Source organism: Brachionichthys hirsutus, chromosome 21 (genome assembly GCF_040956055.1).
Source record: "Brachionichthys hirsutus isolate HB-005 chromosome 21, CSIRO-AGI_Bhir_v1, whole genome shotgun sequence".
Taxonomy (NCBI): Eukaryota; Metazoa; Chordata; class Actinopteri; order Lophiiformes; family Brachionichthyidae; genus Brachionichthys; species Brachionichthys hirsutus.
The window spans coordinates 2,251,246-2,316,414 of NC_090917.1; the positions used below are offsets into that span (position 1 = coordinate 2,251,246).

A 65,169-nucleotide genomic window follows, 5' to 3' on the forward strand; every position below is an offset into this window, starting at 1 on the left:
AGTGCAGACTCTCAGCAGCTGTTTTTAATTGTTCTTTTCATAATTACGGGCATGTTGAATTCTTATGTGACTGTTTTTATGATTATGTTGTTGCACAATTGACTCATAATTTCCAGAAATGTGGCGTCTGCTTACGAGATGAATCGTCTCGGCGATTACCGATTACATTTTAGACAAAAACTGACAGTATTGTAATATTCATAGGCTGCAGGACGGACTGTCAGGTAGTATATTAATGAAATATTTAACGATTAGTGCAGATATCTTTGAGTAATGAGATCAATTAGCTGTTAATTAGCGCAGGCAAACGTCATCATCTACTCTCATTACTGTTTCCTTGCGTCTTTGCACTCTGAAGAACACACTGGGGTGTTTTCTAATGATGCTATCCCATTAAACTAAAGGCCTTTTATCTTTAAATCTACCCGGAGTGCCTGGTCGTGGATGTTTTTGGTCGTAATGCTTTGTAAACTTATTGATTATGTTAATCGATCTTAATCTAATCGTGGAAAATTCCCACAAGAAAACTCCATAGCTTCCAGGCGCAGACGCACAACGGTGCAACAATTCACGTTTTTGTGCGCCGCTTTTTAAAAGGCTGTAATTTCCTGAAACATCTGCGCTGGAGAGAAGGAATGCGAGCAACTGGAGTAACGAGTTCTGATTATTGAGGAGCAATTAATTTACTGCAGGGCTGCGCTGCGGCGTGGGCAGGATTGAGTCACTTTAAAGCAGTCTGTGGCCGTGGCGATGAAGGCACGCGTCAGCTGAATCAACGTGGAGCTCCTAACTTAATGGAATGGTTTACGTTACAGATGTGACAGAAACATCTATTGTTGTGTCAGATATTATCACCGTAAACCAATAAATCGGCGTATCAATGGATGATCCGTCTCGTCAAACCATTTCCTACTTATTGTGTGTCTTTGTGCGCTGATGCAAAGATAAAAAAAAAAACACACGAGGCGAGTCTTGTTCTTCAAATATATAATCTTAGTTCAGTCATACAGATATATACATTGTATAATAAATAATATTTATAAAAACATAACATTTACGATTATAAAATAAAAAGGGAATTATTCACTTTGTACAAAACTTTGGATATAGCGGGGTGGGGGGGGCTCTGGAGAAAGGTAACACAAGTGCTGAGCTATGTCACAAAGAGATGGAGGCCTACACGCCATTGGGGTCGTTAGTATTTTTGTTGAACAGAATCAATAGGAAACGGGCGGGGCTGTGAACGTCCACCATGCAGCCATCGTTTTCATTCCGCGCACGCAAACACACATGCGTCACAATCCTGTTGAAGTTTCACCTCCAATCTTAAAATCATCCCTTTACATTGAAAAAAAAAATTACAATTCAGCCAACTCGGCATCAGCTGGCCTCTGAGGATCCCAGGACATTCCCAATAAGACGTTTCGGTTTAACCGAGAAGAGGGAAGGAATATTTTAACCGTCCGAATGAGTGGAATTACGGAGAGAATGCCGGGAGGATGCGGAATCTACTCTGCGCTTTGATAAAAATAAATATTTGCTCTAAAAAAAAAAAGATGATGAATGCATGTTGTGCTACACAGAAAGATTTCCAAACAAAGAGCAGAATTAATACTAAGCATGCTAAAACTTGATTCAGCTTCGATGCATACATTTTAAAAATGAGCCCTCAACCGTAAAATTACTTTCTTACTCGTATAATTTGAGCGCTACCTTGCCCTGCTTGTTTTCACCGCCGCACTGCGTTGCATCACGGGCCTGGAGCAACATCGCCATTCACAAAGAGACTGCAGAAACAATGCTCAGAACGTTTGCCACCTGGAATCACATGGTGATGGAATAGTGTACACGTATACGCACTGTACGAAGGGCCATTAGTGGAATGAGCAATGCTTGTTCACACACATGCTTGCATACCTCCAGTCCCAGCCCAGTGGCAATATTTCAGAAATGCAGGGCTGTAAAATCAGGCTTGTAGCATATATCTTCCTGGAGTCAGTCGACGCCGGCGATTTCATCAGCTCAGTAGTGAACCAAAAGGCAGGGCCCGCCGCGCTGCCCGCTGTTTTCGGTTCGTTTCAGTAGTGTCAAAGTGAATAGCTTCCTGCGTCCGCCGACGTTTTCCGGCCTCACTTTAGGATTCAGTAACAGTGTAGAGGTTGGTTTAGTTTCAAACAAACAAACAAACAAATGGAAGGTAAACTGGCCAGACGGGCCAGAGGGAGTGAGGCGTTAGTCCGGAAATGCTTCTCAATGCAAAGCACAGCGAAGGGTGTTGTGTGTGTGTGTGTGTGTGTGTGTGTGTGTGTGTGCGTGTGTTTTATCTGCATTAATCTCACCGGTAAAGAGTGTAACTGTACATGCCACAGACGTCGTGTTGGCATGGAGTGGGGGAAATAAATAAAGACAATGGGGTAAGGGGAGGGGCCCGAACGCAGCAGGGGACAGCGGCACCGTCTACCCGTGGGAGTGGATCGGGTTAGTCCGGTTAACACGGGGCACATCCTGGTCAGTTACCAGGGGGGGGGGGGGGGGGGGTGCAGTGGTTTGGAACTTCGTTTTAACAGAAATGTGTACAAATACCCATTAAAGATGTCCCGTTACCCATCGGGGGCCCGAGTGTGTGCCAATGTATGAGGGATGCAAAGTGTGCAGTCCATCTGGGAAAAGAAGGAGGTCGTGCAGGAGGCGGGGCAATTGGAAAGTGGGCGGGGAGCACTTGTAGTACAGCAGTCAGTGCGTCTGGAAGCGCACAGGCCTCTCTCATCACTTGCACGTGTGCACGTCGTAGACGCGCACGCACTCCTGGCAGCTGACGTAGCAGCACCAGTGGAAGATGCAGTGGCACTTCTCCTTGCGCTTCTCGGTCCGAGTGTTGTGGCCGCGGCCGCAGCACAGCAGGTCGCAGCCCTCGATGCCGTGCGACGACACGTTGCAGGCTCGGTCGCGCGTCCCGAAGGAGCCCGTCTCCGTGTTGGGCTCGCAGAAGTTGGGCGAACCCTCGTAGTAGACCAGGTCGCGTTCGGTCGGGTGCTTGAAGAAGTTGTACTTGACTCGCAGCGTCTCCACCCAGCCCCGCGACTCCCGGTGCTTCTCCACCACCATCTCCGAGGCGCTGTCGTACTTGTCCTTCAGGTAGTCCCCCAGCATGCGGAAGTCGGGCTGCGCCCACCAACACGTCTTCACCTCGCAGCTCCCTGACAGGCCGTGGCATTTGCAGCGCAGGTGCATGTGGTCCAGAATGGTCTGAGGAAACAGAGGGGACACTTTTAGAGGGACAGCGTAAAAGACAAGTAAAGGATGCAGCTGCTGCTAGTTCTTGTCTTTGAACATTACACATCCAAGGAAGCATCGATTCCAAACCCAAGACGTGAGTCGTTATATTACACACATCTTTATAAAACTGTGCTTAGCCTTCGTTTAATGACCCCATGCTCTTAGGACATCTCTATGTCATCTGTTATAATGTCCCACCGGCTGCAGTTTATTGAGGTGTCTTGCAGCTGCGAAGTTCAGAGGCGCCGTGCGGCAGATAATTCTCTCTGAAGCCGGTGACTCACATCGTGGCTGCGCCGCCGCGGGGCACATTTTACCTTTGTGTTTTCATGTTGTTGTGCTTTAACTTAACGGCTATATTTAGCTGGAGAATTCCCCCCTGACTTGGGGCGGGGGGGAGGCAGGTGGCTGGAGCGCCTATGGATGAGGCAGGGGAGTACAGGTGGATAAACTGGTGACGTCACACCGTTGAGTTTGTCATCCGGCATCACGTCCGAGAGCCCCCCCCCCCCCAAGGCTTAAAGAATGGAGCGTGAGAGGGCCAGGTGGAGAGGAGACTCATGACAGTGCTGCTTTTCACTTCGCTAATGTGGCCTCCCCGGCTGCTCCTGTGCGCTCACATCAAAGGAATGTCTTGCTGCCGTGTGGTCCCACCATTTGCCCCCCAGCAAGCAACCGGGGAGTCTTATTTTCTCCGAGCGGTGACAGCAGCCAGTGATTTTTTTTTTTTAAGTCGGCGCTGATACCCCCCCCCTCAACTCACTTCTGTTATTTGACAGGCAGGGAGTTTTTCCATCGGGATTTGAGGCATGAAAGGTGAGGTGTGTGTGTGTGTGGGGGGGGGGGGGGCAAGATGGGGTGGGAGGTGTTGCTTAGATCACTAATTAAGCAGTCATTCAAAGTCAAGAGTTTTAAGTGAAACCTCAGAAATGTGTGGACAAGTCGAATACCAAGTCCCAAGTCTTCACATGAACCTTTCAAAAAGTCTCCTGGACAAGACAGTCAGACCATTGTCCATCGTTTACTGCTTCCCCGGTTCCAGTTTGCTCCTTGTTTGAAGCAATGGAACCAGCGCCTGCCCTGCAGTGTCATGCAGCCCCTATCCCACGATCGATGGGTTGTTTTTAAACCACAAAACGGTGAGGAGAAGTCTTAAGTCGATTACGGTGGTTGCACAACCCTTTCTGATTCGACATGACGATGACCAATGCCAGGTCCGTCAAGAAAAAGTTTTCCCGTCGGCATGTTGGAGGGGCTTTTGACTGGCCTCAACTCCATCCAACACCTGCAGGACAAACTGGAACCCCCCCCCATGATGTCTCAGTGGGAGAAAACCCTTGCAGCCAGGTTCTAACCTTCCCAGAAGAGTGAAAGCTAATAGTCAATCAATGAGATCAAGTGGGTTCAATACTTCCCTTTTAAGGAGCATAATAAGTACATTCCCATTAAAAACAAAGTGTCGTTACCGTGCGCCCTGCCTCGTTGTTGTGTCGGTTCATCGCCGAGCGAGCGTCCGGGCGATTCTCCCTCGCGTCGGCAAACTCCCTGGAGACCAGCACCCCAAACTCTGCGTCCTCGCTGCAGCCGCCCCACTTCCAGCCCTCCCCAGGAGGTCCTTTGTGGTGGGAGTCGCAGCCGCACATGGTGGAAGTGCCCTCAGCGCAGGAGCGTGTCACGGCGAATGCCACGCCAGCTGAAGCTATGGCGTGGACGAACGCTGACTCTCGAGTTGCTGAGGGACAGATGGATGGAAGACAGACAGCAAAAAAAGAGAGAGAGAGAGAGAGAGTGTCAAACATGGACAAGGCAATCTTTACTCCTGCCAACACTGAGACAGCGGAAATGAAAGGGATACCTCGAGGCGGGAATCTTTTAACGCAGCATTTCAGCTTTATGCGAAAAACAAGATGCCTATAGACAAAATCTCCAGCCCTCTCTTATTACAGTGTGACCTATGTCATCGTCATCATCATCGATGAGGAAGCACATCCGACAGGGCATATGAAGGAGCCTAAGCGCAGAGTCCCTGCAGTGCCATCATCCCATTGTGGTTGTTTGAGGGAAGGTCCTAACGCTCAGCAGGATCTCAGTCGCCTCCTGCCATCCCTGAGGTGTGCTGCTTTGCATCTGGATAGTGTTTCAGGAATGTTGCCCCCCCCCCCCCCCCCCCCTTACAGCCGTCCCCGTGCGGAGCCCAAGGCCTTCTGGTGAAACCCAGCAGTGTGTCAGACTGTTGGATGGAGTTACGCCTCCTTTGAAGAGGACAGCTTATGATGTAACCGGATGCCATTGTTTCACAATCACCGCACACTTACTGCGGCTCTCGCATGACACCGCACCGCCTCTGTAACAGACAGCGGGGGGGTGGGGGGGGGGGGTGTCCTCCTGCGGTGGCCTGAGTTTATGATCGGCACACACAGTAGCTGCCCAAAGACAAGCCAGGAATTCTTTAGCGATTCTTCTGCCAGCGAGGATTCCAGGATGTAATCAGACTACTTTATATGCCAAAGACAAAGGTTTCCTGATGTTTGGCAAGAGGGCTGGTCAAATGTTCTCACCCCGAATCTGTCTGCAATTTGCATATTGCTGATGCTACAAGAGTACATTTTCAATATGCAACCGGAAGAGCCGTCGGAGAGCGCGGACCTCCGCCAAGCAGCTCATTCCCCTCGTAATTAGGTTTACACCGTCCGCATGGTGATCCGGATCATCATCAACAGGTTCTAGATTGTTCTTCGCATCTTTATACACCGACCATGAAAAAGAAAAATGAATTGGAGTTTGTATTTTTTTAATATAATTTTTGAATCAGTTAACAGAGTTTTGGATGTTAACATTTTTATATATTGACCTCATTCTGGATTCGATCCAGCTGAAATTCGGTGGTAAGATAGAGATTCCCGCCCTACAGGACTGTGTCAAATCCCATAAGCATCAGTCAATAATCAACCGAGATATTGATGAACAAAGCTCCATTGACTGCAACGTTAACACAAATTACAAAGTGATCCATAATCCACGATCTCTTCTGGATCATCGCCCAAAATGTAATTTTTCCCGGTAAGATCCCGAACATTTCCTGAAAATGTCATCTGGCAGTCTTCGGGTTCGACATCCCTGCTCACCCTGGCAGGCCCTCCCCACCAGGGGCCTGTGAGCCCGAGGCCCCTGCATCGCTGGCTGTTAGCCAGGGCTAGCACTGCTCCTGCTACCTGCTGGGCCCATCAATCCGCCTTTGTCTCCCTTGTGTCACACTGTATTATCCAGACAAAGGGCCCAGCGACTCGCGCCCCCACAGCCCCGCTCTGCCCAGAGCTGGCATTCCCCACCCCGCCCCCTCCCTCCTTCTCTACTCGCCCCCTCTGCCAACACCCTGATCTAAAACCTTATACACCACCTCAGGACCTCAACCCCCCCCCACTTCCTCCAGGCATCCACCGACGGCACCCACCGCGGCCGGTGAAGCTGGCTGGAGGTGGACGTCGTAACCTCTCCCGTCCCTAACTTTCCATTTCATCGTTCCTCCTCACATCCTTTCTTTCTCTCTCTCTCGCTTCCCAATCCCAAAGTGCACACCCGGACTAGATCGGGGAGCGATCCCCTTTCAGCGCGTTTTCATGACAGAGTCAAAAGGGCGTGTGAATGGGCCGTCCGTGGGAGCTGGACTGTGTGAGGCACGCACTGGTCTTCACGCACAGTAGGGGTTGAGCGGAGCCCCCCAGCCCTTTTCTATTGCCTGTAATCTCATTTGGCCTCCCCTCTCCCCTATTCTTTGACTGAGGAGCTTGGACTGCTCACACTGCACAGATTCCTTCCCCTCTGACATAGAGGCTAATTCATTTCCAATCAGCTCCCAAAACACAAGATTCAAAACGATTCAAAACATTCGAAAAGAAGTCGCCGACTCGGAATACAAATGTGATACTGGAGGTAAAGGTGGTACCAAAGATCCGCATCCAGCTCGCTTTCTTAACATAACCATTCTGTAATGAATTTACCTTTATCTAGCACGGGCCCGAAGATGGCCAGGTTGTCCTTGATGGTGGTGCAATTCCATCGCCGGCCCCTGAACTGGTGCTGGCATTCCTGAATCCCCAGCTTGACGCCTTCGGCAACGCTTGGCATGATTTCAATGTAGTTGCGACAGAAACGCAGCTGCTTGGGCACCAGACCAGGGATAGAGCCGCACAGGATGGGTTGGGAGCCCAGAGACGAGTACTGCTGCCCCAGTGCCAGGGACCTGTGACGCCGAAAAGGGGGGGGGGGGACACACACACGCAATACACCTATTAATAAAAAGAAGAATCACCACAACCAGTTTTTTTTAACAACATTGAACTTCTAAGCCTGTAGTCGTGACTTTTCAAAGCGATTCCAGATCTTCTGATCTAACCGATACGGGGGGGGGGGGGAAGCCCCTTGCAGGATTTCAAAGGTCTGAAAACACTTGCCTTTGCAGTACAAAATGTTCATTTGCGGTTTTCTTCTTTACCTGAATTCTTTTTTTGAGAGAGAGAGACTGACAGCGAATAGATCTGGACGAACACAGTCTATGTGGAGCCGTCCTCCTCACCAGCAACGCTGCGCCGATGTGTTTAAACAGGCATTAACCACCGCGGCCCATGATGCCAGTCACTATCTGTTTTCATTTTTAGGTGATTACTTTTAATTGCTTTCTATTTCTCTCAAGTGAGAAAACATGTTTTGCGTGGCCATGTTCGAACAAGCTTCTTGGGATGACGGGCCTTAATGGTTTCTTGGACTTAAAGGTCTTATTTATTTTTTTCTACGCATGAACGTTTCAATCACCTAAAGCAAACATACATGCTTGCTTTGCAACAGATGCGAGGGATTTGTGTGTTTTAGCGTTTTTCTTTACCGCCGTCGAGCAACGTCTCGCGCTGCTTTTTTTTTATTTTTTTTTTGCTGGAGTCTGGATGGACAACGCGGCACTGGAGGCCATGAGGGGATCACGGGGGGCGGGACAATTGACGCTGATCAGATCAGAGCGCCACTCGGGATGACCTCAGGACCCCCCGCAGGGCGCAGCCACTGACTCTGACAGATGAGTGCAGCGCAGTGCCCCACCCCAACACAAAAGTCTACATTGAAGTCACAGGGAGAAAGCAAAAATCCCCCTTTAGATAAGTCGGCAGCTCATGCGCACTTTTGCGCTCTGCATATGGTTAAATCCCCCCCCCCCTCCCCCATGCATTGTTTCTGATCTCAGGTGAGCACTGATGCAGTGTTGCTAACTCTGAACGACCAGAGGCTGAACACAATCAGCGGATTGTGCAAATCCTTAAGTTTCAGGATAATTCATTGCAGAAGCTTGAGCTATTTAAAAGGCTTATTATTATTATCCGTGTGGCCAAACAAGCATCTGCTGGTTCATATCTCAACTTGAATGCCGTGCGGCTCAATTGGATGTTCCGCTGCAGAATTAGGCCCCTCCGTAGCGCTCATCAATCTCCGTGCATGTTCCTGTCTCGGGTGAACCCGAGCAAAGGATGCCACATTAGCTCATCTGCCGGTCCCCCCCACACCCACCTACATCGCCGGGTTGCTGACATCACCCCGTCTGGTGACTGGGGTGACTAAGCGTCTAAATTACACTGTCTACCAGCGCCGTCGCTGCCCATTAATCCTCGCCATCGTGGGACGGACTGGGGTGGATGATGCCCCTCCACAGAACTTGGATTTGAACTCAACACTGACGCTCAGCTCAAAGGAAAAGCTCCACAGCCCGAGGAAGACATCTCTGCATTTAGACCACAGTACAAATCTCTGCCCACCACGCCGACGCTTTTGCACGGCCAGTGATGGAATACATTAGCAAACCGCACGGGATCTCTGCGGCGGGCATCGCTGAGTTTAGACCACAGGCTTGTGGGATCTGCCAGGCTATCGGTCTTTGCTTCCAGTGGCTGTGCCTCACTTGATCCACGTGGACAGGTGAGATGAAATGGATCTCTTTTTTTGGCTAAGCGCTAATGAGAGTCTTAACCCCAAAGGGGGTTTGCGAGGCGTATCGTGCAAACAGACCCGTGCACGCAGACTGCATGTGTGCCGTACTGATCCTGCCTGCTTTGCCCTCACTTCTGGGAAGCCACGAGCGACGTGTCTCAACCGAGTGAGGGAGCAGCAGAGGCAGAATGCCGGGGGAATCTGCTGCAGGGGATGAGACGAGCAGCGAGCAGCAGGGTTTGGCAGGTGCATGCCTGGGCAGGTCCCGTATAGGGCCTCTTCTGGCTCCGGGGGGGTTACGCCGTGGTTGGGGGATTTCTCCGTATCTAAACTGGGCTGATTTAAAGTATGACAGGCCGCTGGAAACAACAGAAATTAAACAGAGGAAAACAAAAGGATTCCATCACACACCTCGCTGAAGAGTGCAGATTCTCCCGATCAGGACGAAAACACAGTCATCAAAAACATTTCAATCAACCTTTCCCATTTTCATTTGTTTTTCTTTTTCTGTTGATGCTGATCTATTGCATCTTGGTTTTTATTTTGTCTCTGAACCATCTCAGCTCGGGTTAAGAGGTTAGTCAAGGACTCTCAGAGACCTGTTGCAAGCTGCCATTGTGGGAGATCTGCATTACAGAGGTCAGTCTGTTGCACGGCTGCACGCGGGTAAGCTTTCTTCGTGTGACAGTCTCTTAGGTCCAGAGGCACAAAATGTTCCAGGTGACACCTTTGAACCGGTTGAGTAGAACATGACGTCTGGCGTCGCCGCCTTGAGCCCGGTGGCCTCCAGAAGCAGCCTGAAGTTCACGGACAGCGCCCATATGCAGCTTTCTAATATCAATGCCATGTACTTTTATATTGAGACACTACGTAGTATATCGCCACATCCACCATATATATATATCTTGCTGCTTATTTTTAAATGAGTAAAATAAAATAAGTGAATTTCGATTTAGCCTTAGTTATTTTAAAATTTTCGTGCTTGTGTTTCAGGATCATTTATTTATGCTCACAAATTACATTTCTGCCATCTTTGGCTAATTTCTGCATTTTTCATATAGTTAGAGAAAAACTTAAGACCTTGTATTTTACAATCACAATCCATTCTTTCATGCATTGGATTCCCTGGATGACTTTGCCTACCCTTGTTGCAGGACACAAAATGGTGTAATTTCAAGACGGCATACTCCAGATAACTGTTTTCAGGTCAAGAAGAGACTAAGGATGGATGACGTCTTCCACTATACCTCTTTTGTGCAGACACAGAATTAGAGTCCCTGTCCTCAGTTAATAAAATAAGAGGATTTCCTCAGCTCTCGTGGATTTCTCATCAAATCTCCTCTCTATTAGAGCAGCATGCAAAATATTGCCCCTTAAATATTACCTTTATTTTATTGCTTCTTTCATATAATGTTTTAAATCTGCAGCTAAATCGAATAAATAAAGTAATTTGAAAAAGGATTCCGGTTCGGCGAACAAATTTGATACTGACTCCAGATTTTCTAAAAATTCTTTTTGTTTTTTTATTCCGTTGTATTAGTTATTGACGATCGGCGCCAGCCCCTCTCAAGCCGTGTCTGAACAAGTTAACGTATTTTCTTACTCGAAGCGTTAGCTTATGCTGGGCTTGTGCCTGTAACGCCGAGTCCCAACCGTGTTCTGCTAGAATTCAGGCCTCTGCAGAAACAGACTCCAAGGATATTGTTTGCAGTTTAAACTCCAATCTACCTCTAATTTACCTCTTATATGTTGACGCTGCAGCTCAACTTGTCAGATTTGCCCGGAGGACATCGTGTGTTGCTAAATGAGGCCCTGGCAGAACAGTGAGCCGAGACATGCATTGAAAACACCGGCATCAGAATTTCATTTATGAATCCCACGTCGGAGTCTGCGGAGAGATGAACGCACGCGAAGGCGAGTAAGTGGGCCATGGAAAGTTGCCGGCTTTGCCCGAGGATGAGACTTTTCCTGATGGAGGCTGGAATGCAAAGCTCCTGTCTGTGTTTTGTTGTCTTCACTCTGTCGTTGGAATACTTCTGATTTGTAATCCAACAGCTCCTGGCTGAAAATAAAATACAAAAAATACAAAAAAACAGGACCCCTGGAAAATGTTCCAGCCTGTCTTTCTTTCTACCTCCTTTGCTTCTTCTTCTTGCTGACTGCTGCAGAGAGTGCGGAGTTGGGACGAGGAGTATGTGGATGTGAAGACGGGAGATGGAACAGGGAGCAAGCTGGTGAACCTGCCTGAAAAAGCAGTCGGAGAGCGCAGACCTCCACCAAGCAGCTCATCCCCCCCCCATCCCACATGGATGATCTGGATCATCATCAAAAGGTTCTAAATTGTTCTTTATACACCAACCACGAAAAGTAAAAGGGAATCAGAGTTGATTTGTATTTTTAACTGAATTTTGATTGGTTGCAAATCCATTTTTTGTTTGACAAAAAAATGTTTGTGGTAGTGAGGCTTCGGACGCTCCTCCCCTAAGCGAAGCAAGCCTCGATACACGCTTCCCGGAAACACACCCTTCATTACTCGGCGCTCGCTTCGAAAGCCTCGGCACATCTCGTAACATCCCCAGTGATGGGTCGACGAGGCCTCGTGAAGCGTGTCGGCACGTCACCAAACTGTATCGATACGGTGTCAGTACAGTGGCGCAAAATACTGCAATACTGATGTAATGACCTAGTATAGGCTACAATAATATAATTTTAGTAATTAAGTAAAGTTTCATATTGTATTATTTCATATCTTAATTCAAGTTTCAATCTCTTTGATATCTTTAAACAGTGAGACTCTTGACAAAGCTTTATTTGTGATATTTCATTTTTCATTTTTAATGTCATTCTTAATTTTTGTGTGACGTTTGAAATTATGATGTCATAGCTGCAATGTCAAACTTATAGGACCCGAAGGATGCTGTTACATAATATACATTATATATTAAATGCTGACCGGATGCCGACCGTCGCTTCCTTTCCACGCCGCTTCAGTTATTTGCTCGGTTGACCCGATTGATCTTGAGGCCTTTGGCCTAACATAACGATGGCCGAAACATCCTCTTTTTTGAAAAAAGTAAAAGAACGTGTTCATTCTTGCAGAATGCTATTTTTGAAGGATACTTAATGCACAATCCACTGATTTTAAACTTTAGTACTGTATCATGTGTAAACAATACCGACTCAGTATTGGTGCCTTGCAAAGCGCACATAGATCGTTTTCCACTACTTTTTCTGGATCATTTTGCAGATAAGAGGTTTTGCGTTTCGGCCATCGATAAGCTACTCCCTGTGCATCAGAGCTCCTGCTAGCGTGTGCAACAAGCCTCTGGCGTGAGATCAGCCAGGTAGTGAAGACGAGACATTGTCAGTTTGCACCTCCGCACGTGTCCCCTAATGATCTCATCGCCCCTGCAGGCTGTTGCTGTTTTCCCTTTGAGGAACTGTCCTGGGCTGTGTTTGAATGCAGAGCTTAATAGCTGTGCACCAGGGGACTTTGTCATTTGCTACAAGCGCACGTTGCACGGCCCTTTGATGGTGGTGGTGTGGTGTGGGGGGGGGGGGATTAGGACTCGCCCTCGCTGCTTTGAAATACGCCACTCTCCTTTGAACCGCTCACCTAGCTGTGGTTTGAATGTCATCCCAAATGCCTGCTGACTGAGAACGAGCCTTTGAACGTTTTGTGAAGTCACACGTTGGATCAGCGCATGAAGGTTTCTCTCTCTTAGTGGAGGGCTGGTGAATCTTTGTTCGCTGTGAGAGTCAGTGGTGTTTAGATGCATATATAAAACACTTTAAAGTGTTTCCACCCGGACCTACATCGCCTCGTAACGGCCCCGATGCCTGGCGCTACCGGCTAAAGGCTACGGTTTAGGACTTATTTCTTTAAAGAGCATTTCCTCCCTTGTTTCCCATCCTGATCGATGTCTCTCTCTATGGAGACACTTCTCTTGGGCTTCAGCCTGATATTTCCTTTGACCCCGTCCCGACGGCAGCCCTTTAGCCATTCATGATGGAACCCTGAAGTTCCTTATGAATGACATTCTTCTGGACTTTCCTGCTCTTTTCTCCGCCTTCCTCTGCACCGTTGAGAATAATACCCAAACATCCTTGATCTTTTCACACGGGGGGGGCGGCAGACGGAGGATTTAGCCGCGGTAAGAATCATTTAAAGAGATCCCTTTACCAATGGTAGGGGTTTTTGGGGTTTGAGACTGAATTGAAGTTTGGGGGGGGGTCGCAGTCAGATAATGACATTCCTGAGACCCAGCGATGGACTCCAGAGCCCCATTTAAGCTGCTCAGGTTGAACTGGAAAGGTCTGTGTGTAGACTGGGCGGCGGGTGAACCTTTGCTCGAGATCTTTCCAGAGGTTTATTGATTCCCAAAACTTCCACAAGTGCTGCTTCAAACAGCGGATAATTTCATTCAGGAAGATGAATGAGGGCTTTAATTAAATAAATCATGTTAAAATCGGATCACTAAAATATAGTATTGCGCAGAATCAAAAGATTCATAAAACAATGTAAATGTTGTATTTATTTTTTTGGGCTTTCTTTTCTTGCTTATTGTCCCTGTGTTGCAGCATGAAGGCAAACACCTGTGACTTACTTGTGCAGCAGTGATTGAATATTTTTAACTGCCTCCTATTGCTTATTTTTCTCAATCAGATTTCCAATAACGTATCGCCTTAATAAAAGTTTTGACTCACAGCGGCAAGGCTCAAACTGAAATGGTTTGCTGCCAGTCATTCTGACAGTTGATTGATTAATTAAGTAGAAAAACGGAAGCTAAAAGGCGACACCTTATTGATTTCAAGCCACGCAGAAAGGATGACATCACCAGGTACCCGACCGTTCGACCTGTGGGTTGTGTGCGATCGGAACCCCCTCGAATGCCATCCAACTGTTCCTTATTTCCAGTCTCGCCGCACCAGTCGTCGCCCCCCCCCCTGTCTAGCCGCTACTACCACCCTCATCTTCGTCGATGCGTATTTTGCTTATTGCTGGGGGGGGTGGTTCTGTTTTTGTTTTCAACAACCCCATCTTGTAAAAAAGCGGTGCTGCCAAGTCATAAAGCAGTCAGAACTCTTCTTCCCTCCAGCCTATCCCACCTCTTTCTGGAGAATTTATGGCCGGGCCCTCGCCCCTGAGACACAAATCAAGAGGAAGCCTTTCCCGGGCCCTTCGCTGAAACCCGGTACCCCCCCCCACCCCCTCGTTTTGTCTTTCGGAGACAGCGTCGGACACCGCGGGGTGAAGCCACTGACAAGTGCGTCTGACACCCATTTCTCACCACCTTGTCTGAGTCACCTGGAGCTACGGCTCGGCGTTTTCATCTTCCCGCCCTCCCATTAACCCCTCCAAACCCGGCCCACGCTTTTCGAAAATGCGCTGCCCAAATCAAAGGTGGCGCGCGCATTGTTGAAGTTCGAACATTATACCGGTGTCATGTAAGCTCCTTGAACAGAACAGCTGCAGGTAATTCACAGGCGAAAAGAATCCCGGGCTCTTTGTCACTGTTGGTCTGATGGTTTGCTGCAGTCCGCCCCCCCCACCCCCCATTAGCACTTCAGCCCTGTGGCCTGTGTGCTTGGCAGCTGCCGGCTCCTGTAAATGAAAAGCAGAAGACGCACCGTGGTTTGGGCAGCGCTACGGTGGGACCACATGCCAGTTTGGGCTACTAAAGGATTTGCTTGGTGTGCCAAGAGAGCTTTTTTGTTGCGCGCCTACGGAAACATCTTCAAAATAGAAGCTTTTTATTTTATATAGAGGAGACCGGGAGACACGAGGTGAGCTGCATGAAGCTGAATTTGAATTGAGATTAAAAAAAAAAAGAAAAATAAGAAATTTCATTTGCCGGTGATAATATAACAAATACTAAAAATAAAAACCCTGCGGCTCCTAAACACAATATCTCCTGATAAATCTGGGGGTTGAAAAAGCAAAATGATACACGAGGGAGATTAATGGCATCTCATACCCCCCCCCCCCACTGTGACAAACCTTAATATTTGTCATGTTTTTAAAGTGATATGCAACTTTGTGTGTGGAAAACATATCTATATTTTTGAAATTCAATGCATGACCAGCATCACCCAGTGAGTCCCAAAACAGGTCAGGTTCAATTCACAGCATGCTTGGAGGCCAGCGGCTTCAACCGTGACACACAATAGCAAACAAAGCCAAATATAGCGAACTCAGTCGTCTGTCTGGATCTATCGAATCGCGATTTCTGCTTTCCTATCAATTCTGTTTGTGCATAAAGTTAGACATCGATTTATAAAGCGTTTTTAATGCTTTCTTGAGTTTTGGTTCGTAGCACCATCGCTGTCGTTTGTCCTTCTGCCATATCCACAAATGCATGCATTAATGAAAGATCGCACCGATTTACGCCGTTGTGTGGAAACATCTCGCTCAGAGCTGTTGACAATCAGCATGACAGCACGAATGCGCTCGATAAAGAGCCGTGCGTTTTGTACGATCTAATGGCTTTCAAAACTCCAAAAATTTGAATCCTCTTTGCATCACAACATTCTCCAATTTGATAAATAGACCTGAGAGTAGAGGGGGGGGAAGAACGGCGAGGCTTTTCCGTTACACTAGTATTTGAGGTTAAGATTCTTTGGACTGGGCCGGAGAACATTTTTTCCACGCAGTCAACTGAAAGTGCACATTCTGCCCTCTCCGAAATGATCGTTTGACCAAAAACACTCCTTTTCCTTCATGTGCGACTGCAGGATCTGATGCTGAAAACTCTGGATTTGTACTCACCACCAGATGGGATAGCCTCCAAGCACCCGTGAACTGGACAAGCACACACACAGCAAATATCCAATCAGATACAAATCCATGAGGTAAGCCTTTGCAGTGTGCGTGTGAGAGTGTAAATGGATCAATATATGGAACTCCCAGCAGGCAACGAGGAAGACGAGCTTTCAGGGCAGCTTGAAATGATATTGGAAAAAAATATATAACAATCTTCCTCCTGTTTTCCCCCCTTCTTTGAGTCGGGGCAGGAAAAGTGTGTCTGTCTCCTAGTAGTTAAGAGAATAAGTGTCTCTTCCACACATGCACATACACTCCTACCCGTCTTTCCCTCCCTCCCTCTCTCCGAGGTTCTTCCCTAAGGTAGATATCTTTTTCTCTCTCTCTCTCTCTCTCTCTCTACTTTTTTCTCCCTCAGGATGCCTCATCCACAGGCCCAATATTAAAGTGGTGTTGGTGGCAGGGTGTGTGTGTGTGTGTGTGTGTGCGGTGGGGGGGGGGGGGTTCGGAGATGTCAGCTGGCAAGCCAATCACAGAAGATGGCCTTAGGTTACGAAAAAAAAATTATTATTCGTTCCCATCTGTCAATCACCCGCCACCCCCTGGTAATGTGGAAAAGAAAGGAAAGAGTGAAAGGAGGGAGGGAGGGAGGGAGGGACCGATGGAAAAGGTAGAGAGGAGTTCTTACTCAACTTGTTTCATCCGTGATCGCTGGGGGAGGGGGGGGGGGTATAAAGTGGCTGGAGGTAGGTGAAGGGATGCGGGGCCGGTGTCTCCGCGGGCAACCGTGCAGGGTCCTCACGCTGGGATGCATATATTGACACATTGATTTTACATGCACATCGCTGCCACCACTCACTGGGACATGTACAGTGAATTTTCGACATTGTTGACCGCCCATCCCACTAGGGGGGGCATAAAGGGGGCACAATAAAGCCATAAACTGTAGCGGTGCCTGGAACCCGGCATGCAGGGGTTTATATGCCTGAGCGGCCCAAAGGCGACACAGTTTACATCAATACTATTGTCATTCTGATGGGCTGTGGGGCGAGCAGCCGTGGGACGGGACAGGATTGGGGGGGGGCAGATCGAGAGAAGGAGGAGGGTGGGGACACTTGTAATAGACTTAGCCCGAAGTAAATCCACACACGAGGAAACTGATGGGGACGAATACACAGAGATCAAACGGCCGCAGTGATGCCAATCTGCTCCGGAGTTTTGTCTTGAAGGATTCTCAGTCGTTCATCGCAGAGAAAGCGGCGAGGTCACGATAGGTCAAACGGAAATGTTTATTGATTCCGTCCAGATTTATTATCGGAAGTTACGGGCCACCATTCTGCTGTTGCTGGTCTAATGCAAATAATTCTACTGAGTTAATTGTGTAGTTAAATACCCCAGTTGCCTCTAATGTGTGTTTCCTGTTGAGAGGGGGGGGGGGTGGCTCCAGGGCATGAGTGAGCCCGGTGTTCTAAGGAGGCTGGAAGGTCGCTCAGCAGGGGGTGGGAGCATGCACTGTGCAGAGAGGAGGCTGAGAGCCCATCGAAGAGACAGAGAGGGAGCTCCATGACCACAGTCTGGAGGTCAGTACTGGAGTGCCCCCCCCCCCCCCCCCCCACACACACACACTACACCCAGCCCTTCTGTTTTATTCCCCCATAACAATGAAGGTAGGCAAAACTGGCAGCACTCGACCTACCGCCCTGTTTGAGCCGGGACAGGGGGGGGGGGGCTCAATGTGACAATAATTGATAGATATCTTTGTGAAAGATGTGTGAGGCCTGCTCTGCAGCCGGCCGTGGTGGGGAGTCTTCAACGCTCCCCCCAATGACGAGAACTTATCAAGATGCGGTTCGCCATCGCAGCGCTGACAATGAGGAAGGTCTGTTTTCCATCAGCGACATTGTTGCGGTGCCGCGGCATCGTCAGAAATGTGCCGAGCTCAGCTCTGGGCCTTGGATATGATAGCTGCTGCTAAGGAACAACAGACGGGGTGTGTGGGCCAGAGATGGATGGGGGGGGGGGGGAGAATGTGACAGCGGTCTCGGTGCAGGCGAGGCAGCCGGCCTGCGGTCGGCGTCTGAACAACGACCGAAACCGCCTTTCTCAGGTCGCGGCCACAAGCTGCAACGGGAGCTGTCTGGGAAGACGACGGCGATTAAGGTCAAAATGACGGAGGCCTGATCAGAAAACGCAGAGGAAGGCCTCGGCATGGCTGCATCAGCAGGAGGGGGAGGGGTCCCCTACCGGGCCGGTTTCTACGGTGACCTGAGAAAGGCCGTAACCAGGTCCGGCTCTTTCTCAGGCCTAATCAGCGTATTAACACAAAGAAGGACATGTGTTCGCTCCCCCCCCCCCGCCCCGCCCCCACCCACCTACTCAATCTGACCGGCTTGGCTGAACACAGGCAGCCAATAAAACCAGGATTAGGAGGGTATCTACACACACTGGGCTGTAGCGAAAAAGTTCCCGAACACGCCCAATCCCTCCCCGCTCCCGAAAGAAACTTCTTTTCATCATTCTTCTCCGTCTCTCACTCCGAACCATCTTTGGTTTTTATTCCACTTTCTCCCATGTTCATGTCCTCCCTTTGCCTCTTTCCTTTCACGGCCCCACCGCCCGGTTAAGCTGCAGACAATAGGGCATCCAGAAAACGCTCATTTTGCCGGAGCCGTTTTTGAACAAATTTAACGCTCCTCTTCACACCTCGCAAGATGGAAACCATCAACCCGATGGTGAAGTAACTGCCTTATCAGTTAATACCAGATAGCAATGATAAAGCTGTCTGTACAGAAAGTGCATTGTGTTTACTCTCTTGACTTGTCTGTGGAGGCCTTGCTAATGCGTCCTGGAAATGGGATCGCCTCTAAATGACAATATGACAAAGATGACCCCCCCCCCCAATAGACCTTTTTCATTAGGGCAGCATACACTTGATGCGTCGGCCGTGAGAGAGGAGAACCACTGGTGAGTGTCAGCGAGGTTTCACAGGGAAGAGCCCCGACCCCCCCCCCCCAGCGGTCTTCAGCCGGACACTGAGGCGGCCTAATTAAAGGGCCCTTAAGCCCCAAAATGTGCAGCGGTGCAGGTTGAAGGTGGCGGGGGGCTCTGCCGAGAGAGACAGAATTCATGGCACTTGTAAACAAGGGGGTCCAGGACAGAGGGACATAAGAGGGCTATGTGCCAGAGACTTTGTTCACACAAAATGAAGAGTCAACAGCCTCCCCATCCCTCACCCCTCTTTAGCCAGCCCCCCTAATAACCACCTTCTTCAGAGGAGCTGCAAACACAATGGCGTCGGACTCCCCTTCTCTTGCTCTCAATCACTAACGGGACAATGAGGAGGAACCCTCCACCCCACCGCCACCGCCCTTCTGCCCCTCCCCGACTCCCCCAAACAGACACTTCTTTTATTGAAATTCTTTGGTGTTCTAATCCTCAGCTTCCTCCGGGGGCAATAATGGACTCCCCGCGTCAGCCTTTTCCAGCGGGGCTATCATCCAAGCCGGGCCTGGGTCACAAGTCCACCTCTTCTATTGGAGACAACTGCCCCAGCAGTGTCATTCCTGCCACATCCAGCCCCTCTATACGAGCCAAGCGAGCCCCCCGGTCCACCTCAAGGGTCATGAAAAACATATTGTCCTTCTGGCTTCACACAGATCACACAGATTCAGAACTCGTGCAAACGATGAATGTAGATTAAGCTGCTTATTTAGAAAGGTCAGATGTTGCTTTAAATCTAATTATTTTTACTAGAGGTATGAAACACATCTTAGTGTCAAACAACATCACCATGAAATTAAATTAAATTCTAATTCGAATGGAAAAAATCTCAACAAAAACTGCACATTTGAACTTTTTAAAAAAAACATTTTTGCTTTATTAAATCGGTGATCTGATTGCGTTGACCAACACCAAAGCTTATTATGCAAATATGGGAATAAAGCGATATCTTTACTGCACTGCGTCTGTGCTGGGTGGGTGTTGAACTGCACCGACTCCTGGATGGCAGCAGCTCACAGCATGTTACCGGTGACATCTGCTGGCCAAACAGTTGGACGCTCTTTACTGTCAAATGAATTGTGAAATGCCTTGACAGCATAAAATATAATTTACAATTAAGCAATGAAATACTAATGTTTGCGACAAATAGCCATCTGAGAAAACAACAAAATTGTTAATGACATGCAAGAATCGAAAATACCTAACGGCTGCTTTCATTGATGGAACTGATGCAATGAAATAGTCTAAATCAGGTTTTTATTATTAATGCATTAATTAATAATCATATAGTAAACATCCCATGCCTTTTATTCAGGAACGTGTTATTATTTTTGCACAACAGTCACTTGAAACGTGTTATTTATGTAACTGGAAGGACTCGGACTTCAGAAAATCTGCAGCGTTTCTCACCATCAAATACATCCATGACATTACATCTGCATGCATCATTACTTGGACGTCTCCCCAGGTCTGTTTTTATCCACGTCATGGATTTGACCATTGTTCCAGTGCCAGCGGTGATCTCACAGTAATGTCATCCATAGTTTGCATTTCAACAGAGCTCTAGGTTTACACAGCGAATACAACTATAGCGCCCACGGCTATATGAACATATGAGAGAGTCCGCTGTCTGTCGGCCAAACTGGTTTCTTGCCACTCATTGCGGGGGCGCTCATACAAACAGCGGGTGTCACGTAACATCGCATGCCAGTAGAACACAGATGACCCCTTTGGCCTCAGGCTATAGTGGGCCTAACTTAGTGTTAGAGCTTATCTTGTGATCTAGAACATGAAACTGTTGATCTTTGTTTTTGGGACCAGAGTATCAGCCCCTTCAGTCAGTTCTTGTTGCCTCTGGCAAGTTCTCCTCTCACCTTGGTGAAGCATGCAGACAAGGGGCCTCCTTTTGTACTTGGGTATGAAGTGCAAACCAAACAGGACCACAGGTAGTGGCTGCACTAATCAATCAGAAATGAGTATTCATGATTTAACATAATAATAATATATATTATAGCTGGGAAGAGTTATTTTATTTTTAACCATTTCATATATTTGGGCGCTCTGGAACTGGTTAGCAAGCTGAGCAGCAATAAATCAAGATTGTATGATTTGTCATAAAATTTGAAGGATGCAGTCCTGGTCATTAGAGGTGAGGATGATCAGTCTGAGTTTTGCTTTGGGAAACCACAAAGTTGAAATTTGTGGTCTGAAATGCCGACAGCTATAGGATGGATAGTCGTGGTGATCACAGGAATTTTGAACTCTATTTTACAACCAAAGTCATGCAATACTTTAAATCCTCTCATTTGACTAAACTCTACTTTAATTTGTACAAATTAGCAGATGTTAACTCGACGGCAAGATGGTAAATGGTAAATCATTTTATATAAATATTACACGTGAAAAAGAAGAAGAAAAAAGCAAACTTAATGAGAATACAAACACATTGCATGCAAAAGTATGAGACAAAAGACATTTCTGTTATGTCATAAAAAGTAAATTATCATTGTTGCGTCATTTTTAAAAAATAATTTAATTTTGCCCATTTGTTTTTACTGCTCTTCCACCGCCGTGACGTTAGGGGGCGTAGTCTACAAACTTCCAGCGCATTAGAATGCGTTTTCGTCATCCTCGATCACGTGACGTAAACAAACCAATCACAGAAGAATACGATGAGTGGCCCTCAGAACGGATAGCGGTGACGCTACGTCACGAACTCTGCTGTGTTGTCACCAGCTGTTGTCTGGAGGACGAAGGAAAAGTGGCTTGATTGTTTTGCTTGCTAGCAAACCGTACCTCCGCGTTTGGAGCCGAAAGGGACTTATTTGACGACCGATGGAAACGCCGGAGCCTCGTCGGCGCCTTGGTGGTAATATCGATTACATAACGGATCGATGAAGCTGTGATAAAGGACTAATGCTAACACAGAAGCCCTCTTTCCCTGCTGTGAGTCTAATGATGTGTTTTACTTTAGTTAGGGGTAGTAGCTAGCATGCGTTGCTATCCTTTTGACTGGTAATGCTAGTTTTGCAAACACGTTACGAATAAATTTAGCGAGAGCTGCACGTGAAGGCCACAGCAGAATGTTGGGCTCTGATTGGCTGGCAGGTAACGTTAGATGTGATGGGATTAAAGCACAGTCACCTTTTAATCCGTTTATTGGATCATGTTGACGCAGCTTCCGGCTTCATTTTGTGCAGAACTGCAGTTGCATTCATCATTTATTGCCCCAAAATCACCATTTAATGTAAATCAGGACGTTTTCTTCATTTCTAATGATTATTTTCCTGCTTTTATTGTGTGTAAACATCAGAATTTACAAGGATCATCTAGACGAGAAGGAAAATGGCTATTTTAAAAAGCCTAAAGTGATGCTATTCATAGCATGGCTAATGAATCTTAAATTGTTGCCCAGCCTTACGTTGACCCATCAATTTAAATGTACCAGCTTGTGTTTGGACCAAGATACGAACGTAATTAAATTTGACCGCACAGTTCGAGTAATAAATAACCCTTATCTGTTCTCTCTTACAGCCGCACGATAGTCACGCCAGCTGGGCTCCGTGTCTCTGCGCCGCACGACGGACAGAGAGCTTTTGAAGCGCGCCGCCATGAACGTGGGGACAGCCCACAGCGAGGTGAACCCCAACACCCGCGTGATGAGCAGCAGGGGGATGTGGCTGTCTTACATTCTGGGCATCGGCCTCCTGCACATCATCCTGCTCAGCATTCCCTTCGTCAGCGTGCCCGTGGTCTGGACCCTCACCAACCTCATTCACAATCTGGTTAGTGGAGGAGGAGGATGCCCACGAGGCGCCGCAGATTCCTTTTGTGTGGCCTTGTTGTAGTGGGATGGGGTGAGGGACGAATGTTCTTTGTCAGTAAAGCGGTGCCAGTAATGATTTCAAACAGCATTTGATTTTCTAAGGTGCATCAGAAACTTTCGGTCTCCCCGTGAAAAGCAAAAAATATCAACTCCAGCAGGATTTTATCTCCGGAATGTGTTCAGTATTTGTGGTTGGGGTGTTTCGCTGGGAACGCTGGGATTAGCCGCGCATTGTTCGTGGACTTCCTGGCATGATTTGGGGATCTTTTTCCGGTAAGACAGAACTCCTTTATTGTCTCTCGCACTGCAGAGCATGTACCTCCTGCTTCACACGGTCAAAGGGACGCCATTTGAGACCCCCGATCAGGGAAAGGCTCGCCTCCTGACTCACTGGGAGCAGATGGACTACGGCGTGCAGTTTACAGCCTCGCGCAAATTCCTCACCATCACGCCCATTGTCCTGTAAGTGAGCCTCCGAACCTTCGGTTGTGTGACAGATAGAGGGGGTCCGCGGCCCGTTAAGGAAAAGTTCCTCCTGCGTGGTGACGTCAAATCTCAGGTAGCTGTGATGTAAAGAGGACCTGAAAGTGACGCCCACCGGCGGTGACTTCATTTGCGGCGTCTTGATTAGTCTTCCTCCCCAGCTGATTTGATCCTGTCGTTCTGACAGAACCGGTCCAAACTTTTACCCTCAAGTCATTTATTTTGTTACCATTGGCAGATCCGTGTGGGGGAAAAAAAGGAGGACTTTTCAAAACAAACGGGATTCATCGCGTACCCTTATTTCTGAGCCGCTCCCTCATTAGTCGAGCTCCACACGCTGTTGAGGGACCCGGCGCCCGCAGCATTAGCCCCTTGCAGCTTTAATGCCCCGCTCCGTCCTTATTAACCTGCGGAGTTCGGTATACGGGAAGCGCTGTGCTTCCCCGCGGTTGAATTTTTCATTTATTTTTGTCAGCCCTGAGCTGTTTTGCTCTTGTGTACTTTTTACGCACTTTATTTCCCCAGAGCTGCTATTGGTGGCCAGCGCCAAACGGGAACGGAAGCGGTCAGGCTCTGGCTGCAGGCGGGGACGCTGCACATCTGCAAAAGTTCCCCGAGCTTTTAATCGCATGTCTTCACTTCACCGAGAACAGGATGTGCGATCTCTCCCTCTAAGGGCACAAAAAAATAAAATTAAAAAAAGAATCCCTTCTGAAAACGCGTTTTGTTATTTTGCCTCAGATGAAGTAGTGCTTCTCTGTAGACGCGGTTCTGCTTTATCTCCATGTTCTCCTATCGGAGAGCTTTTTTTGAAACCGTCCCACGAATAATAAGTGAGTTCTGTTAAATACTGCTGGTTAGATCCTCTTCTCTTCTTTATCCGATGCAGGTACATACTAACCAGCTTCTACACCAAATACGACCGGGTCCATTTTGTGGTCAACACCGTTTCCTTGCTCACCGTGCTCATCCCCAAGCTGCCCCAGCTGCACGGCGTGAGGATCTTTGGGATTAATAAGTACTGACAAGGCGGAGCCCCCCCCCCTCCCCCCACACACACACGCACACACACAAACACGGACAGCTGAAAGCACAAAACAGTGTCTGGCCTCCCGTGATTTGGCTGCAGGTCCTTGAGGATCCGCGACTCTCTGGCTCTCGTTGAGCAACGCTCTAAATGAAGCCAGCTGGGGATGCTCTCATGGTACCGAACCCCAGAGCACACACACACACACAAAAGACGATCCCTTGTGTGTGTTCTAATGATTCTCCTTTGAGATGGACGTTTTCCACACACTTTGAAAAAAAAAAAAAAGGGATCTTTCTGCCCGCTTCTGCGGAATCGACATTTTGTTGTGCCAGTGAGAGAAGACGATCTAATTTTACCTGTGTTTTGTGCCATTTACACCAAGTAAGCGGTAAGGCAGTAAGCTCTCCTGTATCTGTTAAGCCCCCCCCCCCCACCAGGAGTTTCCTCTTTCTGGATGTTTGTGGGCTTCGAGGAGAATAACAGCGCTCTAATGAAACATTAAGGGACCCCTGCAGCGCAGCAGAGAACGGAAACCACAAGGTTTTATATTCACAGTTGGGATTGCTCGTGTGTTTTCTGCTCCTGCCCTCCTGGTTTTGAGCCTCCTGCATGTAGGAGAATCTGAAGACGAGAGTATTTTAGCTTCATCGTGACACGGAAACATTTCATGTCCTAAAAACTCACCGACAAGGGAATGTTAACAGAAACATTAACAATGTGAGGAAATCGGTTGAGTTCTGTTTGCCATTTATTGACTCCAAACGATCCTGATTTGATCGTAACAAGCGGAAAGTGTTTTCTGTTGTTGCAAAGTTCACACAAATTTGTGTGATTTTCTTCTTCGGATTGAGAGGAACTGCAGATATTCTGGAGTTTGTGCTGAAGGGATTATTCTGCGTTACGGCGCTGCGTCGCATTAAGGTTACGTCTACGTCAGTGTTATTTAAAAGTGTTACGTTTTTACATGCAGTGAAAATAAGTCTAGATATGTTTCCTATTTTAGATTAGCCCTCGGCCTTCTCTCAATGAGCTTCACGAGGTCGTCGCCTGAAATGTTTCCACTTCGCAGGTGAGCCTTGTCGAGGGTTCCTATCGGGCCAGGAACCGTCGGTTGTGTTGTGCAGAGGTCACGTTGGTTACACACTGGTAGAATCCACACCTCCAGGCTGTGTGGGGGCAGTTTGACCCAGATGGGGGGGATGGTTTCGGGGTGAGATGGACCGCAAAAGGCCTAACAAGTGTCTGCACCTCCTGGGGATCCTTCACGACTGGGACCATTTCAGGTGATGACCTCACGATGCTCATCCAGAGAAGGCCCGGAGGACCCAAAGCTGTGTTTGTTATAGTCACAACGACAAAGAAGGCCATGAAAGGAGGAGCCGTGTCCAAACGTCGGACGGGTAGTTTACGTTGAGGATGTTCTGTTTGTAACCGGGTTAGAGGTCATGAACACCGCGGATGTGAATCACGACAAACATTTGAAGGAAATCTCAGCGTGATCTTCTGTAAAAGTGCTCAACCCTGAAAATACAATATTTTTCCAAGTGAAACGCAATTGTGTTTGAGGTGTTTTTTGTAAGATGCGATCCTTGCACCTTTCGCTGCCGGCTGATCCCGATCCCGTCCGGTCGGTGCGTGGTCGGTCACACGACACCGGTGGCCTGTTAATCGTTAAGGGAATCGATTACTTGAATGCACATTAATGGAACACAGATACCGACGTGATGCGTGGTTGCGTTTATGAGGCGAGCAGAACATCCTGCCTCAGAGCGGACGCCAAACAGAGTTTATTCCGCGCTGTGTGATTCCAGCCTTGTGCAATGCTCAGCTTCTAACATTTAAACCAGGCTGAGGTCAGCGTTACGATTCTCCTGCTGACGTTTGCAGAGCTTTTCTTCACGCCAGTAAACAACTTGTATGGTGATGAAACTCCTCTCTCTTTCAAGCAACCATCGCCCGGCTTAAATGAATCATATCCTGTGCCATGCGGTTAACATTTCCAGCATATAGTGCGCAATAATGTATGGATATTGCTGTTGAATTATGTAGATTGCTCATATTATTCCTGATAAAAAGATGATGTAGTGTTTTAAGGATCATGCACACGGTTTTAAAACCACTGTATTGCTACAATTATAACGTGTCTCACCAGCAGGGGGCAGCAAACTGCTTCCTGTGACCTTAATCAGAGGCGATGTTCTCTCTCTATAAATAGAAATTCTGCCCTCAAGGGAGACATTTTTTTCTCTCTAGCCTTTTTTGTCCAGAGGTTCCCCCCAGTCTCCTAAGACGTTTTCATTCTCGCTCTCGCTGAGACGGTAATTGCATGACCCATTAAAGGCAGGGATCACATTAGAGGAAGATGCTTCGGTGAGTTAAAATGATGGTAGCTGTGTCCATTCGTCCACGTCCACACTTTGTTGTATGCAGGAATAGTAATAGTAACTAATTACTCCTTGTTTTACTCAAGTACACATCTGCTTTATTTGGGTATTTCCATTTAATATGCCACCTTCTCCTGCTCTAATTCATAGCCACATTATATTCTGCCATTTTTTAAAATATAAAACACAACAGCTATCTCATTTATAAATGCAATTTATCAGTAAATAAAATAGTTAAAATTATCTCCTGCTTCAGCAAAATATCTAATCAAATACAACCAACCCTCTTTCCTATTTTCTTTCCTTTCATCGTAACTCCTGTTTTGTCCGCATTAAAAGTTTGAGCTGACCCCGGGTGGGCGAGCATGTCTTATTTCATATATGATGAAAACAATGTCACAAGGCTGCCATACAACCAGAAGCAGCATTCAATATGGATGACGGCCTCGCCAGAAAGGCGGCGCCGCCCATCCATACCCTTAGCAACCGCGAGAACACGCGGTGATGCCATTTACTCAGATTGAAGAGTTGAAATATGCATGCCCCGTGTTCCAAGGCGCCCGCAGTGCACGGAAGCAACAAGAATGAGATGAAGCCATTGATTCGGTTCGCCGCCCTCCCCCTGCTGTGAGGCTGACACAGTTAAACCTGATAATAATGTGCCTAATCACGGGCGCTGTGCGTTTCGTGTTGGAGGGAACAATGAGGAAGGGTTACTGTACGGAAGCAGTTCGCTAAAAATAGAACTAGGATTAGATAAATTAGTTATGAGCTCTGGATCACCCCCACAGGGGTCTTTGAGCTGGCTGAGAAAGCCGGAGGCAGGACGGGAAGGGTCCCCTCAGCTGCCACTGAAATGAGGCTCTCGGAGAATACTGCCAGAGTATTGTAGGCCCTTCTGTCTTCATCTGTGCAGCGTTCAACTCGGGATGGTGTCCAGATGAAGCGGTTAATTAGACGACTGTCTGTGGCAGCAGGGCAAGGACCCAGGGCATGACCCTGGGTCCTTCTCCCCTCCTTCCTCCTGTGTAGCCGCCTTCTGGTGGGCAAAAAAACATCCACGTCATTACTGCAAGAGGAAGTAGAAACATCACACATTTTTAAAAAGACATTCTGAATCCGGATCTGCATCTGAATCCACCCGACAATAAGCTGCCGCTTGATTATTGATCTGTGATCATCTCTGGAGAACATTCGGTCACACCTTCGGGTGCAAGGCTTTGGAGAAGTGTCACAGAGCCCAGGCTGATTTCCTCTTTAGTGTTTCATCTGGATGATGAGCAGCTTGTGACAATGAGCCGTCTGCAGGGCAGAGCTCGGAGCCATCTCACAAAAGCGACTTCCCGCCTGATCTATGGCAGGAAGGACCCTGTGAATATTCATAGATTGTTCTCGCCTTGCATTATTAACACACTCATTCCACGCAACGCTGAGATTTATGAATGCTCCGTGGCAGCTGGAGTTTTTAAAACATTAGAATGTTCCGCTTGCCACGGTAGTGCTTTATCAATAGAGAGAACATTCCAGAAATGCAATCATAAATAAAACATCTCTCAACCTCATGAGACGGGCCTGATTAGCTTTAGCTTCAGTGCAATTTAGCGCTGTGCTGCTGGGTATTAAACCATGACTAAATCTGAAAAATCCTAATTCATTACCCAGGGCTTTCTGAGCATTTTACGCCAGCTTTATGGTAGCTTTTTGTTTAATTTCCCCCTCTACGAGGACATGGAGCGTGTAGAGAGAGTGTGTGTGTGTGTGTTGTGCTTCATTATCTTTATGCATGAGTGGAGTTGGGGAAAGAGGAAGGGAGGATGGAGGAAAAAAGATACTGAGAAGTAATGAGAAAGGTGGGCGTGATCGATATCCATAAATATTTGGCCCGAGATGGGACAAACCCTGGGCGTGTGAGACATCGCATCGTTATAGGATCTAAAACAGATCAAATAGGTCAGACATATAACGAACTTGCACAATATTCCTCCAGTCGTTCATGAAACGAGAGCGGCTGTTTGTCATGTGGAACACGTTTCAGAGCAAACCATAATATAACCCAGCTGGGTGGTGACACAATATCTCCGTTAAAGCCAAGCGACGCTCAGAAACGGTGATAAATAAGCCGAGCGGCGGCAGAAAGCTGATTTGTATTCCATCAGCACTCAGGTTTTACAGTTTGGTCTGAGATTTGTGAGCATTGTGCTCTTTGTTTTCACCATCGTTACACCTCCTATTTAGAGTCTACCGGTACTTTAAATCGGATTCAGTATTTTTCCATGGATAGAGGATTTTAAATGGACTCTGAAGGATTCTTCTTCCATATTTCACTATGCAGACTGGCTTTAATTCATTCCAAATAAAGTAATAGAAACCGGATCAATTCAAAGCCATGTCCTTTTTTGAATAATACAACAAACGAGTAGAACTTCCCAAATAAAGGAGGACTTTCCGACTCTTAACTGTGTCGAATATTAAAATGTAATTTAAACACTGCTTCTCAAATAAAGCTCCCTCCTGTTCTCCCTTCATTTGTCATCAAACCGAATCCGTCCGTCCGCTGTGTTATTCCTGCCTGAGGGCACAGCGAGTCCTGAAAATAATGAAATGGGACCTTCCCGCTTTGAATGCCGAACAGTTGCTGCAGTCATAAACTATTTTAAAGGAGTTCAAGAAGCGCTGCAGAGATTTAATTAATTACAACATCTATAGAGCGGCCATAGCTCTTCCCCTGAGTGAAATAACACACAGTCCTCTCACACAGAAAGTCAAACACCTGCAGGAAACACAGGGATGGATATCCCAGCTCTGTTCCCGGATTGAAATGCACCTTCCTGGATTTCCTGCCGTAATGAAGGAATGATCCGGGAGGACGCGCTGCCCTGGGGGGGGGGTTCACCCAGGGCCTGTTGTCCTGTGACCGACCTCTGAGTCGGTGTTTTCTTCAGGGAGTTTGTCCCTATACTTTATGGATCATCAGACCCACTACTCATTGTTTTAATAATTCATAGGTGATAGCATGTAAATCCTGAGCGATGTAAGTCACCCCAGGGTGCATCTGCTGCTCCGATGAATAATGCAGACTGCAGCGAGGTCCCAGGACGCCGGACACACGTCTCCCTCCGCTGTCCCCTCCCTGCCCTCTTTTGATATGGTGTCTTTCATCCACTCCTTCTTTTTCATCAGACTTAAAGCATCTCTTCTGCCTCTCTTCTCTGTCTGTCTCCAGTTTTCTTTTACGTTGCCTCTCCCTCACTGTCACCGTCCATTTCCACTTGTGATTGTTACCATCTTCCTATTATTCTTGTTTTCTCCCCTCGTTCTTCTGAACGATTTTCTTTCCCCTCCCTCCCTCTTTGTTCCGCTGAAAGCATGAAGGAAATTATTCCTCGTGATATTTTTCTTCCCGTCTCTGGGCTGGAGCCGAGTGCTTGACTGACTCGTGAGGAGCAGCGAGGTCAGACCAAGTGACTGCTGCTGTGAGTGCATCGCCTCCCATATACATTCATGTGGGAAAAAAAATAATTACCGGCTTCCATTGCCTGGAAAAGGCACTCCAGAGAAAGCGGCCATTTTATTTATGAAGGAACATACGTGGGAAAACAATTCAGACTTTAAAGTTGGAATTCTAACGGGGGGGGGTCAGAATTCCTCTTGTGCAGGAACGTCGTCGTTCCAGACTTGACCCACATACGACGGACCCGGTTTCTGGCTGCGACAAAATCAAGCAGGGGGAAGCCGTTGTAGCATCTGCGGCGGGCGGGTGATAGTTCAATCAGGTTTAGGAATCCTTCTATGCTTCCATGGTGGAATAATAATAATCAGAATTCCAGTTTATCATTGATCGATTATTAGATATAAAGAACCTGATCAAAAGGTCATGCGGATAAACGAGGAGAGGTCAGTGCGAAACGGTGAGGCGAGTTGAGGACGACACAAACACGGACCAGCGTGGGAGCGTTAGCGCTGGAAAAGAGGACAGCGATGAATGATAATGTCGCAACAGCATGCTAAAATAGAGCTCCAGTACCGCTCGAAAAGTCAGTGCGAGTTGCAAGTGGAACGCCGTCCTCCTCTGTGGAGAGCTGCATGGCAGGAAAGGATTTCTGGTTGGACGCTGAGAGATTTTTACGAGTTGCTGAGCCACACATGCAATTATCGCATGCAGCTAATGCGTCGCTGCATGAAACCTAGGCTTAATAACTTTGATTTAATGCAGTCGCTCGGCTTTGATCCTAAGATTAACTGACTTGCAAGTTGTTTACTGGGAAAGAAAATATTACCCTTCGAGATGATTGATTGTTTTCAATATCGTGCAAAAGATGTAATCAGCGGCGGAATGTCTTTCCTCCTGTTCTGTAATTACCTCAACGGAGTTTGAAGATCGTCTTGACTATATTCAAATCAATAAACGCTGCACGGCCTGGAGACAATCTGCACGGGGGGGGGGGGGGGGGGGGGGGTAAGAAGTATGGCGCTACAGACCCACAATGCATCTGCCTTAAAGGAGCCATATGTTCGATCATAAATGTATCTCACCGCTGTTATGACACTTACTGCAACCACACAGCACTCACCCTATCCTCCTATGGGAAGGTGGATGGAGCTGGAGTAGAAAGGAAGGAGGGGGGGGGGGGGGAGTATGTGTGCATGCATGTATGGTATGTATGCATTGATCTGATGCAGGGTGGGGGAGGTTGGGTGAGAAGTTGGAAGACCCAACCGGCTTTTAGCCCCGGACTGACCCAGACACGAGGCACGGCGGAGAGACGATTAGCTGACAATGAGAAGACGAGTGGCCCCTCCGCCTGGAACACATCTCACCCGGCTTGCATTTACGGTCCCATTAGTGAACCAGCGCTCAGTTATATGTCTTGTATACGGGCCGGCCTGATCAATGAAACGAGATGGACAGGCTGCTCGTGTCTGAGTGGGGGGGGGGGCGTCTCATCCCTGCTCCGTTCCGGAGCGGCCGCTGGGAGAGCGTCGTCTCAGCACTTTGCTTTTGGTGGGGTGAGGAGGGCGAAGCGCGCCGGTGATGAGTCACTTCCACAAGTTGTGTAGTGCAGGGCCGCGGGGGGGGGGCATTCTATCTCGCTGCTCATTAAGCCGGCTGTCGGCCCGCCTGCTCTGCTCGTTTGCACGGGAATGATTAGCTCTGGGAGCAACGGCGTTCCTTCTCCTCAATCGGTTATCGCTGTGTCAAAGGAAAGAAATGAAGCATGCAACAAGGGATCAGAGGTGTAATCATCTGTCAATTTAACAAGTGCATCGTTATAACAAGAGCAAAACGCCAAGAGATGGAGCGATTCGGGTTCCAAAAAATGCGTGAGTGTGCACACGGAATTGCGTGCAGCCGATAAAAAGTCCACATGTGCAGCTGCACACTGCACCACAATCTGCAATCTGCGGTCTCATTTTGTGTCATTTGCACATTTCCTCAGAGATTAGCAATTAGTTTCAGCGGCTCTCTGGAGGAGAGCGGGAGGGGACAACATTCCAAGATGTCCCTGTTGGACGTTGGGAAGACCTAAATCTGGTAATCCTCAAACAAACACACACTCTTTCAGTGATCACTCGTTAAGGCAGTTTCCGAGTCCATCGTCCAAAATGAATCCGTGCACGGAAATATTACGCTTTACTGGGAAGTTGCTGATGATCAATCAGCCAATCACTCTCTGCCCTGCTGATCTTTGCCTCCACATATTTTTCTCGACTTTACGTTGCGTGTAATTTCCCATAGGAGCGAGTAGAGCATCCACAATTACATGGTTTGACAGGGAATGGAACCGGAAGCCTGAAAACATGGACAGGAACGTCTGCGGGATTCCGGAATAGTATATATTTCCACATTAATATTGTGGAAAATTACATGTGGCAGAGCTTGCATGGGAATTACAGACTAAATCTAATTCTTTATATGTAATGGATGTCTGCCTGTAAAATATATTTTAGTTTAAACACTCTCTAGTCTTTAATGGGAATCTGAGGGGAAATGGAACGCTAAGAACGGGATCTGATCTATTACAGTCGCCGCTGGCAGGGAGCTGCTATTATTTTTTACCACTATATCAAATGTGCTATTGGGAGACGGTGTGTTCCCAGGAAATCCTCGTTCTCCGGCTGCATTTCAGAAGATTTCGAGATGCACTGTTATGTCCTATTTCCAGTTGAGGCTAATGCACACATACACACACACACACACACACACACGCACAAACAATAATCCTCAGGACGGCTCCGTGATTCGTGTCGGTTTAATCAAGAATTAATGAAACTTCTGAGCTGGAATTCTGACTGAATAAAATATTCGTCTCAATGAGATGGAGCACGAAGAGAAAGGAGAAAAGACGAGAGGAAGGGAAAGAGAGGCGGACGAGGATTGGTGATCGGAGGTGTCGTCGACGGTGATTTGATACTTGGTACGAAGGGATTCAGAGCCAGGCCTTTCAGCACCGACAAACAGAACTAATGACCGACTCGGATTTAAACTGTCGAATATTTGACATTTACAATGTGGCTCTAAAACGGCAGGTCGACTTGGAAGTGATGGAATCGGCTGATAGAAAATGTCCGGCTTCTGTTCGTAACAGGGATTCACCAAGCTGTCGGTTATTTATGGACTGCAGCAATTCACTTAGCAGGGCTGTCAAAACGGTGAAACATTATAGGAGGCTGATTAACTACTCATTTTATCCCACATTAATAACAGTGTAATAACACAAATATGCCTAATAAAGAAGATTTCTTTGAGCAGTTTTGACGTTTTAGCTACGTATTTGACTCATTCCCTTGGTTCTCCTCCTCCCTTTGGCAATAAATAGCGTGGCGTCACGTTCAGTTTCGTCACCATTTGATGTCGCGGCTTTGGGGTCAGCAGTTTCAGCTAAACACCTCCACAGATTACGAGCCTGTGGCGCTGAACGGCTAATTTAATCCCTCACTCACAGCAGAATAAACACAACCAGATGACATCATTAAAAAAAAAAAAAAAAAACTCAGCAGTGGAACATCAAACGATGGAAACTGATGTCGACATCGTGATGGATACACAACATTTGTGTTTCATTTAGTTTTTACACAGTCAGCCAACTTGTGTTCTTTCAGTTGGCTGCAAAGAAACCTTTTCATTTTTCACTGTTCTCTTGGCAGTTGTGTGTTCACTTAGAGGTTCTGCAGAGCACCATTGCTGACTGAAACTTTACCGACCATTGTTAGCATTCAAGTGAGAATAATTGATTTCTTCTCTCCTCCTGAATGCCAAATCGTGACTCCCCTCCTCCTGCAGTCACTTTTATTTTTCCGGTAGCAATCGTAAATCCCGCACAAATGAATTTTTGAAAGCTTAACCCATTCCAGACGCCTCTTTTTTTCATGCTCATCTCATCTGCTCATACAGATGCGCGATCCGGGGATCATGGGAGAAACCCAGAGCACATCGTCTCCAACACATAGGGAATCAAGCAGCGCTCGCGTCACGATTCCGATTATGTCATCACTTCTCAGCTTCTGGCTGCTAAATTTGCTGTTTCTAGATTGAACCTTGAAATCTGCATTCAGGCAGTCCTGCTTTCCATCCGGACCTTACAAACCGGCTGCACAGTCAGGGTCTGCATGTTTCGAAGGCCGTGTTGGAAGAACAAAATGCATCACAAAAAGGTTCTCCCATTTAAATCCCTGCAAATCCAGCCCAATAATCCAGCCCTCATTTCCGCGTCCCACTTCGGCTCGACTCCGTTCCGGTTGCTCCGGCTGCAGATTGCAGAAAATCAAACGCCTTGTCTCTGATACACAATGCAAGTTATCGGATAAAGTCACCGAATAGATCCCGAACCCGAACCCGAACAGCACAAACACACACGTTGATGGCTGGGAAAGAAATGTGTTTTAAGGCTGGTTTAAAAGTGAGGCGTTTAAGAATGGAATGAGCTTTTAATAATCACAGCCTGGAGGGTTTACATCAAGGCCGGGGAAGAGAGTTGCTGTGCAGAGTTCAAGCCGGCCCCCGTTCTTGGTGTGGATTCCGACTGGAGCTCTTTGATGGGGTTTGCATTTTTTAAGATGTTCCCTATCAAAGCGCGTCTGAATTCATCCCAAGGTTTTAGTTTGCTGCTCTATAAAATATTAGCCAGCTGAGTTTTTCTTTTTTTAAAGAGGCAGAGGGTGGGCAGGTGCTGAGCGGCGTATGACTATATACATGGCAGCACACGCGTGTTGCCCCCAGTCCTCAGCTCCACCTCCATTGTGCATTCCTCATTCCTCCTTTCTGCTGCTGTCCCCGCGTGTCTCCGCCCCGGCCTTCTCCTCAAGCTGTTGCTTTGATATTAGCTGCATAAAAATCTGTGCCAGCGCCACAGAAGTCGGTAATCTGCCCAACTGCAAGGGCTCTTTTGTATCTATCTCGTTCACCTCTTATGGCCTCGCGCTTTTTTAATCCTCCCGCCCTCAACACAATAAAAGAGCGTGCAAATTGTTGCGCTTCTTTCCTCCTTTCTCTTTTTTACGCCATGGAGCAAGTTAGGTGAAATCATTTTCGCAGACTGTGTGGCTTTGATAAGGTTTCCTCCAGGTGTCCTAACAGTCATTTTTGTCCTCTGTTCACCCATTTTTTGTCCCAGAAGGAAGTTGTCATGAGTTCAAATTGCATTTATCACCATAATAAGACCGCAATGGGGCAGCATCAGGAAATACACATTCAAGTAAAATATTATTTTAGATAAGGACATCTGTTCTGCAGCTTTCTTTATTCTTTTGTGTTTCTTTTATAAGATGTCATTTTTTTTATCTATTAGTTGGCTTCTTTTATTTCACTACTTCTACGGCACTGGAGGAAATATGCAGATGGAACAAAAATGTCTTGCCTGTTTATTCAGATTAAATCAAACGTGCTTTGTTTAAGTAATCACACCCAAAAAAATCGAGTCGATATGGTTTTGCAAAAGTTTTAAATCTTTCCTTGTTTGTTGTCTCACAAATCAAAGTGCTAAAAAAAAGAAAAGTCTGCTTTTAAGAATCGACAGTGAAACAAATATGGCGTGTTTCAAATATTGCAGCTTTGAGCGAAATGCTATCGATTGTCTTAGCTCCTCTTCCTGTTAGCGTGCTACAGTTCGCTTATTAGCAATAAATGAGCAGTAGCTGAGGCTAACGGGATTGTCGTTAGTCTTGCAGCTTTGCAAATAGGCCTATTAGAATTCTTTTTTTGCCCTAATCTTTGAAGCGTGCAGGCAGAGTGTGCAAGCTCATTTATTCATGAGAAGAACACGCACATCTGCACCAAATTAAACAAGCATCACTGCGTTAAGCCGAGAGGAAGCGGTGACGTAATCAATCCAGTTATTGATCTCTTATATCTTAGAAGTTATTGATCCGATGTCCAGCAAGTGACATTGATTCAGTCGTACACTGTGTGCGTGCCCCTGAAGCGGAAGAGCGAATAAAACCTTTAACAAAGTTAAAAATAAATAAAACTCCTCGCTCGCTGAGAACTTCCCTTCGAGGTTTCAGAAGCATTGCTGATCGGGTTGCAGCTCTTTAAACCTGATAATAAATGGGGGACGCATCGGACCTCATTACGGTATCGGCATGCGTTTGGGAGTTCGTTACGCCCTGGAGGAAGGAGAGATGATGAAGCTCACGTAGTCTTCAAATCAATAAAATGAGGCAGTGCATGCAAACAATCTTTAGAGAACGCGGATCATTGCCATTGATTTGGTTTTGGTCTGCTTACAGTATCTAATCAATTTCCAATTCATTTAACTTAATATATGACTTAAAACTCATGTTGATGTTACATTGGAAGAACCAGACTGCATATCGGGGCTGAAATAACTTCTTCATGAAGAATTTCAAATGGCGTACGTAGATGACGTCAGCAGAATTAAAACCTCCAAAGATCGGACACGCGTTCCTCCTTGCAGAGACCATCAGACACGTCCCCTATTCGCTCGTAGGGTTACGCTCTGCATGAAAGACTCTCATTATAGCTCCGAACTTTTAAAACACTGAAACATTCCCACTTAACAAAGTTGTACCCTCAGCAATTAGAGGCGACACGCCATTAATCCAGAAGTCCCTTTGTTCCCGTGAATGTATTAAAGTAGCTTCAGCCAAAGCCCGGCAAAAATAATCATCCCTACTTCCTAATGATGATCACTGGCTTTGATCAATACTGTCATAATTTATGTCAAATGAATTATCATCAACATTAAAAACTGCGTTTCATCTTTAAAAAAAATAAAAAAATTCTCATTTCCTTGGTTTTGTAGAAAAGCAGCTCGTGCAGAGTAGACTATTATTACTAGAGATGATCTAGTAATCTGTAATCCACTAGTAAGGCATGCAGGCGGTGACAGGTTGCCTCTGCCGCCGCCCTCTGTGTCTCCACGTCACCTGTAACCGTGGGGGCAGATGTGTGTTGCGTTGATTTACTTCTTAACAGCGCAGTAAAAAAAACGCTCGCCCTTCTTTCTCGGTCACCGACGCACAATGTCAAGTCGCCGCGAGAATCCTGCCAGTGAAGGACGCGCTTGTGAGCCAGTCTGCAAGCGAGGACTAAAAGATGACGGCATATCCCATAAACTTTACACACGCTAACGTAAATCGACCTGATGTCATTTCCAGTTGGCCAAACACAGTTCTGTTACACTACATCCCATATAAATGCGTCCACGGCAACATTGCCTTATTTCTGGGTTAACCCAAGGCAGTACTTAGAGTTGGAAGGAGGTGGCGGTGGATGGATGGGCCAAGCGTAAAACTTTTACCCAGGGCACCTTTCTGCTATTATTGATTTTCTGTTGTTGTCATACTGTCCTTGTTTTTTTTTTTGTCATTTGAAAATGATAAAGACAAGAGGAGGGGGTGTGGGGTGGGGGTTGTTTGATAATTCTTTTTAATGCAGTAAGTGGGGTAAATGACCTTTGCTCACGCTCCCTGAGTACAGCTATTCATTGATTTCAATGTGTTTCCGCATCCTGTTCTCCAGCTTGTGAAAAGCACTCATACTTCGAGTGGTTTATATTTTCCATCCTGCGCTCCGGCTCCGATGAATCAATTCAACGGAGAGGCTTGATGTGGCCTTACTGTGATTTCCTCAGGGGGGGGGTAAAACGTGATGTCGTGTGCAAACCGGGTGACAGCTGAGCAGCCGTCCGTCAGGAATGATTGGTCAGGCTGCGTGAAAACACAAGAAAATTCAGCTTCTGCAAGGGTTTTCATTAAATATCAAGTTATTTGATATTTGATATTAATAGAGGGGAGAGAAAAGTAGGATTTCAGATGGAGGGCAGTGAGACAAGCCAGCGACTTATACGAGGGATCTAACGTATTCAGTATTTTCAAACCACGAGTCAAAGATCAGAGCATGAAGCGTCTCCCGTCATATTAAATCATATTATTTTACCTAAGTCATTAAGTTGAGATAAGGGATCTATATTCCTTGCTGCTAATACTGACGGGTTGAAAGGTCAACCAAATAGAGCACCGTCTAAATCTATAATTGTCATATCACACTCATTTATCTTTATTACATCGTGGTCGATGTATAAATAAAATAATAAATCCATATATTTGTGTCAATATATGCCAAGAAAAACTCTTGTTTGAGTTCAAATGTTCCGATGTCGGAACATTTTGGCAAATTCCAGTCCAGGAAGACGACGACCAGTTCGTACCCGGCATGAATATTTTATTTGTGCGTCCCTGTATCACAAATCAAACGTTTACCTCAAGAGGCGCCGCAGACCGAACAGGAAATGACAAAACCTTTTTACGGAATGAAGGGAAGATGAAGAATCTGTCTCTCAAGATAGAGACGTGATAGAGTGGACGTCATCATCCTCGACAAAATGATCGATTCTGATGATGCTGAGGCAAAAAAAATAGTCCAAAGAAATGAGAGAGGAAAATGTGAGCGGAACAGATCCGACCACAGACGGCCATCTATGTGTGTGAAGAACAGATCTGATGGCAGCAGAGAGGACAGGGACCCTCTGTACCAGCATTCCCTGCCCTCATTTCTGCCTGACAGGAGCTGAGACCTGCCTTCAGGCCTCAGGGAGGGCACTAATAGCTGCCGTCTGGTACAGAGGGAATCCGTGGCGTGCCGAGCCGGCTCACTAATTCCCTCAGCCAGAACAAATTGACCTCAGTTGCATCGACACCTCCTCTGGCTGTCATGCAGGAAGCACGACATGTATAATTGATGGTACTGTATGTACTTTGGATATGAAGACACACACGGTGTGGCAGATGGATTAGCTTTGCGTCGTCTTCTCCTGAGAAATAAAACGCACGTTCAGAATTTCTCATGTTGTCAGCGCAAGGCTCGTCAACGAGGCCGACGTGAGTTTGATCCGAGACGAGGGTTTTGTGTTCCTGTTCTTTTATTCTACTTCCTGATTGAGATGGAGCAAATTGTAAGTAATATAGGTTTATTGAATGTATATAATGTCAGATTACTTTAAACCGCACACTTTGTGCAAGTCTTTCCTTTTGAAATGTCTCCGGCAGAAGCAGAAAAATTGCCTTTAACACCCGGTTTCTACAGGAATTAGTGACATCGCTTCTCTTTTTTTTTTTTACTTCATCGCTGCAGCGCTCCTTCCAGCAGCGCCTTACAAAAGCATGATTTATTGCTCGGTATTGTACAGGTGTAGCCACCTAATAAACGCACTTTTATTTTTATTCCTACCATTCGTCAATGTCGTTTATTCGGCTATACAACAAGGTGCAACCAAACGGAACTGTTTCTGAGTTCTCACAATGCAAAGCGCCGCTCGAACACATTCTGAGCTGTGACAAGTTTTGTTCGGCAGACACATAAAAAAAAGAAAAAAGTACATACAGGCTCCTGCAGAAAACGTATTCAAGCGTGTCGGGGTGCAGCAGAGGTCCGAACCGCCGAGGTGCTGTTGGTGTGATTATTCAGAACCTTTTTTTTTTTATTGCTACAGACTCCAATCCTGTTATTTATTTCTTTGGGAGATGGGTTGCCAGTGACTGATGACCCAAATGAAAGCAAACGCCCGGGAAATATATGGCAGTCATGATGATATTCGACAAGGACAACGTTCAACAGTTCGCCAGGCTGCAGCGGATTATGGGATGCTGAAGGGCTGCAAAGGTCGTTTGTCCTTCCAAGCTTTCTTTATTCAGGACGGCTGTGGAAATAAGAATAGCCCTGTAACCTCTCTGTAATATATTCGGTCTTGAAATTCAGACCTTGAGCTCTTGATGTAGCGACCTCATGCCTTGTGGATGAGGAATATTCCTTGGAGGAAGAGGATCCGAACTAACCCGATGGGGAAATGAAAAGAGCATCTGCTCGATCGGCTGCTGATGTTTACACAATGCAACAACAATATATATATATATATATATAGACATGTGCGCTTTATTAACATCTTTCCTTGCAAACATATGTTTTTCAACAGTTAAAATGGTAGCTTTTGCTATTTTTAATGAAGACCTGCAGCTTCCAACCATCTCTGTTGTTTTGGTGGTCAATAAATTTTACAGCCCAGTTTAAATAAAATGTTTTAAGAGTGGCGGCTGAGTCCCAATCGATACCGAAGACGGCTGAAGGGGCTGTTAAGAACTGCGAGGGAGGAATTTTAAACACTGACTGAAAAGGATCTTAATCCTGCTCGTCCTGATGGATGATTTTGCACCTTTTTCCTCGGCGGCCTGCTCTACTTGTCCGGAACGCTGCTGTGGAAATAAATGGCCTTCAGTAAAAGCTTGGCATTCAATCAATAAAAAAAAAATCAGCTTTACTGTCTGTGTTTTATTGTTAATTATAGCATTACTGCGTTTATGAAAGTGTCACGTCTGGCGAAATGGAGCGTGGCGAGGAAATCTCTTCCTCCACGGTATTAACGGCGCGGTGAGTGTCATCCGGTTTGTCGTTGTGAGGAGTTCAGTTTTACACAAATTAGCTCTTAATAAATGCGCTACATACATCACCGTGCAAATGGTCTGAGCGAAGCCGCCTTCCGCTCCATCGGCCCCACAAATTTTTACAATGGCTCATCTTCATTCTGCATAAACACAACATCCAATGTAACCCGATCTGCATGCATCGCTGCAGCGTTGGACAAATGATGGATGCGAGGAATGCATGTATTAATAAGCCTTTATGCAGAGATACATTTGGCGATTTCTCCTCCAAAAACTTTTCCTCGTAATGAATCCGTCTTTCCGAGCCATTATCTGCTCGACTGTGTAGATGCGGACGTTCACAAACAGGAGGCCTTTTTTTGTTTTTGTTTTAAATGATGCATTGTTTGATTAGCCGTGCGATGAGCTGGCAGCTTGTCCAGGGTGTACCCCGCCTCTTGCCCATTGACTGCTGGGATAGGCTCCAGCACAGCCTGCGACCCGGTAACGGGACAAAGCAGTCAAGAAGATGAATGAATGAATGAGGCATTGATGATAAACGGTGACTCCCCTCCCTTTAGTGTGATATTATATATGTATGAGAATTATTACCAGCAGGTAACTATGGCAAAGGCTTGTAGCTAGAGCCGGAGATTCCCAAATAAGTACAACTATCCGAGTAATTCCAGATATCTGATGTAGAAAGACGGTGAAATGAATGTAATAAAATATTATAAGAAAACACGTTACGAATTCTTCACATCAGCCTCATTGGGTTGATCAAATAAGCCGTAAAACGGGTCCTGACACAATAAACTATCTCCGCAGCCTGGCAACGGAATGATGGATAATATTGATCCGCCTATGGCCGGCTGATCGTTTGTTCCTGTAATTGGTCGACATTTTTCCCCCCCGGTTGACAATGATGTGAATGGATGTTAAATAATTAATGTCGAGTTGGGAGGAAATGTAGCCAGCAGCCTTCCAGAGGCAGACCTCTCTTCCTTCTTCCTGTGCTGCTGCTGACTGGGCAGGATGTCTGCAGCCACTTAGCCACTCGGCTACCGCTAAGCGGTCGCCCAGGCTAACTCCTCTTAAAGAACACACACAAACACAGTCGTGCTTAAAACGGATCAGGGGGATGGGAGCACATCGGCAGTCCTGCTTAAACGTAATTTTTTATTTTTACACTCACACCTCTGGGTAATAATTATTGGCCTTGCAGACCAGCAAAGAAAGAGGAGTCATCTCATTCCTTCCTTTCCTGCATAAACAATTTCAGATGACAAATGGACGTTCTTGAAAGTCTAGACATGCACGCTGCGGAATAGAGCTCCATGTCATTTGATGTCCATCACACACACACACACACGCCGGACACATTTCTGCTAAATGACTGCTTGTCTGAAGAGCTGACATGTTTTTCTTTTCTGGTAGTCAGTCCTCGGTGTATCCTGAACACTTTTTCATCCAGCTATGATGCTGCTGGTTGGAACGACTCCCTCCTCTGGCTGTATTTTCCACGGAGATGGTGGATGAGGCTCAGGGGTATCATTCAGAGCCATCGATTACAGGAGAGCGAAGGGACAAGACATGATGGTCTCCAAATTGACTTTGAGGTCATTTCAAATCAGCAGCCACGACACAGACTTCTGCTAAATTAGTGCGGGACGCTCTTATCTTCAGTCTCAGAGAGTAAGGATGTAATTAAAGACACACGGTTTGATCGATTTATCATTCACAAATATATGTATTTATTCACATATACGCGCAAACGCAAGAAGTGAAGGTGACACCAATATACGACAAAAAGTACCCTGATATTAGGGAAATAAGGGGGGGGGGGGAAGCCCCCGGGGCTTCTGGAGCGGACGATCGGTGACAACATCGCCCTCCCTGTAGTCGCCTGTTGAAACCAATAAAAGGCAGCTGCAAATATCCGACAGAAATATTGGAGATCCAGGATGAGGAGAATAACAACCTCTTTTATTAAATTGTCTGATTCTTTCTCCAGCAGCAGCAGCAGCATGTCGGAGCTTAGGAGTAAAGTGTATCCAATTTTGGACCAGCTGGCATTTTATAACGCTGCGCCTGTTTTGGGGCTTGCTGGTATTTGATGATGGCGGCTTTATATTATTAGTATACTTGCTGTGCGGATGCATCGTCTCACCTTTAAGGGTCTTTAAAAATGGAAATTAAGTTTTGACTCCAAAATATATATATACCCATGCAAGCAATTTTCAACAAGCTAAATGCTAATTGCTGCTGTCTGCAGCCATTGTACATCCCCATCATAAATGCGTATACTTGCTAATTTTCACTTAAGCGATGCTAGGTGTCAGTAGTTTTGCAGGTATTTGTTCGTAAAGTAAAGTATTTCCATCCAAGAGGTATCGAGATCTTTGCCAAGTCGAAAGCCAAGTCCTTCTGGCGTGGCTTGAGCAAAAGTCATGGGATCGTCGGAGTCTGGAGGTTTTATCCTCAGAGCGTCATGACTGTCTGGATGTAATGGAAACGAATACAACTAGCAGCCCACCGATTAATAATTTACCTGCGGCGAAGGGAACTGACATTTCAGAAGCTATGCCGGCTGAAAGTCACGCTAAAGTCGACCGGCTGAATGCTGAATGTGTTTTCTCCTTTTGATCGTTCTGATGTTTTATGCTTTTAGCAGCCCGTTACTTTGTTTTACCACTTATCTGTGTCACGGGTCAGACCTCCCACAAATCTGTCGATCGATATTTCAATGTCAGCATCGGAGGCTGCTTTATTTCGTTTTTTTTTCTTCAGGCGTACCGAGGCCTTATTTTCAGTGCGCTCGATGCTGTAGGGCTCGATTGCAGGTGCAGCTGCAGTAAATACTCATGCATTTAAACTGAAAATTGGTACACCTTTGAAAGTAATCAAATCTGATGTAGATTCTCCAAGCGTGCATCCTCGTCTGATCCTTTTTGTCTGACCTTCACTCTTCCTTTATCTCTCTCTCTCTCCCTCTCTCGCACTCTTTTGATTTACACTTTGGCGTGAGCTGCAGGGAGGCTCTCAGTCCTTCCTCTAATCACTGACTGGACCCGCGCCAGGAGACGGGCCCTCGTGATACCGGCCTTTTTATCTCTGCATTCCATTAGGGCTGGTGAAGAAGAGAGAAATGGAGAGATCTGAGGAAGGTGAATGTACAGTGCATGAGAGGTTGTTGTTTTTTTAATTGGCTGGCTGACATTTTACGGCTGTGCCTGGAAAGGATGAAGCGGCTAGGGTTGGCGCTAAAGCCAAGAATGGAGGCTTTTGACAGCTTACGATGGCGGGTCAAGCCGCGCCTGTCGTCTGGCAGCAATGCCCTCATGAGACACGACCCCAGCATATACAGCACGGTGTACATATATATCATCCACGCCGACGGGGACGGGACTATTTTAAAGTTCAGGGTAAGATTCTTTTGCCAATTGATGATGTATGCAAAAGACATTTTCGACAAACGTCAGAGTTTTCCAATGTTTAGCAATCCATTTAATCCCTCTGGCTCTGTTATGTCAGAAATGAGACAAATTAATGAGCGGGTCTTAAGTTTGTATTTATGGGTTGAATTATATCTGGCATGTGTCAATATTGTGATTAGTCAGACCATCAAGGATAATTTATTGCCTCTTTCATTCATTTCCTGTAATCTCTCATCCTGTGTTGGGTTGTTAGAGGGTGGAGCCTATCCCAGGTGACTTAGTGCGGGAGGCGGGGCTCAAGATGGAGACAGAGACAAAGACAAGCAACCGATCACATTCGTCCCTTCATGCGTGTCTTTTAGTTGGCAGGCCGTTCTGAATCCGGGACATAACCACCTGATTTAAAAAAAAAGCAAAATATTAATCTGTATCCAAGAAACACAGAGCCTAGTAAAATCTGAAATGCTATGACATGTTTTATTTAGGGGGGGAGGAAGCAGGAGGGAACACAAGAGTAAGTGAGCCACGGGTTTGCATTTGTTGGGTAAAAAGAGTGAGACGTGAGCTAAAAGAGCCGTCGGACACATCGTGTCGACCTGGGATTCTTCCTTTAAGCCCTTTTAATAAGGAATGGTCCGAGTGGGAATCGTAAATAAAGCAAAAGTGGCTACAACAACCTGATTAAAAGCTGCTGTGTCCTCACACTGGCAGGCCTCAAAATGATTCCGCGCATCATTCCGGTGAGGATTGCCTTTGGGCTGCAGGGTTCTTGTGTTTGGCATTCGTGCTATATTGTTTATTGTTACCCCCCAAAAAAGTTCATTACATGGTATATTGGATGATAAAGAAATTAATCTTAAATTGGAATTGCCGAGAGCCAAACAAGGGAGCCCTTCCCAACAACAAAGACGTTTGCTTTGGCAGCGGCACACACGAGAAATCAGAGCTCGCACTCCTTCTCCTCGCATACCTCCACTGCTTCTCCTCCTCTTGTTTTCTCTGAGGCATCCGGAGAGAAATGGTTCGTGGAACCGATTCGAGGGAGCAGAGGAGGCTGCTTGTTTTTATGTGCGGGCCCGGCGACAGATGTTGCTTCCAGGGATGCGACGCGATAAGGCATCTTATGATCCTGTCTGCGTGAATGGGAGATCAATTCGAAAGGAGGAGGCGGTGAGGGGGCAACCGTTTCTTGTGCGTGGTCTCAGACGTGGGCTGAGGTTGGGCTGCATCGTGATTTCCCTCCTATAATCGTTCCCCCGATGAGCATGCCTTCACCTGGCTGGATAACTCTGCCGCTGCCGCCTCCTCCCCAATCAGAGGCCGGATGTCGCCCCCAGTTCCAACTTATCCATCCAAAAACCTTTCAGGTCTGTTGGCAAAGGCATCGTTCACGATCGTTGTTATTATCAGGCCGTTACGAAGTCAGGACAGTTTAGTTTTTACTGTGTGTTTTACGTTCTCTATAACAATATTATTCATAGTAATTATGAAATAAACCCAGAGCCAGGAGCAGATCCTTTAACGGCAGTCTAAATGATAACTCAGTTTAGGATTAAAATCAGGGATTTATTGCACAAAGTGGATTCAGAAGAGGAGCAAATGGATGAGGGCAGGTCGGCCGGACGGAAAGAGCAGAACAGCAGACGGGAATCTTCTGACAGAAAATCAACTCGGGGCGAACAGACGAGTATCCAGGGAATAACGGAAGCAGAGGTGTCTTTTAAAGAATTACTTACTTCCACTTCTGTTGTTGCGGTGTGTGTGTGTGTGTGTGTGCGGGCGGGTGTGTGTTCCTGTGAGTATGCATCTATGTGGGTTTGTGTTTTCCCTTGTGGATTTTGCACAGCTACAAAGTGAACAGCACTCCACGACTCGCACACACACACACACACACACACACACACACACACACACACACATGAACTAGAAGCATTCAGAGTCTTCCTCAGATCCGTGCCAGACGAGAGCTGGCATGGATCTGAGGCATCTTTTGCAGAAAGTGCCTCATAAGTGTTGCCAGGAAAAGGTTCTCATGTAGAATCCTGACGCATTGCAGTGGCGAGCCGGTCTTGAACATGCTACACTCGCACACATATTCTGCAAATATACACAAGTTCTACAAACGCACATTCTCGTGATCATCTGCTATCGGGCTCTCCCTGCACTTTCCAATCAGACGCTCGCTCGGGCGCTTGGCTCGTGTGCGATATGGCGCCCTGCATGCCAGCGGAAGGAAGGTGAAAGCGGAGGCTATACGTTCCGTCAAATCACATAGCATTAGTATGCAAAGGAGCACACAGCCCAACACTTCTATAGCTGCTCGAGAAGAGATAATGGAGATTGAACCCTGAGTGTCCCTTGGGCAGGAAAAGCTATTTAATACATTTACATGTAATGTGTTAAACATTTAGGCCATTTCAACAAGCCCTGCTTGCAGTATGATCAACCTCACGCTGCAGCAGTTCATCGGGATCAAAATCACACATTTCAGAGTGCGTGCGTAGCCGTGCCGCAGCGGGCTCAGGTTCCAGCCCGCGTTCGAGTTCCGCATTCCAATGTTCCGATCGTAACGTCTTATCTAGCGAAATTTGCAAGGGTAAAGCTGATGTGAAAAGCACCCCAGCCACTTAGGAACCGTTCCAGCAGGTCATCGGCGAGGCCTGTCGGTGGATCCGGAGCGGCCGGAACTTTATAATACATGCGTCGACTCTGTGTCGGCTGTAAAGGCTGACAGAGCAACGTCTGAAGAAATGATGCATGCTTGTTTGTGGGATAACCATTTATAATGCAATAGAGTTGCTAGGTTACCATTTTTCATTTGAGGTGAAACATTTTTTCTTTTATGTGTGAGTGATGGCTTCATTCATTCATTTTCAAGGTGCGCAGAAATGCTAACAAACACATCGAGGGCACCCGGGACACGTCATCAGTCATCGTTCCCGGGTCCGTCGGTTCTCGTGACGTCTCCATCACCCGGGCCGAGAGCGATCCGGCGGCAGGCCGCGGGATCGAGCCTCCTCCATCCACTCCGTGGCCCGTCTGGGTATTGTAGAGAGCTGGGGGGGAGGGAGGTCAGGGTGATCTCCTGCTCTCACAAATATTATTCCACATTTAGATGGTCAGAGACATTTGATCCAGACGGTGGCGTTGCAGACGGATTCAGCTTTTATCCTCAGCACTTCGTACCGGCGCCAGCGGCAGCATCTCCCTCTTAACGTTTTGGACAGATGCTAATGATGGGCTTGTTTCTGCCGCACAGTACGAAAGGAAGGAACCCAACCTTCCATTCACCTCAAAATAACGGCACGGCCCCTGAACCCCTCGCGATGCGTTCAACAGCCACGCTCGCGACTGGATGAGGTGTCAGCAGCATCGATGCTAATGGGGAGGTCAGGCGTGGAACTTTTTGTCCGCTGCTCATGCATTCAATTTATTTATTTTTGATAGCAAACCAACTTGAGACACGTTGTCCTTTCCCCTCTGAGCTAATGATACAGAACAGACAAATCAATGTCCTCTAATGTTGCCAGATATAATTCTCCTCGCCGGCTCTATAAAGCAGGCGCATGCACTGACAGAAAAACGACGCCCTAACGTCCCACAGGCTATCTTTGCTGTGCAAAAAGCAAAAGCTCATTGCTGTCTAGGAAATATCAACTGAATGCAGAGACAGAGACTGCCGTTCGGTGCCCACAGCACTTTGGAGTAAAGCCTTCCTCTTGAAACACGACATTGTAAGAGACCTTCTCTGAGTGCTTTTAATTGATCCCCACCAGCATTTTTATTCTTTTGTTCCTGATTATGTTCCCATAAAGCTCCCTCGCTCTGTTTCGTCTCCCCGACACGTTAATTTATTTTGTTTCATTTAGTCTCCTCTCACTTCTTTTTTTTCTTTCTATATTTCCTCCGACTTGCTTGCACACGTGAACACACACACACACACACACATGCCTAGTGTGTGTTTTAAGCGCAGGCCGTGTTACCTTGGTACTCACGTAACGATGTTGCAGATTCTCAGTGTAAATCATGTCGATCCGAACGAACGGGGTCTATCCAGTCTGGGACGGAGTCCAAACCAGAATCTGACTAATGTAAACTTTGTCTGTGTGTGTGTGTGCGTGTGTGTGTGTGTGAGTGAGTTTGGCTGTCGCACAACATATGGAAAAGAGTAAGAGATGTTATTCTCTGCATCCCACACAGAGAAAGGCACGCACACACATGGAATACAGAATAATACATCCTGTCAGGAGAGCATGAAATGAGGAGCAGGGAATTGTGTAATAGCCCCATGAATTTTTCATCCATTAAAGCTCAGCTGTGCATTTTCTTTTCTTTTTTTTATGTGAGAATGAACAGAGCTCCCTCTTCACATCTGACTTGTATTGTATCTTCACCATCGAAATGACAGACCTGGTTAAATGTTTGCTCCTTGCATTGTGAGAGTCTGGATGAGCTCAGCTAGTGGGCCAATGGCCCTTCCTCCTCCTCCTCCTCCACCTCCTCCTTGTCTATGTTTTCTTTTAAAAAACAACCCCAGGATTTTCACATGTGAATGATAAGCCAGACGTCAGGGTAAATCAGGGAGTTTGTTGGCCGAGTGGAAATAAAGTACAAATATTTGAACTCAAATAGATTGTGTTGCCCACAGGCAGGTTCCAGCATGAGGCATCTCTCTTGTCAGCACTCTGTGTAATTAGAGGAAAGTCCATTGTAATAAATAACGGCTTGATGAATGCGTGTTGATTTTAACGACTTTTCGCTGCCACTGAGCGACTTTATGTTTGAATTTTAAGTGAAGAAAGATTTGCTGGTGAATCATTCACGTGGATTTCCCACATAGCCTCTGCTAAAGTTCAATCTCAGGACTCCAAATCTGGGACATACGTTAATATTCCTGGGGGAAATTAAAGTGAAACATTTCCTATAATTCTTAGGTATTTTTTTAAGCTCCATCATCACCAAAGGGGAAAAAAAAAAATTGTTAAAATGAAAACTCTTGAAATCAAACTATTGATTATCCTGCCAAGTTCTGCTACAGTCCATGAAGCCCTGGTGTTTGAGAATTACCATCAGTCAGGAATCAGACTGTCTGAGTTTGCGCGTTGTGCAGCCGATTTTAATTTCTGTGTCATTGTCCCACTTAGTCTTGCTAATGACCGCTAAACACGGTAAACTCGGTGTTGTGCATTTCAAAGGAATCCCCTCCTGATCGGCTGCATCCATTTGGATTTTTTTTCTCTCCACAGGGATTTTGCCTCTCTCATTTTCTCTCCCCCCCCCCCCCCCCCCCCCCCCCCCCGGAAAGGAAATCAGTCTTCGCCGGTGCTGAGCACCAACCATAATGAGATTTGAGGGACATCAAAGTGCCTCTCCTTTGAGAAGGAGAAATAGATCGGATGAAAAGTAGGCCTGAAATGCAAATGTCCCACTGCGATGATGAACATGAGTCAGCTTCCTCAGGAGCATGTCACAAAGGGATGAAACAAGACTGGACTACTGAGAAGTTTGGAAATGAGTTTGTGGATGTGCTTCACAGATAAGCTGTCCGTATCTAAATCCAGATATGAATCACGTTGTGATGAAAGGCGGCGGGGCGGGGCTCCGGTGGAGGGGAGCGCGACTCGTCGGTGTTACCGTGAAGGAGTCGCGGCAAAACAACCACAAAACCAAATACTTTTAACGACCGAGTCAGGAAGACGAGGAAGACGGTTTCACAAGGAGCCGTTCGAATTTGAATTTTGAAGCTTTGGTGACGGCGAGGAACGCTAAACTCCAGCCTTCTCCCAGCTGGTACGCATGTAATGTTGTTCAGTCTGTGGTCGGAACAGACTCAAAGGCCCATTATCCATCTGTCCATCCACGTACCCGTTCACGCTCATCCATTCGCCAGGCCAGATGTCCTTCCCACGGCGGCGTCCTCCAGCTCTTTTATAGCGCTGTGTCTCTTGGAATCGCGGTAACTTGGCTGACTTTGCAATCTTGTGACGAGAGTCCAAAACTACGTTTGGGCTGGTGGATGGGAATATATTTAATATGATAGGACCCCTGAGATCAGGGTTTGCTGCATCAGCTTATTTCTCAATAATTAATTGTTCTTAATCGCATTCTGGTGCTTTGGAGTATTCGAATATTCTAGTTACCTAACTTGACCAAGTTCGGCCTTCAAGTCGGGCTGCAATAGCTGAATGAGGTGGCGCATAGAGTAGTTAGACGTCTGACCTGTGACCCCGCCACTCCCTGCAGATGTGATTACATAGAGGTATTGTCCTCGAAGCCCCTTAACCAGAACCTCCAGGTGAATGCTGGGAGGTTGGCTAAGCTTAGCGTTCACCAAATGTTCAATAATTATTGACTGTAATTTTGGGGGTTTTTTTTCGCAGAAGCTTAAAATATATAATACGAGCTGTGCTCACGCAGTCTGTCTTTAATCTTATCGAACATCTGCGAAGGTCAGAAAATGCGGTCTTCAAAGCGTTCGAAAGTGTCGTTGCCGTCCCTCAGGAACTGGTTGTTAAAGCAACAAATAAAAAACTTCGGTCCGAACGCGATGCAAGCCTGTAAATAATGATCAAATGCAATCCTCGCTTTGATGGGTGACAGAGATGCGACGCAGATCGCATGCACAGTTGGCTCATTAGCGTGTGAAAGTTCTGCACCGCCCATATTTTGAGCCGGTAGAATTTTTTTTGGTTCATCTGCTTTGTTTTATTGAGATGTGCATTTCTACATTAAGATGAAACAAACCAGCAATGGTGGGCAGGCCCCTCCCTCTTTATCTTTTTGAATACACAATAGAAGGGCCGCTGTTTATTCCTCTGAAGAAAAGAGTCCAAGTTTGGCTATTTACCGCCAGCGAATTCTGGTCCAATCATAACAACCCAGTTAGCGTTGGCCCAGGCTCCACGCGGGCGTTTTACAACGTTGGAGGCTGCTCTGCAGCAGATGTCTTCTGGAAAGAGGTGCAGCTGCAGTCGCACAGATTACTGCACATCACCACCCTGACATCTTTGCTAAACAAGCAGCCCTTGGTGCATCCGGCACCAGAATCAGGTCCGTTTCCAGATGTGCAGGATGCGCATAGTAAAGTTTAGCACAGGATCACCAGTACCTTTCCTGTTAAGTCACGCCCTGCCTCTTTAATACACAGGCTACTTTAGCGCTGGTTCTGCCTCCAGCTACTGGCTCTCCGGTGGAACCACAATGACCCCCCCCCCCCCCACACACACACTTTATGAAAATCACAAAGGCAGTGTAAAAAGGACACTCGGTAATGCTTTTGCATTAAAAAAATCAGTGGTATTTTGTGCATGCTGACTTTTCATTTATGATTAAATAAACCTTTATTCTCCACTTGTTTCATGAAAACTGTAAATCTAGCCGTCTGCGCCTTCAGTGTGACACTCTCAGCCAGCTGCCGACTTGTCTCCGTTAGATTGGAGACGGACGTGACTGTTTGGAGTCGGCTTTTATTCCCTCTCTGCAGAGTTCCTTCTGAGACGAAGAAGTCGAAGAAGAGGAAATCGCCTCAATCAGAGCTGAGGCCGTAGCATCGGACGACATTTCATAATCCCTGCCTGCAAGACCTTCGACTTTGCTGCAAAAGGAGAAAAAGATGTGATGGTATTAACAATAATAAAAAAATAAAACCTCACCCTGCCGTATGTTAACAGACCTTTGGCTGTGTTGACGTCAGGATCCGGGATGTTTTCGGGAAGATTTTCTCAGCGGGGCGACCGATTTGAAGCAATTATTGCAGCAGAAAACCAGGTTCTCTCTCATGTGCTTTTATTAGGATCAAAACAACATGGAAGATATCATCTTTAAATGGCTTTTGGATATGATGATATTTCCACATCTGAACATTAGAAAAGCGTAATACGATACAGAAATCTTTTGAATATTTTAAACCATCCAAACAGGGAACCCTGATGCACAAAACGGGCTGTTTGCTCCTTGTTCCATGTAAGGATTTGTTGAATTTCATTCATTATAGGCAATAAGGTTCCTGTTGTTTGGAAAACAAAAGGAATTTATTTGTGCCATACTATTAATTAATGTTATTAACGATAACGCTGCTGTTTCCTTTGTCCCCAAAGTTGTTTTTTTCCTGCAGAATTTGGACAAATGTCACGTAAAGGTTCCTAAACATTGTATTCAGATCCACACCAGACTTTGAAGGCTTCTTTACCGGCCCACGCTCCATCCTAACGCCACCTTTATCTGGAAATCTCTTAAGGCCTTTTTTGTGTGTTTGTAATCCCAACAAATGGGAAATGAACAACCACACATGGATGAAAATCTAACCCTGGTGCAGTTTGGAATTTAGAAAATTGTTTGCAGGCAACGCCAAAGCCAAAGATCCTTTCAACAATGAAGACTTTTATTAATCATGGTTGAGCGCATAACCTCCTTACGCCTCTAGTTGGCGCAATAGCGAAATAATATATGTCAAAATAATAATTAGTGCATCATTAATCTTGTTGCTGTTGCTGTACGTGATTTATTACATTATCTTTTACATTGATATATATATTTTTAAATGTCCAGGTACTGTTTCAGTGACGTTAATCAGTCGTTCACCTTTCCAGCTTCGGTAATTGCGTTTTCTACCTATTCCAAGACGGACTGACCTTGGAGGAGGAGAAGGAGGAGGAGGAGGATACAGGGGAGGAAGAAATAAGGACAGCAGAGGCGACTCGAGGCGAAGGATGGTCCAGCTTTCCCGTCCAGCCGCGCCGTGAGCGTGCGTAAAAGTCGGTGCTTTACAGTGGCGGTCCTGTAGAGAGCGGTAGATAGTTTGAACAAGTGTCCACGGAGCCGACTGTCCTGTACATAAAGCGGAGGGAGGAGCGAATCGTGTAGTATTTCTTTTTTTCCTGTCGTTGCTGCTCATCCAAAAGCCTCCTGGAAGACACCAAAGGAGAGGAAAACGAATTCTCCATTCGGAACGCGTTGAAAGCGAGCAGGACGCGGCTGGGGAGGCGGGGGGGTGCGAGGGGGGGAGATATTTTGACAGCCGAGCGGGAGGACCGGGCTCGGGAGTGGAGGTATTCGGCGCAACCCGCTACACTTGCGCGGTCACCGGAGACCCTCCTGACTTTCTCCCGCTTGATTCGCTCGCGTATCCGCCCCGGATCGGTGTCCCGGAGCGCGCGGCGCTAACCGAGAGTACCGGTAAGTGTCTCCGTCCGGCTTCCACCGACAGTAGCCCAGCGTGCAGCGCATGGATTGTTTGGCGGCGCTAGCTTCAGTGGCCTGGGCTTGTTTGACAGATCCCATCCCCAGCCAGGACACGCACGCGCACACGCACACGCACACACACACACGGTGTTCCTGTACAGTAGGACGGGTCCGACCCGGTCGATCTGCAGCCTTCCGCCGTTTGGTCGGCGCTTGTCAAACAGAAAACGCGCACAGGAACTGTGCATTTTCCGGCGTCATCATTACGCATGCCCTATATGTGGTTTGCACGCAGGCCCGAACTTGGATCCATGCCTGCTTTGCTGCACTATGGGCTGCGCGCATAGGTCCAACAATCCACGCACGCGCGCGCACAAGGAGAGAAAGTAGATCGATAAAGTTCACATGTTGCAACTTCAACACGCGCACGATGGTCCTGTCGGGGATGCTGGATGCGTTTTAATGCTGAGAGTGTTTATTTATAGAACATCGGGATTACTGTCGACATTGCGCGTTATTGATCCAAATGGAATGAACTGAGTGAGCTTTCTAGAGCTGAAAGAAAAGGTCTGACATGCGCATCATCCATTCATTTGCATATTTGTCTTTCTATTGCTGCATGTCTTGTAGACATGCTGCCATTTAGACTATATTTTTCCATTTGGCTCCCACTTTTCCTTTTCTTTTTTTAATCGCAGCTGTCTGCAGCCCAGATGCGCGCTGTCTGATCTTGACAGTTGATCACAATCAGAAATTGCCTGCATCAGAGTCTTTTGCAGCCGGAGCGCAAATGTGCATTTCATTAAAACTGTCAGGATCGCGTTTTAAATGACCACAGATGCTGTAACTAAAAAAGAAAAAAGAAAAAGAGTGCATGTTTCAGATAAATATGTCCAGCATGGCTCAACACAATGGGGTCTACTTCTTCTCAAATGCTGCATAAACCTGGAAGTTCCCTCGACATGAGCGAATAAACAGATTTTTTAAAGGACCTTAATGTTGCCAAGAACCACTTTAATAATGTCACCGGATGTTCGATATCCGCCGTCTGATTGCTGACAGGAAACATCCGACGCGTAATAGTTCTCTCAGACCATGTGAGAATCTCCAGTAAGCGTAAACCCCCTTGCGCGCAGAGAAGAGCGCAGCGGCGTATTAACACGATGGGAACGCTTTAGGCGCGTTTGCAGCTGTTTGCGCGTGTGAAGACTGAAGTCATTGAATCGCAAAGCGCCTCTGCTTTGGGGTCAGGAGTGTCGGGGCGCATTCGAGTCGAAAGGCCGTGCGCTCTCGCTGGTGAACGCGTCAAAGTGGCACCGGAAGCGTTTCCGGCATAAATGTTTTCTCCTCGGACTCAAAGCGGCTTCTTCCTCCAGAAACCAAACGGAGAAACATTTGGAAACATTCAGCTGATGTTTATGTTTCAATGTGTAGACCAAAAGAAAAAGGCCTATGGAACGCTGTCATGTCAGGATGCAACAGCCTCTCCTCCTCTATCTAGGGCTCCTTTTGGGGGGGGGGGGGCAGAGGTGACCTTCTTGCTTCGCCAGGCCTCTCTTTTTTGTGTGACCCTGTTTCTGTCTGCCTTTCATCCCGGGCCTCCTCCTCTTTTCGGTTTTCCTTCCCTCCCTCCCTCTCTCTCTCTCTCTCTCTCTCTCTCTCTCTCTCTCTCTCCTCTCATCCCCCCCCCCATTCCCCACGTTTGACAGCAGTGCTTAACGCTTAGAAACGCAGAGCGTTCACTTATATAACCATGGCTGTGCAGCTGATGTCCTGGCCTGTGTCTGTTGTGTAATGATGTCAGCGCTGTCTAGAGAGGCAGAGGGCATGCTGGGTAGGGCAATATGTCAAGAGCTAATTCTAAACTGAGCGCGGCGACTGCAGGGCGATCCCAGGATTTGCCTCCCGTTGCCTCCTCTTCTCTTGGAGATGCATCGATTGCGAATTTTGGAGCCGACACCGAACTTTGAAACAATTCCACCGACGGCAGATATATTTTAGTACAGTTCTTTGTTCACCTATATTTTGATTTTGGTGTTATCTATTTTTATTTTCTTTTGCCCATATGACGACAGATTCTTGGGCGGATGAGTTCCTCCCGGCTTTTGTCCGTCAGGATGTTTTTGGAAGTTAAATTCACGCAGAGTTGATTGGAGGTTTGTTTTGTGGTGCCGTTTTTAATGAAGCGTGGCCTTGTGGATACCTCTCGGCGTACGGAATGTCCTCCGGGTCGCAGTGGCTGTCCGGCGGGAGCAGACGCTTTGTTCGCCGTTAGGCCAAGCTGAATATATCTCTGGGTTTTTGCTGGAACAGATTTAGATTTTTTCTGGCATTTCCAAGCACGCTAATTGGATCTCGGAGTCTGTTGTATAAATACAGGTCAGGAAAGGTGACATATTTGGAGCTGATTAGCAGAGGTTAGCCGTTAGCATCACGCGGCTGGTTTGATGTTGAATAATCCTGATAAATGCTCGTCCCGGGCCGCAGAGGCAGACGGCTGTCATTCTACTCTCTGTTTGGCCTCAGCTGACGGCGCCTATACCCCCCCCCCCCCCCCTATATGACTAATTAGATTACACCATCCATATGGATTTAGAAGTAGGTGAGATCTATACAGCCTGGAAGGAGGCGGCCAAACACAAAACCCAATCATCACCACTTCCTGCACTGGGACATGGGCTGATCGATTTTGGCGTGGCGTTCAGTGCAGCTTATGTTTACAACTTAATATATTTAAATGCCTTTTGGCATATTAGTATAGAAATGTTCTGTTTAATTCCGTTCGACCTCAGCAGCACGGTGGCGCCTCACAGCAAGGAGGTCACGGGTACAAATCCGACTGGCGGCCTTTCTGTGAGGAGTTAGCATGTTCTCCCCGTCTGTGCGGGTTCTCTCCGGGTTCTCCGGCTTCCTCCCAACACCAAACACAATGCAAAATAGGCCAATGGGTTACACTAAATTGTCCATAGGTGTGTGTGTGTGTGTGTGTGTCTACGTCTCACGTCTCACAAACGTACTTCCTGTTGCACCGAAACCCAGTTCTCAGATGGGCCATCGAGGTGCAGATGTTCCAGCCGCTGGTGCTATTATCACTTCCAAACAGTGTCGCGTGCCGGGGCTTGTGAACGCCCCTGCTGATAAGCACACTGTCAAGGCGAACAGGCCAAGATATTGTTATCTATCTTGGGGTGGGGGGGGGTCCTGCTGTGTTGAGACAAAAAGACAAACGCCCGTTTTATTTTCAGTCACCATGGAGAAATGATGGTTTTTAAAATGGCCTTTAGAAAGAGAAGTGAGGGAGTTTTACAGCGCCACGCTTCCTACTTATTAACGGCAGTCAGCTTGGCCATGTCTGACTTCTACTACTACTACTACTACTACTACTACTACTGGGGCCACTCACAACTGGCTTTCCATCAACGGGAATACTTTGGCACCGAGGCCTGGGAGGTTTATTTTTGCCAGGGTGAAGTGGAGCATTTTACGAGGAAGAGTCACTCGTACTCTGTGAGGAGCGGCCTCCGTTTTATGCGGCGGGATTGAAATGAAATCTGCAGTGCATTTGCAGATATATTAAACGACAAGCTCCCGAGACTGTAAAAAAGACGCAGTTTTGTTTCTCTTGAGACGTAAAGGTGGAGGCGTTGAGCAGCTCCCACCATGTGGCTTTTAGTCTAAACGTTCTCGGTATATCGGCTCCCCCAGGGGCAGAAGGTCCGTGTTTCTATTCAGAATTAGTCGTGTGATTGGGAGTGATTCTGTACGCCGGTGTTAAATTCACTAAAAGAAAATCGATTTAACTATCTAAATGTTTATTCGATGCAGTGCGTGGCGATTTCTTTCAAACGAGTCAAACGCTATTTGAAATTGTGTTGTTTTGTTTGAAGAAATCCACAAACGTTCTACTTATAGAATAAAATAAAATAATATTTAGGTCACTGTATTTATTATTCTTGTTTTTAAGATCACATAGTCCAGACACCTACAAGCGGTTCGGTCCTCTAGTTGTGCCTTTGGCCTTGAGAATATAGACGCATGCATTGCTTCCGTTCAATCCAGCCAAGGATCACACGTGTGGAGTGAATGAGGCTGTGTTTGTTTCTGCAGCAACCATCGCTGTCGGTTGAACTCGGATGCCCCCCCCGGCAAGAAGCATTAGCATTTATTTGGACAGGGGCATTAATGTAGAGCCGCACATGCATCGATTCATCAATGCTTAAGTGCATTTGGTTATATTTGCACGCTACATTGCTTGATGCTGGCAAGGTGATATTTTTGCTCCAGCTAATGATATCATAGGGGAGCGAGTTCTTTCTCACCGTCGCTGCACGCCGTTAGAGATGGCTGCTCCCTCGCTCGGTGAATACCCCCCAGATTTTGGTCACACGTCTGGTTTTCTCAGACCATCTCTGAGGTTAGACGTCACCTCAGAGTCGAGTTCAATGCCCGGTTTTTTTTTTTGTTTGAAGGGAAACTTTTTTTTTTTTTTTGCTGACATCACATCTAAATCCCTCTGAAGCCGTAATCGTTTGTTCCTCCCGATAATTACTTTGAGTGCATTGCTTTGTAGAAATCAGTGACGCAATAATTAATTTCAAGTTATTACGCGATTGGGTTTTATTGCATTCCCAGGGTTAATGCAAATGTTATTACTTTTCAGAGTGCTATTGCATTTTTCAGGAAACGATTACATATTCGTGCCTTTGAGAGCGAGGAATGTGATGTGGCTGTTCACGTTGGCATTTTTAAAGAAATTAATATTTATAAAGTAATTAATGATTAAGGAAATTGTTTGCCATCGTGTTGGAACTGCAGGATGGTGCAGTGGGATTTGTGGAGGGTCTGGCCTGTAATAGCAATCAATGCAATCAGAACCAAGAAGTGCGTTACTTGAACTGGGTCAGGAGACTCAGAAAACACTCTGTAGCTCCAAAGTCTGTTTTGCCATCACAGACGACTGGCAGAAATGAATCATTAAGGATCAGTTGTGCAGGATTTTTGTGTGCATCTATTCTAATAAAGATAAGTGTTTGCCCCATTTGAACTATAGAAATGAGGCTAGCCGGGTGCTAACTGCTCTCATCTTCCATCTCTGAGACGATTCTGCTTCCTGACCCAGAACTCCAAGGCCACCGGGAGTCTGGCTGCTGAGTCAGGTTAAAATCAATCTCAAAAATCATTAAAAAGAATATATATTTTCAATTGATCTTTGCTTTTGAGAATGTGTGTTTTCTTGCATCATTTAAAGGACGATAGAGTGACATGAGTAAAGATCACAGTTGTGAACGTAGGTTTGAGCTTTCCTCATGCGATTCACGTCTTTAACGTCGTCGTCTTTACTCGCAAAAATGGTCAAATTCAGCAGCAACGCCGCCTAAAGCAGAAGTTTAAAGACTGCTGAAAGGGTGCAAAGTGATCCTTTTAATCCACAGCAATTCTGCAAGCTCCACTGATGCTTGCTTTCCATTTTGAATTAACCTTTTAAACCCGACACTCCGAACTCGTGCCGTGCATCTCAAACCCAACCTTGAAGATTTGATGGGTTTATTTCTTACGTAGGATCTGACATTGTATAAACAGTTAGTCCATACAGTAAACATCTGGTTAACCTAGAATGAGTTCATTAGCTATAGAAAGACAAAAAATGCGAGGAAATGGGATTTCAAATTTTTATGCTGCTTCATGATTAAGCTCGAGGTGTGAAAAGCAGTCGCCTGTAATTTCTCCAGCTCTAGGCTTTAATTGTTGCCGGTGCCCCCCCCCCCCTCCTGCGCTGGCAGCCTGCCCGCAGTCTAGACAGTCAAGCAGTTCTAACTTCACATCCAGAGAACCTGATGAACACTTTGGAAATGAGCCCTTTAAAAACCCGTAGGTTCCGTTTGTGCAGCTTTGCGTTGTAAATGTAAATGTAATGTCACTGATGCGACGCAATAAGTTCACCCACAATCCAACACTCATGCATTAGGAAACGTGCCTCGTCTGTACCTGATAGCGCTGCTGCAGAATCCACAAAGTCAAATTAGTGTCAAGAACCCTGTGGCCTCGCGCGTGTGTGCGTGTGTGTGTGTGTGTGCATGCTTTTTTTATGACTTTGACTCACTGATCTGGCTGAGATGTTTCAACTGCAGCTGGCCAACAAAATCTGTCACGCAGGAGCCTTCCTGAAAGTAGCGCGTCTTCGTCCACGTTTGCATGCGGTGCTGCGTGTTCAGGGCCGTTTGTGTGATCTCTGTGTTTCAGCAGGGTCTCGGCGTGTTCCCTAGACGACGACGGAGGGGGGGGGGGGGGGGGGGGGGTCGTGTTTCCTTCGACACAGCTGGTCCCAGTAGCAAAGAGTCCAAGAGACAAAGTGTGAGGTTGGCTATCCGTCCTCCTTGCAATAGCTTCGGCGCGTCGTCACTGAACGCAAGACGCTCAGGGAGTTCGCGCCGCATGCTTGCACGGCCTGTGGCGGAATTGATATTCATGTGTGTCCAATCACGCATTCGCACCAGAAGAGTCTGGTCGGCGGCTATTCTTAGTCGAAATGTTTTCACCTGAGCCTTTACGGCTTGCCCAGTCTGCGGGGGGAACACAAATGAGAGTCGCTGTTTGCAGCGATGTGCGTGCTGGACGGCGGCCACGGGGTCATCGACCAGGATGCCATGCTGGCCCGGGCCCTGAGAAGGGGCCCCAGACGCTGCTGCTCTTCTCCCAGTCCTGTCGCTGATTCTTGCCCAGGTTGGAAGCGGTCCAGCCGGTCGCTGTCCTTACTGCCACATCCAATAGTCGCCCCCCCCCGCGCCAGGGCAGACGGAGCCGATGCTGCCGGCCTGCTTGTGTAAGGCAGAGACCCGTAACCGGATAGCAGAGTGAGGAGGCTCTCGTAAAGGGGCTGAATGTACAGCATGTCATGCGTTAGCCTAAGTTAATATCGTCTGTCAGTCTGGTAACCGGTATTAGTTGACCCGAGATGACCCCTGGACACCTCGCCTTAGTTTCCCTTCTTTTTCCAAAGGTCATCGCTGCACATGCTCTGTTACCGTAAAACTAGACTCAGCTGCGGCAGCTAGTCGAAATCAAGAGTATGAAAATGTCCAAGAAGCCGGAAGCCGTGCGAGTCGGGGTGCTTTCTAAACTGGCCACACCGTTAGTGGCCGAGTCTGCCATCACCGCACGCCGCATCGTGATAACCCGCCGTCACACTGATTTTTCTTCTTTGATGTCAGCCTCGCTGTTTACCGCTCACTTTTATTTGGTTGCAACTTTGCTCGCCATTGAGACGGTAACCGCGATTTTGTGTTTACAACTAATCTCGGATTTAAGGATATGAATGATCTAATTTATTTTATGATTACCGGTAATGTAGCAGATTGCATGCAAGATGAGATAAGAGGAATTGATTAAGAAGCTCGTACTCAATTGAAATGACATTCGGGGCTCTAAAGGAGTGCGTGTAATAGTTTTTTTTCTGTCTTGGCTTTTTATTTTCTATACATTGTTGTGCACTTTTAAACAGGTAACTTTGTTCAGGTTCACACGGTCCTGTTATTGTCTGGGGGCATCGAGGAATCCATATGTTACTGGAAGCGTCTCCTCGTTATTTAAACTAATCACCCTCGAGTTTAGCCCTCATCACGGCATCGAGTTAAAAACACTACATGAATATATTTTTGTCTTAACTTTCGGAGTTCTGTAGCCTCTGATTTTATTAGAAACGAGTCCCAGTGAAGTCCCAGCGAGTGAATAATTGATTATTGAGCCGCCTCTGTTGGACACATGTGCTTACACACACACACACACACACACACACTCCCATGAAAGCCCATACAGAAATATAAAAGTAATTGCCTGGTTTTGTTCTCTCCTTCAAATCATTGCAGCTCCATACTGTAGCTGTGTTAGTGGATGTTTGTGTACATAGGTTTGGTTCCCTTGGCGATGCTTCTCACTGCTGGTTAGATGTCTCCTTCACCGTAAATTTGAGGAAGGAAGGAAATTAGCGAGAGAGTGGAGTGAAAGCGAGAGCAGAAAATGGGTCAGACATCTGAGCGTGAAGCATTTCTCTTTCTGCAAAGGGTTTCAAGACACTATCCGATTGCGTCTTTGTCTGCTCATTTTTCCTGCTTTCCTCCTTCCTCCTTCCTCCACACACGTTTTCTCCATCCGAAGGAGAAGTGCAAAGAGGAGAGAGTTTGTTACGCTTGGCATGTCTGCAGAGGACAGGCTTCAGTTTGGACGCTACCAGCGGATCAATCTCCACGCTGGCTCGGTTACACCAACAGTGCACGCGGCTGTGTGTGTGTGTGTGTGTGTGTGTGTGTGTGTGTTAGAGTGAGTTTCCGTCTGCTCTAAAAGTCCTGTCCCATAGGAACATTGATCTGGAATAAAATGGACATCAATGAAAGGCACGTTGCAACAAAGTTCGAATGAGGGAAACCGACGCTAATTCTGGTCAAAGCGCTCGGGATGGGAGGATCAGGTGCCGCGTCTGATACGAGCTGTAGGGCGAGTTAGTATTGAGTTGCTGTTGTGAATAATGAGCAAAGAGATTATCGTGATTTTTAACTGCTGGTTTGGCAAAGTGTGAGAGCGAGCCGGCAACATTTCCTGTTTGAGGCCTTCCTCTGGCACCGAGAGCTCTCAGCACTCCTCAGAGGGAAAGTCCGACTTGTGCTTCTGCGTTTCATCTGTCGTGAGTCCAAACGGTGAACGCAACACGGTCTATTCATACGAATGCTCTAAATCCTTTCGAATGATTTGAAGCGTTTGGAAAGTGCCTGTTTGAATTTGCAGCTTAAGACAGCATTGTCTTATGCAGTTTTTCCTCTGATCGATGGTCTTAAAAGTGAAGAGATTCCGTTAACAATGACATAACGGGGGGAAAACTTTCACTGAGGAACAGGACCGTAATGAGGGCGACGATTGACTATAAGCTCCGTCCCAAATTTCAGATTAGCAACGGCTGCTGTCTAGCCTTGGCAGCTGCTTTCATTTTACAGATAGATCTTTTTATTTATTTTTTTATTAATATGGCGATTAAGAATTGCAGCCATCCTGCTAAATGTTGTGCTACAGGACGGCCATACCAATGAGGCAGAAAGAGTACAAAAGAGCTTTTGCATGAAAATGAGTGCTTCTTGGTCTTGGGTTTTGGGTCATGTTCGGGTTACCGTGGGCGATGGCAAGAACCTGAGCGCAGGTCGCCTTAGCTTCAAGAAGGAATAAATTATTTTTTCTTTTTTTGGACTCATTGAAAAGTTACGTTGATTAAACAAGGTGAGAAATGCATCAATCTAAGATAACCCCCCCCGAAAAATCAGCACTAATTAGAGCATTTCAAAGAGAAGTCTGCAGCGTGACGGGATCCCAATCGTTCTTCAAATCTCCTGTAAAACCGACGGTTACTTCCATGCGTACTCTGTCCAAGAATTCAGGCAGTAAAAATCGAAAACGGTAGTAAAACTGTAGGCATTGCTTCTCTCTGTCATCCAGTTACATAGCCGCTAAATTGATTGCAAAGAGCTTTTGAAAACTCAAGGCAAACATGGAGCTTTTGATTGTTTTTGTCGGCTTTGTGAGATCAGAAAAACACAGTCCCTGGCGTGTGGCGCACAAACTGCAGGGATGATCGACGAACGGGGCTACGGCCAATCAACGCCTTGAAGTGGTTGGAGATATTTCCTCTTATTGTTGAAGGGATGAAATGTCGCCAAGGCAGAATAAGCCGAGTCTCTTTCAGAGAGGTGAGGCGAGGAAAAAGAGGAATAAAACACTCCTCTGTGTGCTAATGGTGTGGCTGAAAAGACACGGTCAGCGTAGCTGCAGGATATCGGCTGGGAGAAGATTAAAACTATACAAATCAATAACTATTGGCCTTGGCGCGCTGCATTTCCCCCCTCCAGCTCTGAACCTTGTCACGTCTTACGGTTTTAAACCACAAATCTAATTTACTTTAATGCTTCTGAAACCCTTACGTCAGTTCAATTCTCCAAGGCCGTCACCTGAGCAATGAAACCGTGCGTCAAAAAGCAGACTGTTGATGCTGCGTTCACGAAAGTTCACGTCACAAGACTACGCTTCTGAAGACGAGCTGGTTTGCTGCTCCTTCCTCTATCTGAGCGTCCATGTGCTCCTCTGGGAGCAACACCAGTGAAAGCAGCTCTTTCTCTCTCTCTCTCTCTCTCGTGATCTCTCTTTTTTTTCCTTATCTTAAATACTTAAACAAATTATAATGGAAGTAATGCGATTTACTTCAGATATTATTTTGCTGCCCACCCCTATTAGTGTCACCACAACCATGTGCAAAGAAACTATTAAGGACAGGGTGCAAAGAGAGTTCGAATTTGCTCCGACGTGTTTTTAAAGAAGCGGATGAAATGGAGGCAGTGATGAACCCAATGTCGTTTTCTATGGACGTTAAGGACATCACGAGAAGGTCTTCTGTAACTAATTTTCCTTAGTTCCACCCGATGATGTCATGCTTTGCGTGAATTAGACAACCCTGCCCCTGATGGTCCCCGGCGGTACTGCGCCATTTCTTTCTTTAATACCTCTGATCTTTCAGAAAACACGCACAGTCACAGGCCAAAGTACGCAGAGTACAGACGCAAGACTTAGCCTTTATCCATCCTTTAACGTTTAGCATAAATGCACACTAACCCATTTCAAACAGAGCGTGTAACCGTAGCGCCGTCGGGTTTAGCTTTGCGTCCTATGGAGCTGGCTTTCTTTTCTGTCTCGCCTGTGCAGATGCATATTTATCCCTCCCTGAGTGGCAGAGAGCTGTGTTGGCATACGGATTAGCCGGAGAATGATATGCATGGCTGCGCTGAATCGCCACAGCTGGTGCTGAAAACACACCGGCGGCCCACCTGAGGCGGGACTTACGGAGGAGTTCTGTCTTGATGATAATTTTCATGTTTATAACCATCCTTTGACAAATTACACTGATTATGAATTCGGTCTTTAAACTCCTTTGTTTTCTCATGTCTGAGGTAAAAAAAAAAAACCACACTGTATATTGCTGAGAGCAAGTATACAATATGTGAGGTATTTCAATATTTACCTACATTATTTGCCCATTATTTGAAACGGATAGGAGCTGATAACGTTTGCAACTTCTAAGTGAAACATTTTTGTACGATCTGGGCCGTTTTGCCCCGGCCTAGAGGTCGCTTCTTACAGCTTTTTAAGTCTTAAAAACTAATCAACGCGTTTTTTCTGCAAGGCAGCTCGGACTCTAACAGGACTTAAGAGAAGCATATCATAATCTCATCCAGCGTGCCTTACGAAATCAGACATATTTGAACCGTATTTAGTCGAGAATTTCTTGTTTTCGCAAACTTTATTTATTCCGAGTCCTCTGCCGGCAACCAATCAGGTCTGTGTGCCTCCTGGAAGCATTATTCCATTATCTTCTCAACGCCAGGGTGGGGAGGCCTGCCAAGCCAGGTCAACGATCCACTTGGCTGAACTTCATCAGCTAATGACAAAGATGGGGGGGGGGGGGGGGGGGAATATCCAGTAAACCAAAGACAGATGCCTGTTATCACGCGATATTTCGCTTATATTGAAAGTAATGAAGAGGATGAAAGTCCCTTTAGTTGCACCCCTAATCTATGCAACTCGGTAAACATGTTGTTGAGTGCGAACAGCGTGTCTGTGTGTGTTTGTGATGAGCCACGCATGTGAAGCCCCATTCCGTTTGCATCTGCCAATCACGCTATTTGACCCGCTGCAAAGACGCACCTTTTGGTTCTGTTCAGTATAAAAGGACTGACTTAACATCAGTGACGTAAATGCTCATGCATCCTGGACAGAGTTAATACGTCTCTGCGTAGGTGTGCCAAAGCCTGTGTGTTCCTCAGCGGCGATCCGCTTTGCATTCATAACAGCGATGCGGCGACGCGATGAACTTTGAGATTTGAAGGCGTATTCGTGGGGGAGGTGGGCTGGATGGGGCTGAG

General features: G+C 46.7%; 2 protein-coding genes across 4 annotated transcripts; one reads left to right on the forward strand and one right to left on the reverse strand.

The window, feature by feature from the left end:
- Positions 1-2,766: 2,766 nt before the first annotated feature.
- On the reverse strand, positions 2,767-16,092 carry wnt3 (wingless-type MMTV integration site family, member 3). Its single transcript, XM_068754851.1, has 4 exons — positions 16,013-16,092; positions 7,275-7,516; positions 4,743-5,008; positions 2,767-3,246 (listed from the first exon to the last, which is right to left on the reverse strand). The coding sequence occupies exons 1-4, from the start codon at positions 16,090-16,092 to the stop codon at positions 2,767-2,769; spliced, it is 1,068 nt and encodes a 355-aa protein (XP_068610952.1).
- A 5,665-nt stretch (positions 16,093-21,757) lies between these two features.
- Positions 21,758-24,342, forward strand: ormdl3 (ORMDL sphingolipid biosynthesis regulator 3). 3 transcript variants are annotated; one of them, XM_068754466.1, is made up of 4 exons: positions 21,758-21,875; positions 22,541-22,791; positions 23,143-23,294; positions 24,205-24,342. In XM_068754466.1, the coding sequence occupies exons 2-4, from the start codon at positions 22,618-22,620 to the stop codon at positions 24,338-24,340; spliced, it is 462 nt and encodes a 153-aa protein (XP_068610567.1). In that variant the 5' UTR covers positions 21,758-21,875; positions 22,541-22,617; the 3' UTR covers positions 24,341-24,342. The 3 variants fall into 3 exon arrangements, with proteins under 3 accessions (XP_068610567.1, XP_068610566.1, XP_068610568.1); XM_068754465.1 differs by having other exon boundaries at positions 21,827-21,952; XM_068754467.1 differs by lacking the exon at positions 24,205-24,342 and adding an exon at positions 23,841-23,966 and having other exon boundaries at positions 21,827-21,952.
- Positions 24,343-65,169: the final 40,827 nt, after the last annotated feature.

Bases quoted from the DNA above. Each gene is read 5' to 3' on its own strand.
- wnt3 (XM_068754851.1), bottom strand. From the start codon at position 16,092: ATGGATTTGTATCTGATTGGATATTTGCTGTGTGTGTGCTTGTCCAGT. The intron at 7,517-16,012 runs GTGAGTACAAAT...TCGGCGTCACAG, and splicing joins GGAGGCTATCCCATCTGGTG to GTCCCTGGCACTGGGGCAGC. The intron at 5,009-7,274 runs GTAAATTCATTA...TCTGTCCCTCAG, and splicing joins CGGGCCCGTGCTAGATAAAG to CAACTCGAGAGTCAGCGTTC.
- ormdl3 (XM_068754466.1), top strand. From the start codon at position 22,618: ATGAACGTGGGGACAGCCCACAGCGAGGTGAACCCCAACACCCGCGTG. The intron at 22,792-23,142 runs GTTAGTGGAGGA...CTCGCACTGCAG, and splicing joins CCAACCTCATTCACAATCTG to AGCATGTACCTCCTGCTTCA. The intron at 23,295-24,204 runs GTAAGTGAGCCT...TATCCGATGCAG, and splicing joins ACCATCACGCCCATTGTCCT to GTACATACTAACCAGCTTCT.